Below are 72,089 nucleotides of genomic sequence, written 5' to 3'. Positions count from 1 at the left end.
AAATATGTCAATTGAAAAGAGTTTTTTAATAATGAAAGGATAAAAGAATTGAAGAAAACTGTACACGAATGATAGACTTTATTAAACATTTTTTAAGTAGAAAAGTGTTATGTTCCAATAATAGAAGATAAACTGACACTTTGAAAAGAAAAAAAAAATCTCAAATAAAATCAGAGGCAAACCAAAATCTCTAAATTAAAAATTAATTGATTTCTGTCAGTTATTATCCTTGAAATTTGTAGTTCAATGTACTCTTTAAAGTTTTGTGCAATTTATGGGTAATACTGCGAAACCTCTCTGAGTGGCCACCCTACATTCGTTAAAACTTGGACGCTCAGAAAGGGTGGTTGCTCTTAAGGGTTTTGATCATCGAACTCAAACTGTCATTGATACAATTCATCACTTTAATACTTACATTACTTTAAAATTAAGTTGTGAGAAAATGAAGAAAAGAAAATGCTTTATTTCACGACTTCTACTTTTTCAGAAAAAATGATTCAATTTGTGTGTGCTTACATTTTTCCAGCTTTACAGAACCCATTTTTTTTTCAAGTTTGTTTTGTTATTTGTAAAACAAATCCCAAATTGAGTCGTCAGTCATGGCTTCCGAATTAGCATAGATGTCCCGTCAATTTTCTCCAAAGTTTGCTGAGTTGGAAACATGGCTTAATGTTTATTACAAATAATATCAGGAGCTTCGTCATCTGAATTCGAAAAAGCACATAAAAGGCACAAAAGTGGGGTGATAATCCTCATCCCCCCCCCCCCTCCTATTATAAAAATCTAAACATAGAAATTGCCTGGCCGTTCTCTAAACAAAAAGCTAACAGTAAATAAATTAAAAACAGAAGTGGAAGAGTAGTCGCCAGTCGATTTTGAAGCCTAGACAGGCGACAATCCTGTCGCTCAGAGGAGTTTGAGTGGCCGCTCTTAAAAAATTGAGTTAACATTGTGCGCATAGGCCAAAAATTCGTGCCGTGCAAAGATGGCACACTAACAGGCCAATGGAGACATTTTATGCGATTGGTTCCAGAGCTCTTTCCAGAAGTAAAGGTTTTAAACTCACACAATTCAGAATTCTCTGGAAAAAGAGCTTTTAGGAATGACAAAAGCAACAAGGATACCGACATGGATGACGCAGAACCAATAATGTTAACATTGAAAATTTTGAGCCATTTTTTAAAAATTGAAATGATCTTTCTGATTTGTTAGTGAAGGAATATTCTATCATGGAAGGAATATTCTATCATTGAAGATTCTATCGTAGAAGGGATCATGGATGCTTTAATGCTCTGCAAAGAACTACAGAGAAAATTCTTGACTGTCAAAAGGCTATCATAGCCATCATCTTTTCATAAACACTAAATTAATTTGCGTTTTCTTTATGCATGCTGTGCATAGAAATCAATATGAGTACACATTAAACTTATTATACAATAAGTCATCACTAGAATGAAGTATTTTTTTTATCTACAGAAACTAACCCCTAATTTAAAACTAATATTAAGTCTTAATTTACGTCGTTTCAAATCACGTGGCATTTCCAAGGAACATAACCCCCGCGTAAAACAAGGGTCTACTGTATACACAAAAAAAGCATATCCGGAACACATTTACCAAAGCAGCATTTTCCTGAGCAGTTTCACCAATCAGATGAAAAAATTTGGAAGGAATTCCCTGACATTCCCAGGTTTTCCAGGTGCATTGCAAACCTGACTGTTATATAATGTTCATATGTGACCATAAAAATGAGCAAAACTTAATTTGTTCTTTTATACACCCCTTGAACTGCTTCTTTGCCCCTCTTTGGTGGCACACCCTCCCAGGTAGGGAACCATTGCCATAGCTTAAGGCTGTAGTATTAGAAATAATCAGTTACATATTTTCAACATGAATTTTCCATTTCAAGGACAGATTTCAAATTCTAGGTGCTAAATTCAATGCCTAAAATCCTCTGACTCATTGTTCTGCAACTACAACTTTCATTATTTCTTTATAACGTTTATTCATTGCAGCCTCTCATACAAGCACAATACTGACAAGCCAGTTACGACATCCAGAGCCTGCAGTTTCATCCTTGTTATGAACTCAATGCATCCCTCAACTTCATTGAGATAATATCTGCCTCCAGCTCCGTTATAGACTTATTCTTGACTGATAAGTCCATAACAATGATGAAACTGAAGTCTCTAGATCTTACAACCAGACTGTTCTTATTTTGCATACTGTGTTTCTCCCTTCGCAGTAGGTTTGAAGGCGGTAACTCACTGCTTTTCAACCTCATACCTACATTTTTAATTCATCAAAATTGGTGCCAAGATTTTTTTAAACACCGGAAAAACGTATTTTAATCTTCATCCTGCCACATATATTTAAATTCTTGTTTTTAACACTGGTCTTAAAAGCAAGCTATATTAATTTCATAGTTCAAGAAAACCTAACATCTAATTAAATTAGCAAAAATTGATTCTTCAAAAGCTACAATAGCACTATCAAATAATAAAAGGAACCAGATATGAGTTTGAGGTTGAATTTGCAATAAACATAATGTGTAATAGTGACAAATAAAAATGTTCACAGTATTAAATTTTAATTTGTTATATTTGATGCAAGGGAAAAAGTTACCAAGCAACCAGAAACTATAGAAGCTACGGAATTTCTTTTTTCTCCAAGATCCAACCATTCCGGACGAGTAAAATGTATATTATCTAAACAACCAGACATGATAGTTTGTAAGCAAAATATTTCTTCACTGAAAATTTGCGATTTTAATTTAAAATTTTTATGTAGCTCATCCGTATCCGTCAAAGTAGCAAGCCAATAAGTCTGTTATCCGTAACTTTAACCTACAGATTCACAACAAAGTAGTTCTCTTCTTTAGTTTTAATATTGAAACAAATTTCAATAAATTTCTTTGTAAAACTATTTGTTTTTGAGAAAATTATGAAGATTAATACCGATATTTTTGCATCAAGCACCTCGTTTTCATATTTTTTCATCAATGTCCGTCACAAATTGATGTCCTCTGAGGAAGTGTCTGCTACTCCTCGATTTTTCTAGCAACCTTTGTAGTAACTTGGCGTGGTTTCAGACGTCCTCGATATTTGGCGATCACGTTCGCGTTGTTTTTTCCAGCGAGCAACAACTGTGCCTCGTTTTTGCTCAGCATACTTTCCTATATGGATAGTATTTTAATGATCTAATTATTGTAATTATGGAGGAATGACTTTTGAAGTAGGGGCGAAGTTTTCCTCATTTGAAAGCTTACAAGACAAATTACGGAAGAAGAGAATTTTGTGCATTTTGATGTGCAAGATACTGCTAAATTGACGAGTGATGTTCATATTCGACACGTTAAAAACATGGAACTGTCGAATTGGTGTATTACAAATTAAAATACACCAATGTTTTTGGCGGGCGAGAGTGCCAAAAAAAGGAAAGAAAACAAAAATGAAAGGAAATCTATAAGTGAGTATAAGTTTTGTATGTTGACCAGTACACCGAACTATAAGAAATATAATCTAATTTTCTTACAATTTGCTTCCTCTTTAAAAAATAATACTACCTTGCATGTATTAGCTGTTTTATAAGGTTATAAATAAATACACTGCTCAAAATGTGTCGCAATTCATTAATGACCCTAAGTTTGCTGATGATTGGTTTTATGAACCGTATTTAGTCACCAAACAAGATATCTGGTGTTTTGGGGACCTCGATTTGGTGTATTTTTAATCAACATAAATGCAGCTTTCTGTTTGATAATACATTTATTGCATTACCTGCCATTTTTTATACTAAGAGCTCCTACAGCTCAACAGGCAATTAAAATAGCAATGGGTAATTATTTTATACTTAAAATAATTACCCATTGCCAAATTGCTTCATGTAATATCTTTTCAATAGTGTTTTTATAGCTCTTTTACTGTGTGTTATTCTTGTTGCACTGTAATGTTTGTGTTATATTCCTGGCTTTTTTCTTTTCATGGCAATGCATTACTGGTCCAGTTTTTGTGAGGCTACTTTTATCTAAAGATGGACAGCATCTTGTCGAGTGGATGTAAATAACAGCTAAATCGTTAGTGATTTTGACCTGGAGTTTATGGCAACTATGACGTTAGGCGACTGCAATGGTTTGACGCGCATGAACGAACGAAAAGTACCCAAGGATAATTGGTAAGATCAAATTTTAATAATTAAGTTTGATTTATGTTTCACAAAAGAACTAGATAAGTGCCCAAAAAAACAGTATTGAAAACTTCAATTCTTAAAGAATCAAATATTTATTTAAAAATTGGTGCACCTAGTTAATCTATTACAAAATTGTTTCGCTCGACCTTGCATGTCAATAATATGATTTGATGCAGGTAAAATGTTACAATGTATTTAATATTTCGCTATTGAGGTGTAAATGATGTTTGATGCACTTTTGAATCCATTGGGAGACCTGGAATCCTATTTTCTCAAGTATTAACCTTGAAGTGGCCACTACTGAAGCACTGATCACAAGTGGTGTGTTTATCTTATATGTCTGTGAGCACTCCAGGTTAAAATGCATTGTGTGCAAAGCATTTCCCCGCTTGATATTTGTTATTCTTGATTTTTTTTCTATGCACAGAAGGCAGAAATTCATATTAATTTATTATAATTGTTCTCCTTTTGGATGCTATTCTATATTGTTCATCTGAGTAAGTAGAAACCTGGTGTAATAGACAACAGAAATATAACAATTTATTTATGAAAACAGAGAAAACTCATGAAATTGCTTACTATTCCATTGTGATGCATTGTAATATTGTTGCATTTAAGATTGAAATTACATTGTTTTTTCCCCCCACAGTTAAAGAAGTATTTTGGGCGTGCAGCTTCAGAAACTGAATTCCTTACTGAATGGTACATGGTAGAGAGATTTGGCTTCATTTACTGTCAGTCATTTCCTCTGCTTGTACTTTTCAGTTTAGCCTGAGCCTGAAGAGTAACAACTGAATCAACAGAAGTATGGATCTGTACGATGTTTCAAGGGTTTTCATCTGTAAGAGGTAATCAAGTAGAAAATCATACAACTTTAGTTGTATGTAGTATTTTTAAAGTAGATAAAGTAGTATTTTTACTTATCTTAGTAGTATTTTTAAAAGTTGATAAATGACACAAGTCTACATGAACTTTTTCCCATGTGTTCTAACTTGTGATTGTTTATTGATTTGTGTTCAAAAAAAGTTAAGCAGAGTAAGCTATTAAAAACAGCTTGTTAACCTATTAAAACTATTAAATAAATGATTTAATTAGAAATAGATGAGAAATATAATACAGTTGACTCTATCTAACGACTTTCAGGGGACCGCAAAAAATCGTACTTAAATAGAATACTTCTAAAACTGCAGTGGAGTATCTGGTACTATGAAAAGTCATTCAATAGAATGTCGTTAAACAGAGAACCAACTGCAATTTGATGTCTGAAAAAGGAGAAAAAACAATGCATTGTGTATTATTCCAGTATGATTATGATGCATGGCAATATTTGTGCATTTAAGTTTTAAATTAAGTTGTTTTTTCCCCTTCAGTCCAAGAAGTATGCAGTGCAAAATGTCCGCATGTGCAGATGCAAAAACTGAAAATTCCTGACTAAATGGCACATAGTAGAGAGAATTGGCTTCATTTGCTGTCATTTCCTCTGCTTATGCTTTTCAATTTAGTCTGAGCCTGAAGAGTAATAACTGATTCAACAAAAGTATGAATATGTGATATTTCAGGAGTTTTAATCTGTAATAAGTAATCAAGGAGGAAATTATTCAACTTTAAAATCATCAAGTAACAAGTGTACATGAATTTTTTCTTATGTTCTAACTTTATTATTCATTGATTTGTGTTATGCAGTTGACTCTAATTCTAATATTTTTTTTTATCTCATAGATTTCATTGGGTCCCTAACTCTTGAGAAGGCTGTGGTTGCTTCCCGTAACTCAAAGGTTACAGCCGTTTTTTTTTCAGGACTTTGAGTACAGTGATTGAGAGTTAACTGTACTATATAGTATTTTGTCTACACATCTGAGGAGCAAAAGCTAACTGTGCTGTTAGCAAAAGATAACAGTTCAGGCTCATTGATCTCTCGAATTTAGTGATTGGCATAGCTAACCTAAATAATTTTTTACTGTGTATTTGTTAAATAATTTTTTATACCTTCTGACACCTCTTTACACTCCCCTGATGAAAAAGTGTTACGCAGTTTTACTCCATATAGAGATGTTTGGAGCTTCTTTAGATCACCTGTTTCTTTCATGTCTTGATATCTCTTACCCCATCTTTGTTAATAGCACCCATAATTTTTGTAAAATAGTTCAAATGAAAAGAAAGTAGATTTTTAAGCGCAATGGAAGACTGTAGGAGCATATTCTTGAAGATTTAAAGCTTGGATCCTCCTTTTTCTAGATATTTGCCTAGAAGCTTGTTAAGACATCTTTAAAGGCATCCTACATCGAACATTGAAGGAACAGTGTGAAGCAGGATAATGGTAGAACTAACGAGACATTGGGGCAAAATATTGAAATTATTTTGTGTAATTTGTCTGCTTGTCATCAAAAAAGGGTGGAAGTATCTGAAGACATAACATGCCTCATAACAATTCATTTAAGAGGAATTGGTTAATTTTTAAAAGGTTTTTGCCATATTGTTTGGAGGCTTGCTCCATTTCCCTTGAATTAGGATCTTTTGATCAAATCTAATTTGTTAAACTGATATATTTCTGTTTCATTCATAAAGAAATAAAGATTTGATCATTTGAATTGGTACCTACTATGCATATATTTTTGGAAGCTATAAATAAAGTTCTTGTATCAAATCTATGTGTCTGTATATTTTATGTTTTCTACCAGATTGTTAAAAAAATTTCTGCAACCTCTCAAATTAGCTACTATATTTTTTAACAGCTACATCTAGCCATTTCATATAAATCTTAGAAGTGTGGTGGGAAAAAAAAAAAACATTTTAATCATTTGAAGTTTGGTTGCTCAAAAGTTTGTTTCTTTCCTCTCTTTTTCAAGATTGTCATTTTTTTCAAGCATTTGCAGCATAGCCCATTCTGGTCAAAAGACCCCACAGTAATACAAAGACCACACACAAACTTTAATTTCACAATTTTACTTGAAAACGCATAAATTGTTGTAACTTGAAAAAAAGAAAAAAAAAGGCCCTGGCATTCATTTGAATTTTGACGTCTTGAATTCAAATTATGTTTTTCAAAATCACAAATTGCGATAGGACCCTACTTGTTGAGTTTCTATGTATAGAATGGAAGTAAAGGACAAATTCACACTCATCATATCATGACCAATGATTTTCTAGGTTAGGTAAAAGGAGGCATATTCTTAAAAAAAAAAACTAGTAATTAGGATGAGGTAATAAAGAATGACCAAATTGCACTCGTGCACTTTTCATAAAGATTAAACTTACAACGTATAATGTTATACCTTTATCTTTACCAGAATTAAGTATTTTTAGATGTTTTTCCTGAAAATACTTGATTTTACACACACACAAAAAAAAAAAAAAAAAACCTTTATGCAAAAACTATTTGAGGTAAGCCTTGAATGAAAACGATTTGTAACCATGACGACAAAAATTAGTCTCGCTAAATAAATATTTAAAACAAAATTTTTATTCGTTTATAAATATTTTATTAATTCCCTCATTATTTGGGGTTTGAGTATACATATTTAATATTTGTTTTCTCCTATTATGGGAAGAAAAAAAAAAAATAAATTTTTTGATTAATTTTGTATTTAATGACTCAAGAATCTCAACGGAATATCAATTTTCCTTGATGTGGAGTTGAGATACGTTCATTAATTAGCATATCGATCACTTAAATTTATTTTACCGATCAACCCGTGAAAAGATTATTCTTGGCGCTTTTTTTCCCCCCCTACTCTAACCTAAACTCCAAATTCGATCTACAGAATCTGCTTTTCCCACTTCTGTAATGTTCCTAACTATGACATGAACGGAAAAATCGCACTTTTTTTCCTTTCTAGGAATAAATGGTTTTGAGTTTTTTTTTTTTTTTTGGACCACCGTTTCAGGAGGTGTTTTGTCACCAACCCTAATCTATGCTAGACTGGCTGGAAGTTGCGCCCCCCCCCCTTCCCCAAAGGATAAATTAATTTCACTATTTTAGTTATTACTTGACTTTTCTTTTGCATTTTTTACGTAGTTAATTAAAAAGAACACAAAACACACACAGCATATTTGCTTGCTAAGGAAGTATTACTGGAGTCAGAGGCTCAGAGTTGCAGAATACATTTAACTCACTAGTTTCGAATTCAAGGGACCGTATTATCGCGATTCGTCCACTAATTCTTCTTTGATGGAATCAATAATTATTTTGATATTTTTTTTATTTTAAATTTTTTTTTTTTTTTTTTAATTTGTAGGTGCTCCTAAAAGAGTCATTTTGATCGAAGAACCTATTTGCGATTTTTTTTTCAGCTCATGAAAAATGCAAAATGAAAGAAATCATATGGTAGTTTCTTGGGAAAAACCATGATTTTTAATGGAAACGGCATGTAGTATCAATACGTTATCTCAACTGTATCATGGTTTCAAGAACAAATCAGCAATTGTTTTGAAATTCACACAAATATAGTTTCTGAATTCTTCAGTAAAACTTATATGTTATGATTTTCTTTATAAATTAATTTAAAAAAAACAAGTGAAGTATGGGTTTATTTAATAGCTTTGCTCTTCTGTTATAATCTTAACGGCAATGTTCCTGAGTAAAACTGCTCATTGTCTAGCATCTCGGTGACATTATATTGGGTTTAGTATTTAAATGGCTTGAAACGTTAAAGATGTTTTCGGGCTACATTAAAAGTATTTTAGTGCATAATATTCATGTACTTCGAAGTAAATTCCTCGATCTAAAGGAGAAATAAAAAACATGCACCTTTAAAAATAAAGTCATTAAAACTTTGTTATAAAACATCGAAGGTGACGCGGGGGGGGGGGGGGGCTATTCAATTTTCCGTACCCTCTCCAAATGATTTTTCTGTATCCGCCCCCTGGCTGGCTGGTCGTCGCATTCGTATTAGTTATTAAGCACAAAGTACTTTTTTTTTTATCAGGGACAATTGCCACAATAGACCATATAGTCGTGGGGAGGGGGGGGGGGAGGTCAGGCCCGTTATTTGGACAAAGGAGGGTAGCCTCCGATTGAAAAAACTATAAGATCTTGAAGGAAAACTCAAGCTCTGGCGGCCCTGTATTGGTAGGCCCAATTTTTTTCTTGAAGGGGCTCTGTTTTTTATTTTACTTTAAACTGAGCAGGACCGGATCTATAAATTTTGTGCCCCAAAATCTGTAGGGTCCTTCCCCTAGTAGTATGTTTGTGACGTAAATCCAGCCCTGGAACCGAGGACACTCATGCTCCCCTCTCCCATTGTGCATATATACAGTAGGGAATTCATAACTATATCGTCCAAATAAGCTGTCGTGCTGTCTTTGTGTAGATCAGAAACACGGTTACAAAGCAAGATTCATGCTTAGGAACATATGACGTTAACGTAATGCTGACGCGCGATATTCATACAAAGTCAGAAACCGAAACAGAGGCAGTGTCGGATTAAAAACCTGAAGAAATACTAAAAATGATGCTGAACAAAAAAAATCAACAGTTTCGGAATAGCGTTCGACCTTGCCAATGTTCATTAAGATAAAGTATAGTAGTTGACATTAGTCCAAAAAATTTTTTATGACAGGGGGGGGGGGGGGCAGTTGACACCTCCCGATCCCCAAAAGAGACAAACTTGGAATGAAGAAACAGTTTAATAGTATCAAAAGAGTGCCTAAATCTTTCTCATGAGCGGTGTCCTAACTCCATTTAACCCCTTGATATATCATATTGATCCCGGAAAATGGGCGCCCATATGCAACATTTTGAGAAGAGGGAGACCAGATATTTTCCCCATGGTGTAGCAGGATATATTTTCCCCGTGGAAACCGATTTCTGTACTGATTAGAGTTATTAAAATTTGACATTTTTGATAACTTTTATTCATTAGTAGCTAGAGAAATGTTAATACATTTTTGCAAAGAAAAAGTACTAAAATCAAGAAAGCTCTGATTTCCGAGGGTGCCCACCTGGGATAGGGGGGGGGGGGGTCATGGCGCATACTGCGCCATTAAAATATTTATAGGGAGGGGTATTTTTCTCATTTGGGGGGAGGAGCTCAATATTGAGAGGGGTGCGCCCTTGCCCTTAGGGGGACGCCTCGGTGAGTTCTAAGGGGGGAGAGCTTGAGCCCTCACTTGCCGCCCATATGGGCGGCTATGACCGGAGTACCCCCCCCCCCCCATAAAGAGAGTCCCTCTAAAATGAGGATAAACATATCACTTAAAACTACCCCCTTAAAAACCTAATTAAACCTAAATAACGTCAACGGTCCTGTTCAAGCGACGCATCAAATTAAGGACAGTAGTCCCTGAAAAGCTTCATTTGAATGACAGGGGTGCTCATCCCCGATGGACAAGGGCGCATCTCTTCTCAATGTCGCAAAAAACACCCGAGCAAGAGTCCCTCCCGAATGAAAAAAATACCCCTAAAAGAACCTCCCTAAAAATGCCATGATCCTCCCCCTAGGTGGGTACCCCTGTGAATGAGGACATTTAATACTCAAGAACTCAAGCTATATTATAAAAAGAAAAACATTCCCCAAAAGTCTCCATTAGAGTATTAAGAGATCTCCTTTCCAATACATATTCCTCTTAACCATTTCCAACTGTATAATTCGTCATGTAATTTATTTCCTGTAGAATTAGAAGTTTTTCGCCAAAATGAGCGATTATTTTGCCAATAAGTAGTCTCTACTGGAGTAGACTACGTTAGCCAATCATAGCTGCTTATTTTCGAGGAGTAGTAGCAACGTCCTTTCAAATATTAGTTAGAAGCAGTCAAATGCTTTTAAATAATTAATTTTTCCGGAAAATTTGCGTTCAAATCCAAATTTAAATTGAATAAGTCGCTAATGCAGTTAAAAGTATCAAGTAACTGTAATGCAACTTTCTTTTGGCTCGGTGCCAATGTACGTGTTATTTGTAATGTTTACAAGCAAAAGGCTAAAGCAATGCGTAGTGGTTGAAGCAAATTTAAAAGAACTCCTGATACAAATTACTTCTGAGATATTTTAATGACAAGGTGTTTCTAAGTAATATTAACTGAAACAAAAGAAGGAATTGAGTTTTACTTCGTTTACAATACTTTAATGATTTTTACCAGTAAATACACCGCTTTCAATGCCTGTCCACTGGGTAAATATAACTACGCATACATAAGTATGTATGTATGTATTCTCTTGTGTCATTGTTATTCAATCGAAACTTTTGAATGAATTTGACGCAGTTATGCTGATACATCAAAGTTTACATGTGTTTTTGATTTTGTCATTTTTGAACCAATTGTCAGTGATTTAAATACGCTTTTAATGCAACGGGTACATTAGTCTGATTTTCTGTGGAAATAATTTAATTTTGTTTTTTGATGTCACTTGAACGGTCTTCGGCATTTTTGCTAAAGCTTGTAATCTTCAATTTCCTTCGAAAATTAGTTGAAGTCAAGTTTGTTGTTAGAAAGAATTCAAATCTAAAAAACTGAGTGAGCTGAGTTTGTATTTGATCAAATACTCAAGCTCAGTATCTTTTTAGAGTAACTCAGTTTTGCAGCCAAAATAAAAGTCTGCATGTTTCCAAACGTCACACAGCAATCGAGTAAATTTCTATTCAAATTTAAACTTCATAAAATAACTTTTGAGCATTGTAAAGCAACATTATCTAAGAGACCTATAAACTCACGCTTTTGTTGGTGTAAAACCAACAACAAGCTCATAAGGGAGCATAATCAAACTAACTTTTCCAAACATTCATAGAAAACATTAACAATGTTTTGCATGAATGGGCTTCTTTCATAAGGGTTAAAAATGTTAATTAATCTATTACGGTTGAACTTGTTCAACTCATTTCCTGATGTAATGAAAGATTTCGTACTATAACGAAGCATTTTCCATGCCGATTGCATTTGTGGTCCAGGTATTAGGAAGCATTTTCCATGCCGATTGCATTTGTGGTCCAGGTATTAGTGGCAGCATGTGAGTCATTTAAAAGGAGCACTAAACAAATTTAGAAAATTCAATATGCATACATGACATTACTTACAAGTTGCTTTTAAAAATATGTTTCTATTTTATGAATTTATTTTTGTGGCAAACAAAGCAACAACATTTTCCTTGAATCTATGTGTTACTTATCAAGCTGTTTTCAATTGAAAGTGGTTAAAGCACTTAGTCTGACATTGTCTTGCTCATACTGCTTCTTAAAAAATAGGGATTTAATAGGGAAGTTTTCGATTTTTCAATTTTATTTTTATATGATAGAGTAACATGTATGAACATCATAGGTGAAAAAAATTTTGCGATACGATAAGTATTTTTTTTTAAATTAATTTTTAAACTTCAAACCCTTGTGACGTCAAATGGCATAGGTAGTGACGTCATACGCTCTTCCGGTAGGAGAGAAACGCTAGCGAAACCAGTTCCCATGTCATGGGAGAAACCGAAGAACGTGCATTCGACTCTGAAGACGAAACATAAAAGGCTTATCTCCTCGCATTAAACTCCTCGCGTTTCTGGAACATTAAACCTCTCATTCTCTCGGAAATATTCGAATATCATGTTTGATATTATTTGAGGAAGATTATTTAGATTGTGCTTTAACGAATCCGGCCTCCATAGTGTGTTCAAAAGGATTATTGAATTTCTAAACAATAAAAATATCCGCGCTCAAAATGTTCCTAGCGAAAACAAGGGATCTTCGGGGGAAGGCTGCCCATTCGCGCCCTGTGACGTAGGCTCGTGACGTTTCAGAAGCGCACACTTTTGCGCGTGGATTTTTAAAAATTCATTAAAAATCAACCACGGTGTTTTAAAATTCAGCGATGGTGAATTTTTTAGTTTTGAGGGTCAATTAACAATATACAATAGCCAAAATATGAACATTTAATAGGTTGCAACTTCCCTATTAATGACTTTTATGAAGAAAAATTGAAACAGTAAAAAAGTAGGCGAAATGCCCCTTCTAAAACAAATACAGTGAAATCCCGTTACAACGCATACAAATACAACAAACTTTCTTTTTCAACAAAGTGAATTTTAAGTCCCAATCTAATTGCTGTTGCATTGCTTTCAACGAAATTCCCGTAACAGCGATAAAAATTTGTGGTCCCTTGAAGTTCATTATAACGAACTTCGCTATATGCAGAATTCATCATTTATTCATTAAACCAGGTCTGTTAATGCTCGCTCAAAGTGGCAAAGTTTAGCCAAGAACCAAATGTCAAAAGATTTTAATAAGTAGTAGAATATGCCAACCTTTTGTTCTACGGAGCACTACGAAAATTTAACAGGATATTATACAGTCGGTGTTTTCTCCCCTTTGGCTTCTTATACACTTGCTATCATAAACTGCTTTTAAGCGGAACAAGAGCTTTTAATAACTTACAGTACTTTAGTGTTTAGTGTATTAAAAAACAAGCGGGGGGGGGGGGGATCTTGAAAATTCACCAAAATCTATCTGGTAGTGGGAGGAGTTGGATCACGTTGATCAATTTTCCTTTTTTGTCTCATCAAAAAATAAACAAACAAATTAGTTTTCTACCATCAGTTTCCTTAAATATTTTTCAACATCCCTTTTTTTTTTTTTTGAAAATTTTCAATTTATTAAATTTTTTTATATTGAGAGCAATATAGCAAAATAAAATATTAAATAAACCAACTTCTACTTTGCTGTTTATGCCACAACCATCTACATTTTCTCAAGAATCAATTTAGCTTAGGTTTTCATTGACTTCATTACTTCTAATTACTAAAATTTTGCTTTTCTAATTCATCTGAAAGTTTTCACTTTTTGTGGATTCTCTAAAAGTGGACCAACTTACCCCGGATCATTGGGCGGAAAAGATATTCTTATAATCTTTTTTCTTCACAACAGCAAAACAAAACTAAATAATTAAGTATCAAAGGAATCTACTTTAGAAGAAGAGTTCAATTTATTACTCCACTAGCAATACTGGTACGGCTTTGCATATAGTAGAAAATTAAAAGGTCATTTGGTTCGCCTGTATATTTACAAATAATGGATGGTGAATTTCTTGCCAATTTGCTCGCCTATGTTACAGTTCCATGTTATGATAATTTAGAAATTTAATCATCCAAATTATGATAATCTGCTCAGTAAAATGTTCTTAAAATTGGAATAGAAAAAGAGCAAAATTAAATTTTTGAAAAATCACTTTGAGGTGCATACCCCCATGCTACAAACTAATTTTGTGCCTAATTTCATGAACATTGGCCGAACAGTCTAGGCGCTATGTGAGTCACAGAGATCCAGACAGAGAAACTCTTCAGCTTTATTATTAGTAAAGATTCTTCATGAAAACCATTTAAAAAAGTAAAACTACAGCAATGTTGCTGCAACAAGTTGCTGCAGAAATAGCAATAATATTTGTTTCAACGTAAATTTACCATGTAAATTCCTTATAGGATTTGTAGGACTGTGAGTGCTATTTGTTGTTCATGAATTAAAATAAAAATTATCAATACTTTAAATATTATTTAGACTGGTCCAATGTGTTCCGTAATTGAAGAAGCCCCGACTGCTCCAACATTTAATCAAATTTAATTATGTTTCTTAAATTTACTTCTTCATTTTCATCATGTTTGCATGCAGGGGCATGCTCAGAAATTTTGGGACTTGTCACAAATGACTTTTCCAGGCCCCCTCCATATTGCTTACCCCTATATTTCATCCCTAGTTTTAAAAATATTGGGAGGATCGGGCCAGGCTAACAGGTGTCCCTTCTCCCACTCTGTGCACTCCCTGTTTGCATGTTCATCTGTAGAGGAGCTGCTACCATTGTGTGTGAAAAAATATTTCATTTTAACCACAACCCAGTTAACAGGTGAACTTTTAGAATATGTTAAAAGTTAATGGAATAAAAGCAAGCAATGTTTGAGAATTTAGATAAAGTTGTGAAAAAAACTGAAGGCAACAAAATATAAAATTTTGCAATTTGAGAATACACAACACATTAGATTGGAATAGTCTAATAATTTTGCTATTGTTTCTCTCCTTTCGTACAAAATTGTAATCTCCTTCATATGTACAGCATAGAGGAAATATTTCTTCCACTTCTAAAATTTGAATTTTATCCCCTTTGCAATTATATTTCATGTTATAATTCTGTATTTCTAGTTAAATTTAATAAAAACTTTTAATACTAAAAACAATGAATTTTTATTTTCAGTTTTGGTATGGTTTCCTAAAGGAGCCTGTACAAGCACTCAAGAAATGATTCCTTGAATTACTCAGCTATGACAATCTGCTTTGCCCTAACTCTAGTCTTAGTTTATTCAATTATGTGCCTTTCTGTACAAGGTAAATAATAAATAACATTATTGTAATCAAAGGTACTTTTCCGTTAAAGGTACAACTCATTTGATGCAATTTAATTTTTGGTATTTTTTAGATTTATTTACCTCTATTTCGAAATAAAAATTTCGTAGATGGCTACATTCAACAACACAATTTCTAAATTCTGTGTCTGCCATACCCAGTAACTCTAGTTATATCGCGCTTGTCAAAAGACAACAAAAAGCTCGATATAGCTAAAAATGCGATATAACCGAGGTCATAAAAAGTAAGGATTTAATTAATATAAAATTAACTACATGTGCCTCAACATAAACATTAGTTTTTTTTTCATATTAAGATGCTTTTCTTAATAAAATCAAAAGAAAACTAGTCTTCTAATTTTTCTTTAATATTTTAAATATTTTGTTTTATGGTGGAGTATGAATCGAAGTAGCAGTTTGAGCTATAATGAACTAAGTGTGTGGAAAATATGCCTGTTTTGTTCATTGGTTAAGCAAAGAAGAAGCTGTTGAAAAAAAAAAAAAAAAAAAACTACTGTGGTGTGAAATATAAAGCAACATTTTTGAAATGTATGTATATTTATAATTTTTTAGAGACAAAGGAAAAGTACAATATATCTGAATCAGCGCTATAACAAGGAGCAATGTAACAAGAGGATACTGTACTTGTAGATATTGTCAATCACTGTACACAATTTTTCTATTGTCAAGAAGGTAAAAAGTGAACAAGTCGGCGAACCGAGGCATCTTTAAAGGAAAAATAACTTATTAAAACTAGATTATATGTATGTATGTATTGTATTTTTACACTAATTTAAAAAAAAATGAGAAAGGAAAGTTACTTATTTCCACTTTGCATCATTAAAAAAGAGAGCAGCATTAACTCTTATTATTTGTTCTTTAGTTATCGGACAAATTCTAACTTTTGCCAGGTTTTTTAATTCTACTTTAGTGTGATGTAAAACTTGAGAAAGTTAGATGTTTTTCCTGTTTTTATTTTCAAAAGAATTTTTAGAATCATGATAAATAAAATTTTGAGTAAGACTTATTTCTTTTTCCCTCCCCGCTGATTCCTCCCTTATTTTATTCTCATCTATCAAATTTTGTCACTTTGTATAGTGAACACGTATACACCTTTTTTTTTGTGTGTTTTTGTGCAATAAACTCATTTTGCCATGCATTTAATTTATTTGAACATGGCATGTACTTTATGTATACTAGCTTTTTTCAAACAAAAATGCAGAATTTTTCTTTTAAAACCATAACACATTCATCAAAGCTGATTGTAAACATTCTAGCGACAAACTTTTGTAGCTGTTGCCAATATTTACATAGAAACAATTATTTATTTCTAAAACTGTTAAGCAGGACCCAAGCTAAGCATTGGCCACCATGCCAAATGTGATAAAATCTTAAACTTGTTGAAAGGAACTTTAGTTTAAGCAAAAGTTTAGGCTAGGAGAAAATTTTTTTTCCCAATGCTCGAAAATATTCTAGCGACAAACTTTTGTAACTGTTGCCAATATTTACTTAGAAACAATTATTTATATCTAAAATTGTCAAGCAGGACCCAAGCTAAGAATTAGCCACCTTGCCAAATTGATAAAATCTTAAATTCGTTGAAAGGAACTCTGGTTTAAGCAAAAGTTTACGCAAAGAGAAAATTCTCCAAAATTTCCAGAGAGAGAATTTTTTCCCCAATGCTCGAAATTATGTCAAAAAATTGTTCAAAATTTCCCAAAATACCCCCCCCTCCCCTCCCGTGACAAATTTAGAATTCATTTGGAGTCCCTGCCGCCACAAAAATGCTAAGTTTGTAGTTGTCTCGATTTTCCTGATTAAAAAAAGGGTGAACTGCATTATTTCCTTTTAATTTTATTGTTATAAGTGTCTTATTTTTTACCATCTCTTTTTGATAATTTAGATAATATTGAAAATTTTAATGGATGTAAAGTGGAACAATATTTCCATTCTACCTATGTTATGCCAGTAGTTGAGGAACCAACTGAAGTTGTTGGTTGTCAGTCAAGCGACACTGCATCAGGAACACAGGTATGTTTTCCCGATTACAATTAATTATGATTTAAAAACAGCATGACTAAAATAAATAAATTTTTCCATTTTACTAAAACAAGCTGTGATGTCAAATCAGTCAAACTTTTCTTTTAAGTATGTTTGAAAAATGGCAATGATTAAATAAGCAAATGTATTAAAAAACACTTGAACTTTAGAAATAGTAAATATTTTTCCTTTCCTCAACTGTATACTTGAATGAAACCATCATAAGCAAAGTATAAGTTTTCAAGGAAAATTGTGTACATATGTTTCTGAGTTGTAAGAAATCTCACAGTAGCAAGTGAAAAAAGCTATGTCTAAAAATGACTTGTTAAGTAGCTATACTGCCCTGGGCAGGTGAACCACAGTAAGGTAGGGGTAAAAATATCGAGACCGCCGAGAGCCAAGGTCAAGCCCTTATCAATTTGGTTGCTGCCCCCCCCCCCCCATAAAACCTATACTACTCTGATTCTGAGCCGGGCCCTCAGTTTCCCACTAGGCTGACATGAAGTCTCGTTGGCCCTGCCAAATATCGCCCATTTGCTTTACAAAAGTGCATATATTTCGCAAAAAAAGTATAAAATTGGTCTGAAGTTGATGTGATATTATGTGGCTAAGTATTCACGCAATAAAATTTTGATTTCATCAGTATGTTTGTCATGTGTTAGTAAAAAATAGCTGTTCAATAACTTTTTTTCAGTTCCCAAAAAGATGCTCCATGCTTCTAATACCATCCACCAGTTGTTCCTAATATCTCCTATGTAAGAAGTGTTGGAAAAACAAAGAAATAATTTAAGAAACTGTTCTAACATCTTAACCAAGTTTCACTATGTCACATGAATAGAATCCTTCACAAATGTCATATTGTGCGTCATCATTGTCATTTCTACTGGCGCTCTCATCCGTTCATGCGTTGGGTGGATCATCACCATCAGTTAAACGACATGAATTAAATTCCGTTTCTTTTTAGTTGGATTGCTTTGAGGTTTGTCCAAAAGAAGCTGTCTTTTACTTTTATTTTTTCTCTTTTTTTTTCTTCCTTGGAGGCTATTTTCATTGAATCGGGGGCAACAGCCTGTTCCAGCCCTGCAGTTTGATGTAGAGGGTAGTTAAAGGGTTAATACTGCTATGTGTGTTACTATGATCTGACCTGAGGGGATGTTACTGAGGTGTTTGCAATGGATGTTCTTCCTTTTTATCCTTTGTTCTGTGTACTACTGGGCGATAACTGAACACTTCGGTGGGAAATATAAGGCACAACCCAACAATCAAACATTTGAGCCTTTACTGCCAGATTCGCAATGTTAAAACAAGTAATTTAAGCAAGTAATGCTGTTGAATTTTAATTACTTTCCATGCTATGCAGAATATATCTATCCCCCTCCCCCCGAATTCCCTTCTACTTGCATGTTCATCAGTCTTTCTAATCTCATCCAACTAAAATAAAGTAATGCTAAGTTAGGTTTTAGATCAGGCCTGGATCTAGAAATTTTGGGCCTCCCTGCAACAAAATCTGTACGGCTCCCCAGAGGCCAGCAGTGTATATTTGCAATGTTAATAAATCTTGTGCTATTTTTTTTTTTCAATTTCTATAATATAGTTAGTGTTTTCTTTTGTAGGAAGTGTATGTTTTGAGTCTCGGCAGCCCTTTGTCTGGAGATAGTCCTACTGAATTCAGGAAAGGGTACTTTCCAAGTGTAACTTTGGATGTACGACCACGCTGGAAACAAAAAGCTTATTCTCCCACAACTGTTGTTATTTTGTATTCAGAAAAGCCAGTGATATGGCAAATGAATCTGAACCACATTGGAAATAGTACAAATTTTCATATTATTGTAAGTTAATATTTTGGTTTTGTTTATTTGGTTATAGTTTTGTTCAAAATGTCACATATTCAAATTTACTATGTTAGTAAAAATGGATTAATTAGCAATAGTCATACATAAATTTTACTAAGCACTTTCATTAAACTTTATAATTGTTTACTTCTAAAAAATTCTGAAAATGGTGTGATGCTGAAGAATTACATGATATGGTATCATGTATTGTTGACCCCTACGTCCCTATGCATATTTCATTCCTCATTTTAAAAATCTCCGGCCCGGACTGACAGGTGTCCCTTTTGCCCCCTCCCCCTCTGTGCATGCCGCTGGTGGTGCCCAACCTAGGGCGCACAAAGCTGCTCCATGTGGGCCAGTTGTTTTGTTCAATATTGTTATATTGAAAAGCACCAATAGTGACGATCGCACAAACTTGGAAACAAATGTTCCAAAATTTGTTTCGTAAGAAATTTGTATCGTGATGTATTCCTATTAAAACTCTGGATATGCAATCTTCATCTAGAAAATGTAAGTTTAAAGATCCGTCGAACTTAACAGGAAAAAAGAAATCTCATATAGTTATCCTCTGCAATAGCGTACATAGACTTTGGCACTCCCTCCGTCCCTTCCCTATAAGATTAAATAAAAAGTTTAACTTATTTTTTCAGAGTGTGCACCCTCATACCTCTTGCACCCCCCCCCCTGGTGCCGCAGGGAGGGGGAGGGGTTGCTGTGTATGCCACTGATCCCGTGGCAGTTTTTTGAAATATTTATTTTTAAAGATGATTCACTGATTCCTTTTTTTAATATTTTTCGCATGTCTCAGAAAAAGACTAAATTTTTTTATCCTCTTCCCCTTTTTATACTTTGAAAAAGCCCTTTTCTTTCCTGAAACAGAAACATAGTGGCAACTTAAATGTAGAACCTAATGTAAAACTTAAACTACCACACATTGACTGGACTAAGAAAGTATTTATTCCATAACTGCTCCATTAAGAGTTTTTTCCAAGCTAACATAATACTTATAAGAAATCAGTCAATTTGTTGGAATAATTTTGTTTACTTTCTTTTATGATTATCATTTTAGTGTGTATCAGTGTTTGTACTTTGATGTTTTGCAATAATTTATTTAGCTTCTTTTTAAGAACTATAGTGCAACATAGAAAAAATAGTTTTATAGTTTTCTTAGTGAAACTAACCTACTACAGCACAAGGAGTTGTTTTCGGATTTTGGCCAGGATTTGAAAAAAAAGGGGGGGGGGAACCACGGATTAAGAATAAAGAAATATTTTGCGCATGTAATAAACTTTCCATATATTATGCTAAAACTTTACGTTTGAAAATAAAAGAAGTGTGTTTTATTTTGTCGTATCTGGGTACCAAATATCACAAAAATTCTTGCAATGATGAATATATTGAAGTGATTAAAAGCATTTGCATGCATTACCATTATTTATTTATCTGTGCAGGTTGTTATTTTGCACTTTTAAGTGTGTATTTGATGTGGACATTTAAAAAGTAATGATCCCTGAAAGTAAAAGAGCAAATACAGTGAAACACCTTTTATAAATATTTAAAAAGGACTGCATGAAAAAAGCATATAAATGAAAAAAAACGTATATTAGATGCATGTTAATATGTATTGGACCCTACAGTGACGTATTAAAAAAGAGCATAAGTGATTAAAATTTATAAAGGAGAAATCTTCAAATGGTGCTTCACTGTATTAATATTTATTGAACAGTTTCTAAAGAGTAGCTTCATTTAATTTTAGGTCAATAAGCCATCCCAAGTAGTTCCTAGCATGAAAGCATCTGTTTCTCGGCAAAAGTTTCCCTCCATTGAAAGATTGCCAATGTGGATTAAAAGTCGTTATGGAATCATCACTTCCTTTTCTTTTATGCCTCGTGCAAATGAAATTACACTGTTCATGGGCACTGGTAAGAGAATTTACAAATTTTTTACGTGTATTGTTATTTAGAAATATATAGTAGAGTTTCAAAAGTTTGATGGTCTGTTTAATTTAAGGTGATTAATTTGTATTTTAAGTTACATTTCTAGTAGCTAAAAAGGATTATGATTAAAATTATGAAATAGAAATCTTTTGCTTCTGTAAAACTTATTTAACAACATACAATGAGTAATTAAAAGTTAATGAGGGGTTGGTGTTAACCAGGGCTGTGGAGTCGGAGTCTAAATCGGACTGATTTTGGGGTAAAGGAGTAGGAGTCATTCGAAAACATGCTGACTCCGGGTTTCTTTTGTTTTCTTTAATTTTCACTGATTCTCCTTGCATTTTTTAAAAAACTGACTACCAGTTAATTTGATTACATGTATAAAGGCCTACTAATAAGCAAATAACTCATTGGTGCAACGAGCTGGCTTGATTGTTTGTCGACCTTTCTGTAACAGCTACCTACTCCATATCATAGTTTGCATTTTTTTGAAACTTTATTTAACTGATAGCAACTGTCAGCAAACAGTTTTGTTGCCTTACTTTAGAATGTAATGATTTGCCTTTGTTGAATCTTACTTTAGAAATCGCTACTATTGGATAGTTTGATTTTCAAATTGAACTTTTAACATGGTATGCATCTTAGGTTTCAATAAAATACAACGCGAAAATTTCATAAAAAGGAATTCATATTTCAATCTCTGTTTTATGTTTCTCTCCCCCCCCCTTCCCATGAGGAGAGGGAGGTTTAAAAAATAAATAAATAAAAATGCCGGAGTCAGAGTTGGCCGTTTTAAAATCCAGGAGTCGGAGTTGGCCATTTTTCCAACGACTCCGTAGCCCTGGTGTTAACAACACTTTGAATGGTACAAACTACTCATCAGTACCCCCCCCCCCCTTCCCCATGGGTTGCCTTGGAGATAATAACTGCACTCGTAAAATAATTGGAAATCAACTTTGATTTACTCCAAAGAATGTAAAAATTCCCTTTGTAATATTTTATTGCAGTCAAAAAAGGAGATGTAAAACTTTGGCTCTGCTTGAATAGTATATACAAAATTTAAACCTTCTACAACTAACTGTTTTTGTGTGATGCCAGATGTGCATGCATGCATAGAGATACAGATGGTGTGACAAAACTCGTCAAAATGGATTCAACCACAGTCAAAATTCACTTTTTGATAACCTACAAATTTACATGTAAATATTTACAGACATTATGGAAATAAAAAGTCATAACTTGTTTAGAATTAATTGAAGGGAAGATTTGTTAAAATTTGAGAGAAGTTTTTTGTGAAGAAGACAATAGACCCTTTTCTTTGCACAAGAAAGTAAAGTAGTTCAGTGAAACTGTGCATAAAAAAGGCTAAAATCCCAAGGTGCGATACAGTTTTGATTTTTCAATATGGTGTTTGGATCATATAGGGTAGTGTGAATCCAAGTTTGCAATTTTGAATAATCTGTGCTTGTTGTGTAACTCATGAGAAACTAAGAAAATTTTCAGATTATTTTTCAGTTCCCTCCTTATAACCCCTAAATGTATTTTTTGATATTAACTGTCATTTACGATTTTAAAAAACATTAAATTTGCAACAATTTAAGTTCAACCCGCATGCAGTACAATTAAGAGTTTTGAGACATTGCTCTTCAAAGATGGATCGTTTTTTCAAAAAAATGAAAATTTTTTGCTTTAATCTTCTTTTTTTTTTGGCCAAATGTTGACCCAAACTCCTATTTTACAAGAAAATTGCTCATAATGTTGATGGAGTAAATTTAATTGGCTGTCATTTTTGCCCAAAACCAAGTCTGGGCTTGGCTGTACTTTAATAAATGTTAAAAAACAAGGTATTGAAAATTTTGATCCTATGACAATGTGAGAGCCCTACACAAAAGAAAAGGATAAAGCACGATATAAAAGACTTAAATATGTCTATATAAGTTATCTGTGGTAGGAAAACCTTCTGGTTACGTGAAAAAGAAAAAAAAAAAAGCCAATTGTTGACAGCGTAATGTCAAATCCTTCTTTCCATACAGGACCTATGGTAAAAAATGGCATGCACAAAAAAGGCAACTATTTTCATGAAAAAAGTACTAAAATAGTTTTAAAAATTCCTGTTTTTTTTCTTTGGATGAACTAATTGCAAAAAAAAAAAAGAAATTCGCTTCTAATTTTACCATCTACTTTCCAAAAAATAATAAAAGGGAATGCTTTACCACCTTTATTGTTTTTGAAAATAAGAGTTTTACAAAGTAGAAAAATGAGATGTAAGAAAGATATTCACAATCATAAATGAGTTATGTTCATTTTTTGCATGATAAGTTTCATTTGCATAATCACTATTTTTACAAAGGGTTCATTTTTTGCAATGGCTGTTTTTGTGAACTGTTCGTTTCCACTGCTGTTATTTTTGTGAGCTTTTTGTGTTCAGTCAATAAAAGTTTAATTTCTTGTAGCCTTACTGCTGTTATTTTTTGAAAACAAGCACTAATTTCCATGCAATCCAAAATGTCATGAATGCAGTGTTCCTTAGCGTTTTTTACCCCATCAGTCTTTCAGGACTGATGAGAAGCTATCTCAGCCTCGTCTGAAACTGACCTTGAAGGGGCCCAGCTCAGAGTTGGAGTAATATAATTAAGTCTCATGAAGGGAGGGGAACCTACCAACCAAACTGACAAGGGCTTTGACTCTCGGCAGTTCTGTAGTCTTTTACTGTTGTCTTTAACAGTCAGACACTGAAATTATACCAGAATACATCAGTTGGTTCTTCAATGTTCATTTAAAACTGCAGGACTACAATCTTGAGCATTTTTGAGTTTTTTTTTTTTTTTTTTTCATGGGTTATTTAAGGGAACATTCTTCAAAAGTTTGCCCTGGGTGTAGATCTAACCCTCTGCTTTGAATGATCCCACTTACACACCACACAGCCGGGAAATATCAATTTGTCAAAGTGTTATTACATTATTATGACATTAATGCTTTTATTTTAATGGGAGACTAATATAGAAACTATTTTCTACATGTGACAACTATTTTGGAGACTTTTTCATGTTACAGCTACTGAAGCAACTATTATTTGTAGCAGACATGTTAGACCTTCTAGAAGAATTAACTACTTTTTTACTATTAGTAACCTACAGAAAACCATGAAGAAACAAAATTTACTGTAAAAAAAGATCAGCGAATTTTTGCAATCCTACGTAAAAAAATGCCTTATTGTGACTTTATTAGGCACACGCATCTTACATATAAAAACAGAAAAGTTAAGTTTGTGATTTCTACACCAATATAGCAATTGTAATATTAAGAAATGTTCTTTATAAGGAAATAAACAGCAGCTAATTTCACCCTTCGTCATTGCAAGGAAAGGGAACCTACATTTTTTCATATGCTTGAAACTTTTTTTTAACGCCACTGCATTAATCCATTACCAGCATTATTATTTTCCCTTGCCAGCATTATTTAATTTTATTTTATTGCAAATTTTGTGCTTTTTTAATGTGGTTTATAATTTTTGTATTTGATTCAGATATCCATGCTGCTCCAGGCTGTAATTTCAGCAGTCAGGCAAAATCAGTTAATGTAAAAGCTAATTTTGTTCAGCCACTTCTTGCTTCAGGCTGTTCTGTGAATAATAGTCACCATCAGGAAAAGAAGTAAGTTATTTTACTAATATTTTATTTGTTACTAGTGGTACAGGGTTCGTACGGATCATGGAAATCCTGGAAAGTCATGGAAAAAAATTTAGCGTATTTCAGACCTGGAAAAGTCATGGAAAATTGAAATTTTCGTTCAAAGTCATAGAAAATTATTTAAAGTCATGAAAAAAAAGTCCTGGGGAAAGAGTAACATTTGCTAAAAGAGCATCCGAAATATTGAGTGATTTAACAGTCTTACATATTAAAACTGGAAAATTTAATGATCGCAAAAACAATTCTGAATTTTGAAATCTCATTACATCCCATTTCTGTAGCAGCCGCTCGTCTTCTTTTGCAATGTGATTTTACTGCTTGAACATCACTCGTTTTGCGTTTACCATTATTTTCAAGACTTTTTATATTCTGTAGTAGCGAACTTGCACATTCTTGATTTTGCCACGCCCACTTAAAAAATGCAATTCAGTTGCATCTGAGTTTGTTTCCATTATACGTAAAAACTAAATTTATCAGAGTTTATCTCAATTTGTTGAAAGTTTTAGAAAATGTAGATCTTTAGTCAGGTGATAAAACAAAGAAATAGGGGAATTCTAATACTCTAAAACAATACTGCCCAACATACAGCCCGCAAAACTAATCCATGCGACCCACTGCTACGTTCAATGTCAGGAATCAAAACCTATGTTCAGGAATTTCTGAACCTATTAATTTATATACATTTGAAAATGTGCAAATAAGTAAACAAGTACATTTGAATCAGAAGATTTATTCGCTACTGAATGTTTTTCTTTCTTTTTTTTAAATATAAATATTTGGTTTAGAAACATGAATTTACTGAAGAATCGCTTTTCTTTAATGAACCAAAGTACTGTCAAGCTATGTATATGCTTAAATGCACTGCTGATGCTAAAAGGCAACCTTTGAAGCAAATTTATTGAAACTTAGCTTTAATGACTCATTCAACCTTTAACCATTCATTATCATTTTACCTGTTTATAAAGATTATTAGACGTTTAAGCACCGTTATATTTCATTCACTGTAGTTTTACTAACTTTACTAAAAGTTATATGATGAAGACAAATAAGAATAGAGTTTAGTTTTTAGGTGTACACTGATATTTTTTCAATCTCAAGTAAGTGTTTCGATGAGGTAGAAGCATTCACGTAGAAGTTTCGCTAATGCTCATTTCCAAAAAATTTCCAGTTTGAAATTAAATAGTACTATTCTCATCATGTAACAAGGTCATGAAATTTTTTTATGAAGTCATGAAAAAAAGTCTTGGAAAAGTCATGGAATTTTTTTCATCCAAATAGGTTATGAACCCTGGTGGTACCCACACGGCTTTGCCCGTAGTAGATAAATTAAAAGATCTTTTGGTTTGTCTGTATATTTACAAATAATGTATGGGGAATTTCTCGCCAATTGGCTTACACCATGTTATGGTTCCACGTTATGATAACTTGGCAATTTACTCGTCCATCTTATGATAATTTCTTTCAAGAAAATGTTCTTAAAATTGGAATAGAAAAAGAACAAAATCGAATTTTCGAAAAATCGCTTCGAGGTGCGCACCCCCACGCTACAAACTAACTTTGAGCCAAATTTCATGAAAATTGGCCCAACAGTCTAGGCGTTATGAGCGTCACAGAGATTCAGACATCCAGATATAGAGACTTTCAGCTTTATTATTAGTAAAGCAAAAAATCGCTGCGAAGTGTACACCCCCACGCTACAAACTATCTTTGTGCCAAATTTCATAAAAATCAGCCCAACGGTCTAGGCGCTATGCGCGTCACAGAGATTCAGACATCGAGAGAAAGTGACTTTCACCTTTATATTTACTAATAATAAAGCTGAAAGTCTCTCTGTCTGTCAAGATCTCTGTGACGCGCATAGCGCCTAGACCGTTCGGCCGATTTTCATGAAATTTGGCGCAGAATTAGTTTGTAGCATGGGGGTGTGCACCTCAAAGCGATTTTTCGAAAATTCGATGTGGTTCTTTTTCTACTCCAATTTTAAGAACAAAATTATCATAAGATGGACGAGTAAATTATGAAATTATCATAACATGGAACCGTAACATGGGCACAAGCCAATTGGCGAGATATGAAAATATCATAACGTGGAACCGTAATATTGGTACAAGCCAATTGGCGAGAAAATTCACCATACATTATTTGTAAATATACAGGCGAACCAAAAGACCTTTTAATTTTTCTATTACGGGCAAAGCCGTACGGGTACCACTAGTTATTAGTAAAGATGATTCTATGCCTCTTGCAGTTTTGAGTACTTTTTGCCCCATAGAACCTGAACTAATAATGAGTGTAGAAGTGTAATTTTTGTTAGTATTACATTGTGTGGTAAATTGTTTAATTTAATTTATCTCTTTATTCCTTTAACTACACATTTCTCATTTTTTTTACTTGTAACAATTTTTATCTCTTTTTTAAATATCGATAAAAGTATCAATTAACTTAGTGATATACATATTTGTTTGTAATGTATGATTATTTTATGCTTTTCCCCCCTAAATCTTTTTTCTTAGCTTGCAGTTTTTTTTTCTGAAAATCCTCCTTCCATCTTCCTTACGATTGTGCATTTAATACAAAGCTAATGGTGAGGCATTAGTTTTGAGCTAAGGCTGTTAATAATTACATGTACAATGTTATGGTTTCTGTATTTGAAATAATAAGGTTATTTGTATTTGTCATAAATTTCATTGTACTCCAATGGCTAAATGATATTGTTTTTTACAGATTTAACAGCATATACGTAATTGAACTGAACTCCAGTATTTTGAGTAGTGATGTGTTGGTTAACATACAGCAGCACAGAGATGTTGAATCATCGCAAAATATTGAGCAAAATTTAATTTTGATTTTGAAGTGCCATACACCTACTGAGTGGGTAATACAGTCTTCTGGTATTGAAGGATCAATTACCATAATAGTAAGTTATAATTTTTTCCAAAGTCTAAATTAAATGTTTTTTTTAAATTTCTTATTTATATGACATTTATATTAAAATTATAAACATGATCTCATTGGCATGTATAATTTCAATATGAAAACTAATGCAGGGTTCGCAGACCTCCTATTTTTTCTTAGTTTCCTATTTTTTTCAAAATTTTGAAAATTTTCCTGGTTTTTCCTATTTATTCCTATTTTTTTTTAATGCATAATCATGCTTCCGCTCAGTGTTTGAAATAAAGGGTGAGATTGAGCAAAACACGCACAAAATCAGTAAATCCTGCGCAATCCAGAGGTCCGTGCGGGATCCTGTTGACCTAACAAATTTTGTCTAACTCCCGCAAGGAAGGTAAACACCAAGTTTAGCAGATGCCTTTCTGTTTCACATTTCTGTAGCTATCAAGTGAATGAAATGTCAGAATTCAAGTTGTATGGCTAAATCATTTTATTTATAATAATCCAATAATTAACAACTGTAAAACAAACTTTAACATGAGTAAATGGTATAAACAAGTATGAGGAATTTCAACACTCAAAAACATCCTTCATGTTCCAAAAGAACTTCTTCCAAAAAAAAAAAACATTTGACACCCTAACATGGATTATCCTAAAAATGTTTCAAAAATTTTAAGTCCCTAACTCTCATGGCGAAATTCTAAAAGCCATCCCCTAAGTGCAGGACGTCGCCCCAACAGCGAACGATCCCAGGGGTCTGGCCAGGGGAAAATTGGGTCCGTTAATGGACCCTTCACAAAAATACGATTACTCAGAACGGACCCTTCACAAAAATACAATTACTCAAAACGGACCCTTCACAAAATTCTAATCAACAAAAAAGGATCTTTCACAAATCATTTACTGTAAAAGCAAATTTAAAATCAAAATAACGGCTAATTTTTCAAAAGAAATGTCTGCATATTTCTGTGATGCTTACTGTTTCTTTTATCACAGCAGAATAAAAATTGCCTGCAACGATGTTGTTGTTATAGATTTTTCTGAAAATGTTATGGCCTCTGCATATTGATATTGCTGCCTCAGCACCTTTCTCCCTCTGCTCTCAATCTAAACAATAATAACACATATCAGCGAATTGAACTTGGTACTGCTAGCAAATAGAATAGCTATAGGTTGGGGAAGAAATGAGATCGCTTCAGATATGGTTACCAACTATAAAATTAACATTAACGCTAAATAAATAAGCGTCTAGTAAACCTTTCACAGGGACTTGGAAAATATTCCTAACATTTTCCAGCTTGGCAATTTTTGTGCCTTTATGGTGTGATGTTTTAACGTTATCTTAAGAAGAAATTATATTAGTTTTGAATTTTTTATGCTAACAGGGGTGCTCGTGTATCGGTTATAAACCGGAATTCCTGTATTTTTTTCCTATGTCCATATCGGGAATCTGGTATTGTCCATTGTTTTACATTACCCCCCACCTCCTTTTTTTTTTTTCTTTTCTAACTACGAATTTTCGGCGAAAATGTCGGTGGTTATCAATAATATTCATCATGTAAACCTTTTAAAATGCAATTCTAAAATTGTTTTATTTAAATAAACTCTTTTATTTGCTGTTTTTCACTCTTGATGCCTTCATTTTGAAAAACGCGATCTCTTTGCATCCGGTATGACAATCAAATCTCACTCATTTTTCATGCTAACTAAGCTTTGTTACGAGGCAAATAAATAAAAATTCTCATTATTTTTAGCGAAATCATTAGTTTAAGCAGAATTTCGTGTTCTTTTAAGAGTGTCAAGACGGTTCGATGGTTTAATTTTATTTTTGCTTCAACTATGTCGATAGACATTATCAATATGTTTATCATTAACCTTTAATATGCAATTTGAAAAGATTTTACTAATATAAATTCTTTTATATTCCGTTCTTATACTTTTGATGCCTTCACTTCAAAAATTTCAATCTTTTTGCATCCGCTATAGGAATGGAATTTTTTGCATTTTTTTAAATGCTTACTACGCTTTATTCAGAGGTAAACAAATAAAATTTATACTTATTTTTGTTAAAATTACAAATTTAAAACGAAATTTCGTGCTCTGTAAAAATTTCATGCGCCAAAAAGCTAAATACTGAACAACTGCCTGATTTTTTTTTTTTCAATTATTTTATGATTTTACTCTTTATACAAAATCTTCAGAAAAAATTTCTAGTACAATTTAACAAGATGTGGAACGGTATATAGATACTGATACATCTAGGTTGACCATCCGCTGGAAAATGATACCTCCCTATTGCTATGATAACCTTCGAAAATGCCCTAGAAAAGACAAAAAATACTGTAAAACTTCCAACAAATTATTTCAATGCCGTAGTTTGCTCCATGAGCCTCCCCCTCCCCCAAACGCATTTATTAATGTTTATAAACTTAACTTTTTCGTTTTTACAAAATAATTTTATTTTACAAAAAAAAAGAAAAAAAAACCCGATCTTTTATAAATTTTTTTTTGATTTTTCACAATAAAATTTCGTTTTTCACAAAAATATTTGATTTTTCACAAAAAACGGACCCTGTGAAAAACCCTGGACAGACCCCTGGATCCTCTCAAAAATACGACTATCGTCAGTCGAAAATGAGAAACGCAACCAGAAGAAGTGATTTCCTTCTCATTTCCCCCTGCTTATATAATACAGCGCACTCAATGCATGTCACGCCGGATATGCCTATGTAAGAGCTCAATCTGGATGCTTCCAGAACATTCGATTTGCCGCGGAGCTATCGGGAGATTACATCATCTCCACTCATGTTCTGACGTCACATCCTTCTTCCTGACCAAACACGTCGTTCGAAGTCGTTCTGATGTTTACAGGTTGATTCTCCCGTACGCGAATTGAAACAAGCGTCCTTTAAGGGACAAGATTAACTGCCTTTTCATTATTAAAGAAATACAAGTGAGTAAAAACGTTTACACTTAGTTTTCACTTAGCTTTCAAAATGAATTGCTGAGAATATTTCTCAAATAGACATTTTTGGCTATCAATGCCCTCCCTTTTCGACAATTCATTTGATCTCACATATTCATTTAATTTCAAGCATTATCTGATTTAAATTTCCAAAAAAAATTCTCACTCTTCAAAATTTCTTTAAAGACAATTTATCACTCAAAAAAATTAGTAAATTTTTAAATCTAAATCTCACGTTAGTTAATTTTTATCGTCTCAAAAATTTGTAAGTTTCAACATTTTGTAAAACAAACACTTAATATTCTTCTTGAATTTAAGTAAAACAACATTTGCACTTTACAACAATATCACAAAACATAATTGTTAAAGTCCTATAGAAGTCCTAGAGGAAAAAAGTTCAACTATATTCAGTTCAAAAATTCTCAGTCACAATCGTATCTTCACAAAATGTCACTGATCTAAAAAAAAAAAAAATCCCGTAGTTGACAAAAGCTCATGTGGGTGGACAGACATCAGATTTAATCTGAAAAATAACGATAAAAACCACAAGTAACTGTTCTAATATCAGCAATTTAACAACAATTGTATAATATGTATAATCATAATAAACAGTTTTAAATATAAGCTCAAGCTTCATTTTTGATCAAACAAAATAAAAAACAGAAGTATATAAGCTCATTTTTACATTAATTTAAGTTGACAATCCATATGAAAAAAATTTAACAAAAACATAAAAAATGACTTTCTGCACGCGTTTTTCACAAATGACTGCTCATCATCGAAAAATGATTATCAAAAAATTACAAACACTTTCTACAATAGATTAATCACTTGAATTGAAAAAAATTTCTTGAAAAAATTTTAAATCGTTTTGGGTTAGTGGCTTCGTGAAAATATCTGACAAGTTAGATTTACTTTTTACATATGAAACAGTAAAAATATCTTTAACAATCAAGTCACGAATAAAAAATAATTTCACATCAATATGTTTACTCCTGTGATTCTCAATTGGTGATTTTACAAAATCCAAAGAAGCTTGATTGTCTACATAAATAATTGCTTTTATTTTTATGAACTTTAAAAGTTTATTTTTCAAACATTCTTCCAGAATTCTGTCAAACCACAATGTTTCTTTTGCACCTTCTGTCAATGCTATGAACTCCGATTCCATAGTTGATAAACTAACACTCCGTTCTTTAAAAGTTCTCTATTCAATAGGAGCTTTGTCTAACATAATCATTTGACCCCCCAAAGAAGTTCTGTCATCTTTATTTGATGCGAAGTCTGCATCTGAAAAAGCTACTATTTGAATTTTACTGCATTTTAATTTTAATTTTAAATTTCGGGATTGATAAACATATCCAAACAATTTTAAAAGGCCATCCCAATGACGTTTCTCTGGGTTATTCTGAAATTGACTAAATAAATTTACAGTGTATGCAATGTCTGGTCGTGTTCTATTGGCTATAAATGCTAAACATCCTAACAAATTACGAAAAGGAAACTTAGTCATTTCAAACTTTTCATTTTCTGTCTTAGGACAGTCAGAATTAGAGTAAACAATGCCTTTACTAATTGGAAAAGAGGTAGATGGGAATTTAAATTTCTTAAAACGATCATACACTTCTTCTATATAGGAAGTTTGATGTAGATACAATTCCTTTCCCGTTAATTCAAATTCTACCCCTAACAATTTCTTTGTACTTCCTAATACCTTCAAATCAAAATGTTTACTTAAAGAATTAATTGCACTGTTTATATGACTTTCCTTTTTACCAAAAGTCACAATATCATCAACATATACAAGCAATAGAACATTAGGATTAAAATATACACAGTTACATGATTCAAATTTCTTAAAACCAATTTGTGATAAAACTTGATCTAATTCATAAAATCACAAGCGTCCACTCTGGTGTAACCCGTAAATAGCCTTATTTAATTTACAAAAATAATCTTCCTTTCCTTTTGTTACAAAACCGGGAGGCTGGCTCATATATATCAAGTCATCAATTGGAGCGTATAAGTAAGCGCTCTTTACATCGCACTGTATATTTAACCAATTTGCACATGTAATTAACAGAGAAAAGAAAAATCTAATTATTCCAAAATTACATACTGGGCTGTATGTCTCATCAAAATTTTGGTTTTTGATCTGATGCATGCCGTTTGCTACCAATCTGGCCTTATAAGATTTAACTACCCCTTTCTCATCTTTCTTTAAAGTGTAAACCCAGCGAGACCCTACTGGAACAACATTTTCCGGCAATTTTGCCAAATTCCAGACTTTTCGGCTATGCATAATTTCTAGCTCAGTCTCCATTGCCTTTTGCCATTCAGCACTTTCTTTTACCTTTAAAGATTGTTTGTAAGTCCTAGGGATTTGAATTTAATTTTCTAGTCATAAATTCTTATTGTTTTTCTTTGAGCTTACAGACACATTATTTACTTGCCCCTCTGTTAGATCTTTCCCTTTAAAACTAAACTTATCTGGATTGTATTTTATATCTTTTAATTTACAATACTTTTCAATGTCACGTTTAGATCCGTTAGCAATTGAGCTTTCAGAATCGGTCGAATCTGAACTCTGCTGTTCATTTGCCGTTTCATTCTCGCTCAAGGTTGCAGGCGGAAGTGCCATGGGCCATGATAGAACTCGATTCTCCTCCTCTTTTGACTCATTTCGAAAGTCAGTTTGGAAAAAATAGTTTTTTGAATGATACATTTATTGATTCTATAATTTTGTTGCTGTCGGGCAGATAAATTCTATACCCTTTTCTATTAAACGCGTAACCTATGAGAACACCCTTTTGTGCTTTTAAATCCAATTTCTTTCTTAATTGTTTGGGCACACCAACAAACAATATTGTTCCGAAAGCGCGGAGATGCCTTATAGAGGGTTTTCTCCCCCCATAAAGTTCAAATGGGGTTTTAGTCTGATTGGCATGGCAAACCCTATTCCAGGTGTACGTAAAATATTTCATTGCCTCTGGCCAAAAATTCTGAGGTAAACCGCTCTCCTTTAAAATCACCCGCGTACTATCTGCAATTGTTCTGTTAAAGTTTTCTGCCGTCCCATTCTGTTCAGGAGAATAGAAATTGGTTAATTCATGATGTATACCTTTCTCCCTAAAAAACTCATCTAACTCATGGTTTACGAACTCGGTTCCGTTGTCTGTCCTTACAGCCTTGACTTTCTTTCCCAAAAAATTTTCCGCTTTTATGATATGATTCATCAAAATTTCGGGGTACTTGGCTTTTAAACTTTATAGGGTATAGAGAACTTCTTTTTGAAAAATCATCTATAACAGATAAATAATAACGTTCTCCATTTCTACCCTCAACATTGCAAGGCCCCCAGACATCACAAAAAAGCAAGTTCAACGGACTGTCTGACTTTGTATCCCCAATAGGTTTAAAACTCACTCTTCTGAATTTTCCTAATTTACAAGTGTCACAATTAATTTTAACATTTTTAAATTCTGGTAAACCATTAACAGCTTGTGAACTCCCTGTCTTTTGGATACATTCTGTATTTATATGTCCAAAACGTTTATGCCAGGTTTCAATATTTATATGATTGGACTCTAAAAAAGTATTTTCATTATCAGTATTACAAACAGGCAATTGGTTTGATTTTACAGAATCAACCACATATACACCATTTTCTAAATTTGCTTTAAAAATCAATTTACAAGTTTTATCTAGTACTTTCACGGAGCCACCACCCCCTTCAAATTTAGCACCTCCCAAATCAAATTTGGGTCCGGACAATATATTTCTCCTTAACCTCGGTGAATACATGACATTTTCTAAAACAACAGATCTACTTCCGAAACGAACTTTAATTTCCCCGCTGCCTTCAATGGGAAAAGTCTGTTTCTTGACTGCTACTGCCATTTGAACATCCGTTAAGGGAGAAAATGTCCTAAACCAGTTCCGGTTATGTGTATAATGATGACTGGCCGCCGTGTCAAAAATCCATGTCGATTCCTTTACCCCTACTTCATTTAAATTTGCCTCTGATAAGAAAAAGGATCTATACTCACATCTGTCAGTTGATGGAGATCTCCGCCGGTCCGTTGTATTTCTATATCTGACTCCTCTCCGTCGACGATTCCTTCCTCGTTGGTTCGATCTTCCCCTAAAATTTCCATGTCCTGTGGTGCTTCCTCTCTCAGTGACTGGACTTGGGGACTGGTTCGTCGTGGGATTTTGTTGTCTCAGCTCTGGGCAATCCTTCCTGAGATGTCCAATGCGGACACATCTGTAACATCGCTGCCGATTTTGAACTGTCATCACCTCAAGCCGCTCCTTAGTTTTCGTCTTCAAAACCATGCGGTTCTCTTCAATCACAAGATCCACCACCAGTTTTTCGAACTTGAAATCCTGGTCACTCCTTGTAAGCATTGCTTGGACTAGATGATCATATTCTTTAGGCAAGTTCTGTAAAAGCTGGAAGCAGATACAGTCCTCAGGATATTCGGGATATGTAACCTTAATTCGATCAAACAATCGTTGTAAACGGGCCGCAAAAAGGGAAATATTTTCATTTCTTTCAGGTTTTGAATTTTGCAGTTCCATGAACAGCTGCATCCGGGCGCATTTGTTATCCGGGTAGAAGAACAATTTCAACTTTTTCCATGATTCTTGGGGATCTTCGCAATTTTCGATAATTTTCCTAAGTCGTTGCTCAATATTTAAGAAAACCATAGAAACTGCTGCTCTCCTCCGAACATGGTAATCATATTTTCATTTCTTTCAGGTTTTGAATTTTGCATTTCCATGAACAGCTGCATCCGGGCGCATTTGTTATCCGGGTAGAAGAACAATTTCAACTTTTTACCTGATTCTCGGGGATCTTCGCAATTTTCGATAATTTTCCTAAGTCGTTGCTCAATATTTAAGAAAACCATAGAAACTGCTGCTCTCCTCCGAACATGGTAATCTTTAATATCCGCTTTTGTGATTCCTTCCTCTTTGTTCTCGATCGGTTCTTCTTCCTCTCCATTAACAATTTTCCAGCAGTTCCTGTCCATTAGCAGGAACTTCAGGTTTGTCGCCCATTCAACATAATTCGAATCATTCAATTCTTCAATTTTAACGGTTTGGGTGGACATAGTTCTTTACTGGACAAAAATTTCGTATCTTCTTCAATTCATAAATTCTTTCATCTCATTGCTTCGATGAGATCGCTCTAAAAAATTAACTTCCAAATTTCTATTCGATATTTCATACAACAACATTTCTTCTTCAAATTCACTTTACTCAAGCTGACGGAATGTGAATAGGGAAGGGCAGTCTGGGCCCATAACCCTCTTGTTGACCTAACAAATTTTGTCTAACTCCCGCAAGGAAGGTAAACACCAAGTTTAGCAGATGCCTTTCTGTTTCACATTTCTGTAGCTATCAAGTGAATGAAATGTCAGAATTCAAGTTGTATGGCTAAATCATTTTATTTATAATAATCCAATAATTAACAACTGTAAAACAAACTTTAACATGAGTAAATGGTATAAACAAGTATGAGGAATTTCAACACTCAAAAACATCCTTCATGTTCCAAAAGAACATCTTCCAAAATAAACATTTGACACCCTAACATGGATTACCCTAAAAATGTTTCAAAAATTTTAAGTCCCTAACTCTCATGGCGAAATTCTAAAAGCCATCCCCTAAGTGCAGGACGTCGCCCCAACAGCGAACGATCCTCTCAAAAATACGACTATCGTCAGTCGAAAATGAGAAACGCGAGCAGAAGAAATGATTTCCTTCTCATTTCTCCCTGCTTATATAATACAGCGCACTCAATGCACGTCACGCCGGATATGCCTACGTAAGAGCTCAGTCTGGATGCTTCCAGAACATTCGATTTGCCGCGGAGCTATCGGGAGATTACATCATCTCCACTCATGTTCTGACGTCACATCCTTCTTCCTGACGAAACACGTCGTTCGAAGTCGTTCTGATGTTTACAGGTTGATTCTCCCGTACGCGAATTGAAACAAGCGTCTTTTAAGGGACAAGATTAACTGCCTTTTCATTATTAAAGAAATACAAGTGAGTAAAAACATTTACACTTAGTTTTCACTTAGCTTTCAAAATGAATTGTTGAGAATATTTCTCAAATAGACATTTTTGGCTATCAGATCCCCCCCTCCCCCCCAATTCTTCAACTCGATAACGAACATCGGGGAAAGCAGAGAAGAGAAAAAAAATTTTCCTCCGTGCAGTAGTATTGGCGAAGAGCCTCCCGCCTCCACCAGCACAATCGGCGCAATCCGGATTTCCCCATCTCATCAAACTTTTAGAGAGCAACCCTACTGGAAATGCCACGTCACTCATTTTTTCATACAGATAAATAAGAGAGGTCATAGGTTACAACGTGTTTCTTTAAGCGCTCGGCTCATTTTGAAATGCAACAAATCCTTTTCTACATTTTGTCTTTGCGAGTTTAAACGTTGTATTTTTAAAATTTCAAACTCCATAGCTCCTTTTTCATTTTGGAAAGATGGATGAATTTTTAATAAAGCGTCCGTCAATTCAAAGCAATTCAAGTTACATCGATGAATTCCGATTCGCCGGCATCAATTAATTCCGATACACCGACATCAACTGATTCCGATCCGCCGACCGCCGTTCGAAATGCAATCCAAAAGCTGCTTGAAACGCCAGTCCATTTTCAATTGATGTAGGCAATTTTTTACTTTTTGATCGTCAGAAAAAGTCTTTGTGCAGTAGAAATATTTATTCTAATCAATGGGGACCAAACCCCATTCGGATAATTAGATCCAGAAAATGGTCTATTTAGAAAAATTGAGTGTATGTGTATGTGTGTTACTTAATTGTGAAATATTTTATTAAAAATTAAATACTAAAATAAAATTGCAAAATTACTGAATAATTATTTGAAAATGGGATTGATATTACTCTAAAAAAAAATATAATTTAAAAATTGAATAAACAGAAAAAATAAAAAATAAATGAATTATTAAAAAATTCTAAACAAATTTTCAGTATTTATAAAAAAAAATTTCCCAAAGAAATCCCCCCTGGAACATGAAGTAAAAGGGAAGATTCCCCCCTAGAAATTGAACCCTATTTCAAACCCTGCCCGCCTTTTTACCGAGACTGTAATTTCCTGCACCTTATCAGGAGATGATGTTACGAAAGTGGCAAAATTATTGATGCAACAATTACCTATGCTTTCCTTATCTTCAAAGTTAAAACTATTCAACATCAATTTACAGTAAAAAAAACTGCTCTTGTGCCTGTAAGGTTAACATAAAAAAAAGTTTGAATCTCTTGCTAATTATTTCTTACCCTTCCAACAAGAAGGGGTAAAAAGTTCCTGCATTTTGCGCCTCGGGTTTGGGGAAAAAAGAGCGGGACGAAAAAAATCTCTATTTTTTTTTAATAAAGATTTCTATTACTTAAAAAAATTACTAAAAAATTGTAGAAACCACTCTATACTAGTAAAATATTAAACTCTTAAAAACAAAAATGCTAATAAACCAAGAGCCCAGGCAAGGGGGGGAGGGGGGCATGATGCAGATTGGGCCATTGGAATTTTTAAGAAAGTTTTTTGAAGGGGTATTTCTTTCTTTAAAATTTAACTTCTTAATTAATTTACTTTGGCTTTTATTCTTGAAGGATACTTCGTAATGCTTGAGTGATGGGCCATTGCTTTGGGGGGGGGGGGGGGGACCTATAGTTTGCATTCTAAAAAAATTAACAATTTCAGTGAAGTTCACGGACAAATTTCACTTATTTTTAACTTTTTGAAAAAAATAAAAATGCCCCACAAGCACAATGATAAGATATAGAAATGTCAGAAGGCTCATCCAAAAATGATCTAAGTGAACTCAGAAAACAATTTAGTTGTAACTGGAGTTATTTAACTGTTTAGAGTGCTGGAATGATATCAAAAATTAAATCCCTGTGAAGCCCCCAAAAAAGTCCTAATTCACTGAAATTTCCTTTGTCCTTCTTAATTAATTTACTCCCATTTTTTCACAATCTTTTGCCATCACCTTAAGGGGGGATCAACCGAAATTGCTGCTAGTGAGACAAGAAATGCTGCAATTGCTGCATTCTCGTTCGCAAACACCAAGCTGCCTCTCTTTTACGCAGATGGTTATGTGAATTATGCGAAATATGCGCACATATACTTGCAAAAATTTTGAGTACATTATGCAATAAAAAAATTTGATAAATGTTCATCAAATTTTTTTATTGCATCAAGCTACCCAACAATCCAACGCAGTGACAAATTTTGGTGGTCTAGAACCTGAAGTGACCCAACAATAGAACAAGTTTTGATGAGAGCAATGAGCAAAAAAACAGCATTTAACTTATGAGATTGGATTTCATATGGTAATTAATAATCTGTCAGATCTGTTTAACATTCGTTTTATTGTCCCAAAATCCTGGTCCCAAAGAAAAAACAAATGGAAAGAGAAATCCCAAAGGAAAGTCATCAGCAATCCTGTTAAATTTTTTCAGTGTGTTATTTCTAGAAAAAGTCTCCTGCAGTCTTATTTTGACCAGCGTATATCTCAATGAAAGCGTACAATTTGTTTCACAATTCCTAGAGTGATGTTAATAAAATCCCTGAGAAATTAGCGAATTTCATTCCGATACTTTTCTGCCTTGTCTCTACCCAGGTCGTGATTTTGAACCCCCCCCCCCCCCATAAACCCTCCTAACTGACGAACCTACCATTACTGTAATAATGCTAGATCAAAGGAGTTATTTGTTTTTATTTCATTACGCTAAAAAATCTTAATTCTCCTATGATCTTGCCATATATTCACATTAATTGTTATTATTCCTTCATTAGCATTTAGTGCAAAGTCTGGAGTTGTGCCCTTTCTGAACTAAACAAAGAAGGTGACCCCTAAGTAGATTACTTTTTTGTACAAGGATTGACTTCCCTGCTACACAAATTGATTTCTCTAGATACAAATATCGTAAAACTACAGCTAACAATTTTGAAAAAAATGTGACTTATGCCCTTTCTGAAAAATTTTATTCAACTATGGGTAAGCTATTGTCATTTTTTAATGGTATGAGAAGGAGGTTGGGAGAAAGCATCAAAGAAATATCATTTGCTTCCTATTCCAACTGCCAAGCTTTCTGCTAATAGCTAGTTGAAATATATAAGTAAAGCATTTTCTTAAGCAAAGCAATTTCCCGTTATTTTTATCTTGAATAAAATTTCTAATTCTTAACATTAATTGAAAAAAATGTTTCATAAACATGGAACAGCTTGTAGCTCTTTTCTCATATAGTTACATTTGTAAACAGGATATTTTAGTTGCATTTTTCTTCCTTTTTTAGAACATTATTTTCCTTTTTTTTCCTATTTTTTAACGCATAATTTTCCTATTTTTGAAATTTTTGCTCCTATTTTTTCTACTATTTTTTTTCAAAAACTGTCTATGGAGCCTGCTAATGCAAAATGATTGTTTCTTGGCCTTCAAGATAAGCCAGAACTATGTAAAGTTTTATGGATATTTGTTTGCCCAGAAAGGGATTCCATATGCTCTGTAAAATGATCCACTGTCAACTAGCAGAATTTTAATGTTCAAATCAACTCTTTTGTTCTTTTTTAAAGTTTTGTGTCACGAACATGCATTTGTATTCCAAATCAACTCGATTAATCAAAAAAAAAAAAAAAAATTCAAAGTTAAATCCTTAAATTGTGTTAAATTTTTCAAAAATAATCTGAAATAATTACAACTATAACAGTTCAGAATATGTTACTAAAAGATGCCTACAGCCTCTCTTTAAATAAATGCAATGATCTTTTCAATGAAATCTAATGCTACTGTTCTTATTTGAAATTATATACATTTTGTCAACATTTGAATGGATTTTAAAAGATATATTTTTTAACATTGATGCAAATTTATTTTCATGTTAATGATCTGTTCTTAAATAGGTAGTACTTTTTAAGGTATGAGTTAACTTCAGTGATGTCTAATTGTCAAACATCAATTTCATATTAAATAAATCAAATATCCAATTAGAATGCTTCAATGCAATTATGTTAGATGAAAATTTTTAAGATATGGTTAGTAGGATGTTAAGTGACAATTGTTTTAATTTCATTCTAGGCTGAATATCCAGTTCATGTTCAAACAAATCCTCTGTACATAACAGCTATAGTCCAAGAAAAGGTTCTTCCAGCTGATACTTCAGCTCTCTTAAAAATGGTGCAAAACAGTTTTGGTTTTATTGACAATTTCATGAAAACATCTAAAGCAAATAAAGTAAATGTTGCAGTGAAAGGCAAAACAAGTAAGGACGTTAAGTACTATTTTTTAAAACTTTTATGCTGGCTAATATATTCATTACTATATAAAAAGCAAGTTAAAACAATTGTTTTCTAGTAAGAAGTTTTGTTTTTTATCTCTCTCTCCCCCCCCCCCCCCTTTTTTCTTCTCTTCCTGATTTTCTTTTCTTTTTTTCGTTGTTTTTTCTTTTTTTTCGGGAGGCGAGATGAGCTCGGTGACATAATTGACAATTGACTCGCCTTGGCTCTCTGCAGCCGTGTGTGCTACACAAAACTTAATGAACTCAAATTCAAAAATATACTGGAACGTATTGACAACCAAAAGTATTTTAAGCTCCTAAAATTTCAGGCTTCCAGTGTGATAAAATTTCCTGTAATCTGAGCTTAAATATGGCAATTCATTACGACAGACAGAATTTCAAACTCATTTTTCTATCCTTATTTGAAAGAACATCATCGAAGAAAAAAAGTTAATAATCTGTTAGAAAATAGAATTAGAAAGAAAATAATCTGTTCTTTCTAATGGTACTAACAAAAAGAAGGTGCAAGGTGACAAACTTGAGCTACAGCACTTTGAAAATAAGCTATTTTTCACTTGAACGATTTTGATAGACTTTGAAAGGATTTGGATGACTATCTTTTAGAAAATAGATATTTAAGCTCTGAAACTGTAATCCATTAAAAACAAGTATTTTTACAATGTAATCACGAAGTACAAGCTTTTGAATTACTTTTGTTCAGATTTTATGACAACCTAAAATCCAGGGAAAAATTTCCCTACCGCGCTTTTTCACGAGTTTACACGCGTGTTATGAAAAATCTAATGAGCTCAAGTTTAAAAAAATACAACCAATTGTACTTTAAGTGCCCGAAATTTCAGGCTTCCAGTGTGATAAAATTTTTCTGTAAACTTAGTATAAACTTGGTAACTTGGCACAAAAAGCTGATCCGCCGTTTTGGATCACATTTTTCGGAGATCCTAGATCCTCAGGATTTGGATCTAGGAAGCTGAAAATTTGCACAGGTTAGTTTCAAAGGCATCTCTACGCCTCTAAAAAATTCCATCCAAATCGGAGAAGGTCGAGTGGGAACCCCTTATATCACTTGACATGGAATCCCTCTTCTATATTTGCTGGTAGTGCAAGTAAGTGAAAAGGCAGAAAAAGGTCAAAATTTTTTATTATTTTTCCAAATGTTATTCTGAAGTTAAATTTCAATTTTGTATTTCATACCCCCCCCCTCCCCGCTGAAAACAACTCAATATGGATACCAGTCTTTATTTCATCAATTACATTTTTTTCGGATTCCAAAAATTTTCTTTGCAACCATATTTTGTGTCACATTTTTTCACATTAATTTTGTAATTACTTGTAAAAATCTCGAACTAACATTATATTGCTAGGTGACACACTACAGTAGGTTATGTTTTAAGAGAGAATAAATAACAAAAATGATTATTTATTGACTATTAAAATTAATTTCGCACAGGGCTGCTAAAACTCTAAGCATGACCTGGCAATAGTGGCTGTAAAAAAAGCCTGACTTTTCTGTTCACAAATATGCAGTAATTGCCTAGGCCGGTTTTGCTCCAATATTGAATTAAATACAACAGATGAAGATGATATTGTTGAAGATATTTATCCATCTTTTTAATTCAAGCAATCTATGGAAATTCGAGACCAAGGAAAAGAAGAAGAGAAGCGAAGAAGAACATATTACTGTTCAAAAGTTTGAAGAATAATTAAAGCATGATTCTTAAGAACTAAATAGTGCACTTATGAGTGAGAGAGTGTATCATTAACTCTGTCGTCATTCTACACTGCATATGATAGCCATATTTTGGCTTCAAAATACCTGCAAAACTAGTTTTTTTTTTTTTTGTTCGATGACACCATTTGATCATGTGAAGCATACATGAGACCTTTAAATGTGTAATTTTTATAATCAAATCATTTCTCTTTGTTTTTCATCAAATAAATTTTTAACTTTAGCTTCTTTCTTTTTCTAGAATCCAAAGATAATAATGTACAAACTAATGAATCCTCTTCCAATGGTCATCTGCCTCTGAGCACTGAAAACTTGGCAACTGGTGCTAGTAGCTTAAAATCAACTGTAGAATATCCAGAAGCTAAAAGTAAGTGGTAAATGTAGATTCCGGTTGTCTGACCTTTGTTCATACAGCTTTTGCAGTGGCACACTTCAGGGAAGGGTCCAGGCCCAAACCCCTGCCATGGCTTTTGGATTTGTTTAATTGACTATAATCTTATGTATGTAGCACGTAAAATAATTCCAATCAAAGGTTACAATATCTTCAGATTTAATAAATGCAAAAAATGAAATTTATTTTCTCTCTTTCTTCCCCTACAAAATCTAACTGTATGTGAACATAAGTTGTTCTAGAATGATAATTTTGCTTCGCTGTTTTTATTTTAACTATGAGAAAAGTAAATACTTTCATTCTCTTGTGCTTTCTGGTATTTTAATTAAGTATTTGTTATCCATCAATTTATTTTATTAAATAATGCTAAGTAATTATTCCATAAATTTTTTTTAATGTCTTTTGTTCCCAACAATCAATAAAATCAAAAAAGAATGTTCGGATACGCATTGGAGTTTAATATGAGAATGATGGACCTTTGATCCTGGGCCCCTCCTTTGAGAAATTCCTGTGTGCGCCACTGAGCTCCCTGAGTAATCTTGAGAAAATTTGTTGACATTAAAAAGAAATGAAGAAAATTATATTCATGTATAGAATACTTTCAAATAACAATAGCAAGAATGCAACCATCAGTAAGCCAAACATTCTCTTTTAGTGTGATCAAAAAGTGATAAAACATTTGTGTGACTGTGCTTCATGCAAACGCTACATATCATCGCCTCAGAGCAACGGAAGGATATCTCAGTGTTATTTCTGGGATTAGATGTCTTAGTGTTGCTCTAAAGCCACGACATGTTTGAAATGAAAGTCAGTAGACTAATGCTGTATTAAGAAATGCTGTGGAAAATTATTTTAATACCAGAAAGTAGCTGGTCTAGGTATGTCGTGTGAAAATGCTTCTACATTTGAACGAAGCATTTGCCTGTTTGGTGATAGTTTGAGAGTTTAAATTGTAACCCTAAATCCAGTGGATTAACCTTAAACTCCAGTAGGTAGCGTTCATTGTTGACCGCTTTTTCGTTTCTTCATTCCCCTGAAATGAGTCTTACCAGTAAAACAATTAAGTTACCAAATCGAGTTAAGCTTTGTCGCAATAAAGCCTTTCCCTGCATGTTAAACATTACCAAAACATTTTATCAAATTATCATGCTGTGGTGCGAGTTTCATCTTGTTGAAACACGCGGGTTACTCAATAATCTGCTATTATTTATATGAGGATTTTTTAATGTGTTGTCAACAGTTCTATGTAATCTTGTTGCAAGAGGGGTTTTTTTTGTTTTGGATGGAAAGTTTTTTTTTGTTTCCAATGGGGCTGTATAAGAGACACCCTCGAGGCATCTGGACCATAATCAGATCTAGTGCACTCCCCAACAATGCATCAGTCTTTCATGTGTTACCATTAAGACGCTGATGCATGACACAGTAGTTTTTTGATGCCCAGTTTCCACCAGATAGAGGTACCTGGGCTCTCTTTTGATGCAAAATGAAATTATGAGGTTGTACTGCACTTTTAAATTTAATGCAGAGTTGATATGGCGTGAGGAAGGTTATCAACAATATTTATCAGTAGAATAATTTCAACAACATCTTAATTTAAAAGTTCAAGGCACAAAGTAAAAGTAATTGTTGCATAACTGCCAGCTTGTACTTTTTGACTGCACTATGTGTGGCAGTTCACCTTTTTTATTTATGGCTGTACAGTAAAGGTGTAAAGTTTTTTTTTTTTTGTATAGTTTTTCACCAAATATAATGTTCCTTTGGAACTAAAATTAAATTTCTATTTACTAGTTCATCAAAAATGCATTGTTGTTTTAAAATTGACTTTTAATTTTATTTATTACCTGACAATTTAAAAATGTGAATGCATTTCAAAAATGTTTTAATTGCTTGCTTTAAAAAAATTTTTTTAAAAAACATTTTATTTTCCTCTCTCTCTCCCTCTTTTATTTAAGTTTGGAAGTTTGAACCATTTTTTAAAGCATGAGTTAAAGTAACAATTTTGGATTTTAGATTCAAAGAAGTCAATAAGTTCTTCACTGGCTAAACAGATGACAGTTAATTGTTTTGCTGGGAAAATGAGTGTTGCTTTTGCTTTTGATGAAACTATGAGTGTGCTAACTCCTGTGATGGGCCCACATCATAAACTTCCTTCTGTAACTTTAATGGATGGGAGCTGTAAAGCAGATATGAATGAAACTCACATTGTATTGAAAACTTCTTGGAATGAATGTGGAACAAAGAGTGTTTCTAATAGAGATGGACTTGCTTATTATAATCAAGTAAATACATCTTCCTGTATTATATATCGTTTTAGTATTTTTTTTAAATGCTTAAGATATTCTTTGCTGCATTAAACTTGCAGCATATTGATGCTAAATTATTATTGTTTTCAATTCCTAATGAGTAAAAATTGTAACTGGTAATCCTTCTTATGTGTTGATTTTGCTTTTTTTTAGTGCTTAAATTCCTCCCTAAGTGCTCAGATTTATCTGATGATTTAAAACTGATAAATCAAGCAATTGGGTGGTATGGGGGGGGGGCCTCTGAGTGTGTCGAATATAGTATGTTTTTGTTAACTTGTTATACTAACTCCAAAGAGTTGCCAACAGTCATACATTTTGTAGAGTTTCTCTGTGAAAGCCACTGAAACTCAATAAAGAAGTTCAAGGCCACAAAAATTCAAAGCTGGTCATTTGTCAGTTTCGTCACCAGGCTCTCCTCCCCCTTTAAAGCTTATAAAATTTTCTCAACCATTCCTCCCAATGGACCCAATCCTTAGTTTCAGACAGATTTCGTCGATATATATCAGTTGATATATATAACAATATATATCCAATTTTTGTTTTGAAGACAATGATATTTTGATATTTTCGATATTTATTCGTGTTTTGAAAGCTTGAAGTGTTTAATTAAGTAAAAAATATTGTTTATTAATCAGGTGCAATTTATTACTGCAAAATACTCATCTGGAAAGACATCAAGCGATGGGAAACCTTTTCCTGCTGATGATGATGACTACATTTCTGAAGATGGATCTGGATCTGATGATGTATCTTCTATGCGTCAAAAGCATCATCACGAAGAGCGCATTATTTATCCATTACCATTCTTTTGTTCTCATTTAGTTGATTTCAACAAAGATGTTAATGTAAGTTTTTTTACTGTAGAAATAAAAATTCATTTTTTAATAAGTTTATATTTGCTGCTTTTGTATATTTTTAAAAAGTTCTTACTTTATATGTACAAAATTACTAATTGCCTATTTATTTTCAAACTTTTACATGGAGAGATTTTGCTTATCCAATGTCTGCAGGCTTGTATTTAAAAAAAAAAAAATAAATAAATAAAAATAAAAACTGCTTGACTTGAAAAACTTTTATTACAGCTATTAATACTTAAAAAATTATTTAAAAATAACATCTAACTGTTTGAAAAAAATAGATTTAATATTGTTATTAATTGGCTTATTTTTAGCCATAAAATATATTTAATTTGCTGGGTTGTTTGCATAGTTTTTAGTCATTTAAAAGGTACATAAGATTTATATCAAACAATTTAGAAAGTAAACCAAATGAACGTGACATAATTTAACAAAATTGGAGTTGATATATGGAAAAGTAGGCTCTTTTTGTTTCTTGCGAACTTGTTTAAATCTGAAGTAAGCTTATGAATACAAAGTATAAAAAATCATGAATTCATTTGGTTCAGGCAGTTTAATTTTAATATCTTAAATCACCTTATTTTCCTTATATGTATTCATCATATTAATATTAATTCTTTATTACATAATATTTTGTATTGAGTTCCCATTATGTTTTTAAATATTTGTTTTGGCATCTAGAATTAGAGAAAATGCATGCACTTTATTGTAATATCTTTTTATAATAATAGAAAAATTTAAACTGACTGATATCATTTTTCTGTCACTTTGTAGAAAAAATCTACCAGTATTGATATATTTCTCAAAGCCCTGTTCTTTTTGTTGTAGTTTTCTACTGAAAAATTCGAGCTAAATGTCTTCACAAAAAAGGATTTTCAAAATCGCATCCGTCGAAACTCATTTCCATTTGATGTAGTTGTCCATGATCATTTATTCGCTGAAGCAGAAATTAAAGCTGGTATGTGTTTTCCTTTTTGTGAAATACTTTTTCAATGATCAGTGTTTTGAATTACTTTTGAATTTGATCAGTGTTTTGAAGATATTTTAATTGATGACCGGGACAAGGTGGGTAAGCTAAAGATATTAGCTACCAGTTTGTTTGGCACTCTTGGCTTCCTTAAGAGGTTTTCCACTTCCAGCTCAGTCACTTCCTATGCCAGGCTGATGAGCGCTAATAAGCACGAAACTGCAGTCCTCGCTTGGAATGACTGAACTGGCTATGTATTTCATGTAACTTTAAGTCTTTACAAAATAACTGAAAACAAACAAAGCAAAACCTTTTAGATGGTATTTTATTTATTCAATGATTAAACCACAATAATGAACTAAGAAACTAGAATATTGGATACAATAAACCATTTTTATCAGTAAGTTAACATTCCTCCAAGCTTGTTTTCTGGTTGTTTTAGACCTAGATAAAAAAATTTCTGTGAAAATATCAAAACAATATACACCCTTTTGTTGCTAGTAAGACAAGTTATTCAGTGGTGTACATACACCATTTGAGTTGCCAATACACATCATGTATTTTAGCCTTCAAAGTTAGCAAAAAATTTCAAATCAGTACAAAAATTATACATATTTTGCAAATCTAAGATTCCAGTGTTGGAATGAAGTATTGTACTGGCTGTACTGGGTCAGTACTGTGGCTGCTACATGCTTATAAAATTGTCATAGTTTCTTCCAGTTAGCAGCGTTTCCCTACTTAACCTGCCTCCCCTTCTTTCTCATGTGTAAAAACATAAAATGAAAGAAAAGAAACTTACAAGCAATACAAGATATTGGTGCATATCTTCTTCATGCTGTTTCATTTTTCCTTTCTATGTTTTCCTTTCCTGTTATCTTCTTTGTTATTTTTGACTGCTGAATACTAAAAACACTTTTTTAATTGAAAATCTCATCATTATCAAAGTGAAAAAATTGCAAAATTGGTATTTACTGGTATTATGAAGTTACAAGGAATCTTTTTTTCAGAGTCCCCCCCCCCCCCAAAAAAAAAGTCCTGCACTTCTGATGCTATACTGCAGCCATCAAAGAAGTTTCATTACATTTATGAAATTTATTTTATTACATTAAAAGAACTGATTTTGTTACGTTTGTAATGCATAATAAAAAATACAACAAAAGTATCTAAACAAACTCGTTTAATGCATTTAGTATGTAATGGGTAAACTTTTGTTCTTCTGGAACTCAGTAGCATTCACTTTATTGCATTAGGAGGGCATTTCTCAAAGCATTGTGTGACTCTAAAACTTCCTAGTGCCCTTTATAGCTTTTACAAGTTAGTAGCACAGGTAGTGATCTGCATTGTATATTGTATTGGTATTGATTAAAATTTCCAAAAAGCAACTGAAGTGAACTGAAATTATTGAAGTGTGCTCTATTAGGTTTTTTTTTTTTTTTTTGTCATTGTTTATTGATGCTATTTACTTCATTCCGCTTTAATTCCGAAGTAGAATATGAATTAAACTGAATATCATAAACAATTTATTTTCTTTATATACTGCAGCATATTTTATTAGTTTAGTTTTATGTCTTGTTCATTACTTAAAGAAACACATTTCACTTTTTTTTCTATGATGCATTTTATTTATTCAATGAATGAATTCAATTCAATTATGCACCATGGGGAAACAAAACACCAATTCTGAAAGGATTTTTTTTTTCTGTCTCATAGTGTCAGTAATGCTATTGTTTTATGATGATCATTTTCAATCTTAATATGTATTGCACAAAATGTCAAAAATAAATCAAAATTTTTAAGGTATTGAAAAGCTGGCTATTTATTCATATTTTTATATTTCAGGAAAATATTTTATCATATGTATTTATTTCTTCACTTGTACAGTTCATTTTATTTCCATACAGATCCACGTTTGTGCATCATTGTAGATGAATGTTGGCTTTCTGAAAATGATGGCTTTAGTCGTGAGATTGGAAAGAAAAATACTTTAATTAAACAAGGGTAATTGTGTAACACTTTTCAGCTTTAAATTAGTAATATTATTATTTTATTACATAGGTGGATCAAAATGTTATTGGATTTATCATAGAAAATTAAAAATTCCATAGCTTTTTTTATGTCTGTTTAAAATGCAAAAAAAAAAAAAAAACATATCAAGATCATGTGTGACAAAACTGTATGAAATATTCTGAGCTCTTTAATGCTGTTTGTGTTGTATTAAATATTTTTATTAAATCATCTCTATTTTCAGGTGTGCAACAGACTTAAGCGCAGAGATTATGTCCAACAGTCATTGTGACAGTCGCTCTTCCACTGGCGAGCATTATAAGTTGAGGTTTTCTTTTCAACTCAGTGAAGATTTTATTAGTCAGCATCTGTTCCTGCATTGTCGTTTCACTTCATGTGCCATGCGTGATAGTCAGTATTTGAAGGTGAAAGAGGTGAGAGTTATTGAAATCGAGTTCATAACATCATTGTTGCGTCAAAATGTCAGATGTTACAGTTGCTGAAAAATTCTACACTTGCTTAGTGCTTTAAAACATAAGCTTCATCTACTCTTTACATATTGCATTGATGGTTTGGTGAAAGAAATTTCCATGAGTTGCTGAATACAAATAGAAATCATTTCTTAGTTATGGAGAAGTATTTTTGTATTTTATTTTGCATTTGACATTTTTTTGGTATAACTGATAAATGTAGTCTTAAACATTAAAAATTTGTCTGTAAATTAATTGAAAGCTCAACTTCCATTTCACCTTTACACACGTTTAACTCAACCTTACTTTAGCCCTTACTCTATATGGATGTCAATACTTAAAACTTAGATCCCTATTCTTCTCACTGCTTCAAATGTAAAAAATATGATTAATTTACTCATATAATATATAGAACGGGTTTTTCAATGTTGGTAATTTATTATTATTGTCATGCATAATGATTATTGCATCACTACAAATTTTTATAATTTTCAACCTGGGGGTGGGGGGAGAAAATATGAGACGAAATATGGAGGTACAAAGAAAAAACATTTTCCTGCTTCCAGTCTCGGAGAGCTTCCCAGTAAAAGTAACAAATTAGTAGCAAAAAGATTTTGAAAAAACTCATTTCCACTGAAGCAAAATATTTCAATAGGCCTTAACCCCCCCCCCCCCCCCCCCCATGAGCTGTTGCTACACCGAATTTAGTTTTAGTTGCCGTTCTCAAACACATTATTACCAAATCATGAGCTATGATAGTAGAGAATTTTTTCCTCACAGTTAATCCTTTAAAATTCTTGATTAATGATTTATTTCCAGGTTTCCTATTGTCTTTTTATGCAATTAACAAGTAAAGCCTGCTTTCAGTGCAAGCTGAATTATTAACAAAGGTTATTGTTATACCTTTGTTCATGCAACGTAAATTTATTTTTTTAATTTATCATTTAAGAAGAGAATATAGTTGCTGAAATTATTTCTAAAAGTAAGAAAGAGTTTTCAGTTTAGAAGTTTTTTTTAACATTGAAAGAAATTTATTTTTATTATTGTTTTTAAGCATTACTCAAATCTGATTTAAATCAAACAACTTTTATTTTCAAATTAATGGCTATCCTCACTATGATCGTACTTATATTGAATTTATCAGAACAATTTAGGCTTAAAGATTGCCTATAAATTAAAAACTAACAGTCAGCCATTGAAATACATAATTCTTTATAAGTTTAGTCAGGTGTATTTGAATATTATATATTTTATTAATATTTCTCATAATGTAGTTTATGTAATTGTGGCAAATATAACAATTACATTAGAAGGTATATTTATGTTTTTATACAACACAATACTGTATGTTGTTCAGTGTTATGCTGTAATTTTCTTTATAAGTAAACACCAAATTATATTTGCAGTGCATCCATACAGAGAACTTCTGTCTGAAGCAAAGCCTTCGTCCGTTTCTGGATACTTTGCGTGGAAATAAATTCACCATCTTAAGTCAGGGGCCCTTCCATATTGTATCAAAATTAAGAGTAGAAAAAGGAAAAGGTGAGAACAAATGTATGTATGCTTCTGTATTGTTTCTTAATATTATATATAGATTTTCTTAACATATCTAAAGTTTTTACATTTTCTGTGTGCTTGTCTTTTAATTTCACTGTGCCACAGTGAATTGCCCTTCTATTTGCTTAAATGTACTTGCATGTTTTCTTAAACATTTATTTTAGGTTAGACCTCCCGTCTTTGGAAAATTTTGAAAGACAATAAGTCTTATGAGGGTCGGAACTTTAATCACTTAATGCATTTGACAGTGTCGGACATGGGCGCTCTTAGATCTTGCGTTATTTTATTTCTAATGCAGTCTGATATCCGTTCTAGTCAAACAAGTTAGGCTAATAATAATTAAATTTATAGAAGATAGATGGCATCAGAATGCAGCATTTGCCTTTTGTAACTCTGGTGGTGCGTTTTGATGATGAGATATAAGTTTGTTAAGAATTATTTGTTATAAAGCAGTTCTGTGGTGTCAAAAAGGTAATATATCCATTTTCATTAATTAAGTATAATAAAAGTAAGCAGTTGACCATAAGTTAACTTTTACTAAATGTTTTTGTAATTTTTTTAAAAAAGTTATCTGATAATGAATGACTCTGACGATGACGATTTTGAAAATGCCAATTTATGTCAGGTGTATATCATATCAAAATGACATTTTAGTAATTCTTATACCAGCAAGTATGACAATTTAAATACAATTTGAATTGCGGAAATTCAAAGAAATGACTTATACCAATGGCGCACTCAAGGGAGGGGTCCAGGGGGCCAAACCCCTCCCATAGGTCTTTTTTTGGATTAATTATGGTTCTATGTATTTTGTACTTAAATAATTTCAAACAATGGCAACAATAATTTACGTTTTAGTGAGTGAAAAAGTAAAATTCTTTTGTTAAAATATTTTTAAAAATATTGTATACTTTTCCTATTACGAATTGCCTTTAAGAAACTGTCATGGTGCGTTGCGCTAATTTTAAAAGATTTATATAGAATTCATCAAAAAATAAAGAATTTACTCTCTAGGCCATTTAAGTGGAAGCATCGCTGCCGCAATAAATTGAGGGCAACAACTGCCTTGAATGCCCAATGATAATAAAAAATCATATGACTTACCCCATGTTGAGTGTCATGCTAGACACAGAAAAGAAACACTATTGTTATTCAAACTTTTATTGTAGAATGTCGTTATGTTTCACCTGACAGACGACATCGCTTTGCAAACTGGGTGATCACCTCAGGAACGAAAAAAAATTAACATCAAGATACGATATTACAAAAGTTGAAAAACTCTTGAACCTATTAAAATTGGAGCTGGAACTCAAAATTAATTCAGAATCTATCTTGGAGACAAATACGCGATGGACTGTTCGGAAGCGTGAAAATAAAAAGAGGAATTCTGGCAGGAGACATCGGAATGTACTAGCGTGGGTGACGATTTTTGGAAAATGGTTCTCCATGGTTGGGGCGTTGCTTCGCTACGAGTATTCAGGTAGCTTTGCTTTAGAAAGCTGGCAGTTATCAGACATCACAGAAACTCGCCGCCGCATGACGAGCTCTATTGGTTTGGCATTTTGTTGGATGAATATTGGATCAAACTATCGAGCGGTGCATGTTGAAGATGGACGAAATTAAGGTCGTCATCATCGGACAAGCGGCATGGGTTTGCCTCAACTTGGAAACAAAATATTACATCTGTTTCTGGCTTATATATATCGAAAAAAGGCTTTAAGAGAAATTCACATCATGGTATGAATTAAGTTGGATCGGGCGCGAAACCATCAGCTTCGCTGACCTCCATTTTGAATTGCGGAGATTTTCCTCCATCCCGTTAAACTTTGCATGCCACCAATGTGCATCCTTTCCTTCGGAGATCAACAGGCATAGTGTCCTGGAGTGGAAAAGTGAATCAGCGAATAAGCTATCGGATCGGGGACGCCACAATGCGCGGGAACCAATCAGTATGTTTGGTGCCTAACAACGAAAGAAGGATGCTATGGAAAAGACAGTAACGAAATTTAATGGCGATACAAGAACATGAAAATGCAACGGATTTTTGACTATAATTGAAAAACATGGATGCAACTCTAGAACGGAGGAAAAATGCTGAAAACTCTAACTGATGTCTCAAAATGCGCGGAATTTAAAGGGAAACCTGGAGGAAAAGGGGAATGCACCTGAAAACAAAACAAAATGGGGGAAAACAATTAAATTGACAGTAAAAAGGGAAAAAAGATTATTAGCCAGAAAAAATGTGATATGCATTATCACAGAAGCAGAATTGTGATTATAAACTTAATAACCATGCTTTTAGTTTTGTAATTACAGATTAAAAGAAGATTCTGTGAACTTCTATAACCATGTAGTGCTTCTACAATGATGAATTTGCTTTGCTAAATCCATTTTTCAATTATGAGAAAAGTAAATAAGTAATTTAATAGTTTAATTTTTACCGTTTTTCGTTCTCGAGAATCAATAAAATTAGTCAATATGTTTGACGGTGCATTGAGATGTGATATGAGAATGAGGCTTTCGACCTTGGACCCTCTCCTTACAAAATTACTGTGTGTGCTACTGACTTCTACTATACATATGTATTCATTTTCTGTCAAAAAAAAAAAGAAAATTTTTTCCGAAACAAACTTGTGATTTAAGGGATTAATAATTGCATCTATTTATTTACGTCTAATTACAAAAGTGGTACATGCCACCAAGATTTAGTTCTTTAACAGTTAGTTTTTTAAGTCTCTTAGTTAGTTTCTTAAGTCTCCAGCATGGTGTATAACAGCTGACATGCAATATTTGTTTTGGATCTGTAAAACTTATTTTAGCTTTGTTGTAGTTAACACTTACTTTAAACTTTGCTTAAATAATGTAAATAATTCATTAATACAATGAAACTTATGTATGTTGACTAACTGTAGGACAGCAGTTCATTAATTAACTAAAGCACTTATATAAATTTGTATTAAATATTTTTATCATTTCCTGCACTGTATATTCATTTTTATAACTAAATAAAATGCTTATAAACCTGTTTGCAAAAGCAGCGCGATGCTTCAAAATTCTTAAGAAACTCTGCTAACTATTTCTTAGTAGAGGGCAAAAAAAAACTTTAATTTTTAATGGACAAAAAATCTTAAATTTTAGGGAGTGATGATTTGCTCTGTATTTTCTGGGCTATAATCCACAAGTAGCATATACTTGTATTTTTTAAAATTAGCATCTTATTTTAAAGCATTTCTCAGTGCTCATTTAGATTTTACAATTAATGCTGGTTTATCTTGCAGACTTTTTTGGGAATTTTCTCACAAAGAAGTTTTGCTGCCAGGCATATAAATTTAGTTGAATTATAAATATTCTTTTAAAGTATTAATCAATTTATTTAAAGACATAAAATATCTTTAGAGTAATTTTCTAGATGTAATTATAATTTAAAATATGATTAAGAAATAAGATTTAAGATATGAAATTCTAAGGGTTTTACTCTTATCATATGCGATTAAAAAGTTTAAAATGATAGTTCCTTACAAAACCTATTAGTCAAGAGAATAAGAAGCTTAGATGAGCTTTCTATAGCCATTGCATCTATTCAGTTATGGTGGAAAAGCACTTTAAAATTGTGGGGGGAAAGAGAAACCACCAACTTTACAAATGGACACAATCAAAACATGAAGAAAATTAATTTTTTTCCTATCGCATTTAAGTGTTACCGCAACAACTCTAGGACGTCAAATGCTTTATATGGTGCCTGCAAGGAAAGAAAAGACTTACCACAATGTTGTCAACGCAAAAAATTTACACATCATGCTAATTGGCAGGGTCACATGATGATCTTTATTCACGACCATTTACACACATGGGTCGGGGGAGCCCCCGCGAAAGGTATTGGCACTCACATGAAAAATTTGCAAAATAGTTTGTAATAAATTCAAATAATAAAGGGAAAAATATAGTTAAAAAAAGTCCAGTCTATTGAAGATGATCACTTAACCTAACACAGCAGAATGGAAAACATTAAAGGACATGACGAAAGTTCGTTTTTGCATTGCAAGATCGATAAAAAAGGGAGGCAAAACGAATTTTTGCAGCAGCAATAGCAAGGAGGCAGGCATTGACACCCATTGAACTGGTGACAAGATAAAATGGCGATAGATGTGGTTAAAGCCTCTCTTTGATGTGGCTATCATTCGGTCATCAAAAATGGCGAAGATGGTGCAGGAACGGAATGCCACTCACACATCCCCAAATTGGAATTGCTGGTCAGATGGTGATGTTCCAATAAAAAAAACAATCTCAAGGAGCGGGGACTATGCCGAGTGGAAAATGAAAAACGATGACATCCTGCATTTTTTTTTTGTGGATGTGCCAGGGTAGTCTGACTAAAGAAAATCAGGCGGACTCTGCCATTTTTTTTTGTACTGTCCAGATTAAATAAAACAACAGTGTGAACTAATTTTGCGTCATTTGAGCCTGACTTCACCTCACGGGAATAATTACATTGCGGAATTAAGATTGCTAAAGGCAGATGGAAAGGAATTGATTATCCCCTCCATATTTTCGTCGCCGCTACTCGCAAGTATGAGCATCGCGGCTCCGCAGAAACACCTCTACCTCCTTTCAAGACTAGCAACCGACTACCCTCAAAATCCCTAACAAGCCCAAAGCAAAACCCCCACGCGGTCGTGTGAAAACACAGTATTCAACACAGTATTCATGCACGGCCTCGTTAGCTCAGCCAATGGGAAAGCAGGAAAACGACATCCTGCTCACGGCACCATTACCAATACATTTCGCGGGAGCTCCCCCGACTCATGTGTGTAAATGATCGTGAATAAAGATCATCATGTGACCCTGCCAATTAGCGTGATGTGTAAATTTTTTGCGTTGACAACATTGTGGTGACATTAACTTTTCTTTCCTTGCAGGCACCATATAAAACATTGTGACGTCCTGAAGTTGTTGCAGTAACACTTAAATGGGCGATCGGCCAAAAATTATTTTTCTTCATCTTTTGATTGTATCCATTTGTGAAGTTGGTGGTTTCTCTTTCCCCCAACAATTTTAAAGTGCTTTTCCACCACAGCAATGAAATATTCTGACTTGACATTGTTACATCAAAAAACTCTCAGAAAAAGCTTTTATTTTAATATATTTTTCCAAAATAAAATTATTGTTAAAAATTTAATCAGGAGGTTGTGTTACAAAGTTTTCCCTCCTTATGAAACAGGAGTAACCCCATTCCAGATAAAAAGAGATTAATTTACAAAAGCAGTCAGCCTTACAGGTTTCACTGTAGTATATGCTTCTTTTTCCATATTGATTGATATATATATATATATATATTTTTGGAAATATTTTATTTCAGATCCTTTATCATTTGCCATCCCAGAGTCGTCATCCTCGCCTGAAAATTTTGTAGTAGATTATTCTTTTGATAAGCTCACTGGTAATAACAAGAAGAATCCTGTTTCTCAGCAACTTGTTTTCATTGGCCTTTCTACAGAAGCAGTTGTTGGCATAGCATTTGCTTCTTTTATAATTGGTGCTGGACTTATGGCTACATTGTGGCTCATTCATATGCATACAGGTACCTTTTCTCTTGTTTTATTTTGTCTCTAGTTCTGATAGTTCATTGCAAAATCTGACATGCAAAGATTTAAAGATTTGTAGTGGAGTAAAATGATGAATTATGTGCTTTTAAATTCATTGAATCTCTTAGGCGTGGTTTACACATGTATATGTATTTGTCTGCTTAATTACTAAATTCCAATTTGCACTGAACTGTATATATAGCTACATTAATATACACCTGGTAATAATTAGAAATTTTGTATCAAATCATTAAAATAGACATATGAATTTCATATTAGCATAGCTTTGTGGCATACGTTTCTGTAGTATCAGTAGCTATTTATCTAAGTTTTACAGCCTTTTTAAGCACTTTTATTGTACTTTGCCTGATTGTCACGGAGAAATCTGAGGCCTGATTTGCTTATATCTCAGCAAGTAGACCACTTAGAGACTTCGGGATTTCACTAAATGATTTGCTTTATCTAAAGGTACAACTTAGCAGTGAAAAATTAAAGTTCTAAAATAAAATTATTATTTCGATTAGGATGGAAAAGAGCAAATTTCACGTAATTTCCCCATTAAATATTTAAACATAAAACCCATTGTTACAAATTTTGTCCTTGTAAGGGTAATGTTAATAGTAATCATAATGAAAAGTTTGAATCAAGTCTTCTCTGAAGCAAGCATGAAATGTATTCAATGAAATTGCTCGCATAGGATTTGTATCCTCACCTACGCTAATGATCGATAACACAGATAAGTAAAGAGACATATTAGGATCTTTATCTCAAGTAACTTGTATGTAGTAAAATATGAATTAGTTTTGCAAACCTTTAAATTAGCACACAAACAAATCCTAGAGAGGGTTAGTTTTTAGTGCCAAATGCTTAACGTTTTAGACGTATATAGCTTTTTTTTTCCCTTTTAGTATGAAGCATTTATATAAAAAAAGAGGTGAAATTTCGTGATGGTAAAATTATTCTATTTTTTAAATACATTTACACTAAAAAGAATAAAATACCAGAATTATTTTAAAAATACCAAGCACTTTTCGTAATGCACTAAAAAGGACAAAATAACTTTTCTGGGTCAGAAAGGACAATATTTAAGTATTCCTGTAGTTCTCAATCATTCCAAGAAAATGACTCCACAAACCAGGAAAAGTGTTGCTCAAGTCATTTCAAACTAAACTTTCCCAGAAAAATATGCATGTTCGAACACTCAAACTTATGACAGAAAGTTAGATAATCATTAGAAATTCTGTTCCTGACTTGAGCCACACTTTTCCTCGTTTGTGGAGTCATTTTCTTGGAATAATTGAGAAAGACGGGAATACTTAAATATTGTCCTTTGTGACCCAGAAAAGTTATTTTGTCCTTTTTAGTGCATTATGAAAAGTGTTCAGTATTTAAAAAAAATTTTTGTATTTACTGTTTAAATTAATTTTGTCAAACCTTTAGAGAAGAAGAAAATGCTAGGTTTTTAAAAATGTTTAGTAAAAATAGGAAACTGTAGCAGTAATTGTGCACATTGTGATAAGAAAGAATCTACTGTCTAAATATTCTAAAGCATAGTTAACGTATACTAGCGAAGTGTCCAGGAAATTGTTTTCATGGGGGATATGGTTTATTTTTAATGTTACCATGTTTTTATTAATTTGGTTTGGTGTATGTCTGTTCGAGTGGAATATTGCAATTTTAATTTTCACCCACTTCCTCTTGTCAGATTCTTTTGAAATTTGATATACGACCTCAGACTTGATGACAATGCAATATTCTATGATCAAATCAATTAACTATTAATTATTAGTTTATTCTAATTTTATTAACTTAATTTGGTGTTTGTTCATTTGAAATCTTGCAATTTAATGTTTTGTAATACATTGCGTAGCAAGCTGTTGATACTAAGTCTTAAAAAATATTTATAGAAGACCTGAATCAAGAAAGAATGAATGCAGGCTTAGTGCTCTCTCTCTCTTGTTGTAACGTGTTTAATTGAATAAATTGACAGAATTGCACAAAGATAAGATACAATCTGTTAACCGGAGAAGACCCAGTTTAGTAGATCTATATGCGTCATACTTTGTTCCTATTGTGGGGTTGCCCACAAATGCTGTCATGCTTTGAGGGAGAAAAAGGGCTTGTGAAATTATGAGTTTGTGGCAGGTGCAAGGCAGGGGTTAGCAAGTGTACCAGTACACATTTTTACCTCAATATGTATAGTTTTTTTGACAGGAGGTGAGTAGGGGGTAAGGGGAAGATGACATTGTGACAAAGGGGGAAGTTGACCTAAATATGATGAAAAAAAAGTGACATCATTTATGGACAGCCCCTGTGCATTTTACATGATTTTTTTTTAATTTGATGAATGTGTAAGTGCTGCTCCTCCCTCCCCTTCTTTTTAAGTTGTTTTTGTAACTTTGCCTAATAGTTACATTTCCATGCTTTGAAGAAAGGGTTGTTGCTCTTGTAGCCCCAAGCCACCTATTTGAATTCTTTAATGCATATTTGTCTTTTTATTGCGTTGCATACTTTTGATACTCGATCTCATTTCTTTTAAGAACCTTCAAGACGTTCTAAACAGAGCAGAAAGCAATCATCCAAACCTTATCCAAATGATAGTCACATGAATTTCGAGCCTACCGATTGTGCTGATAGTTCTGCTCCATGCTCCATGAAGCCAATGTCTGTGCACATTTGCTCTTGAAGCTTATCATGGAAAGTTTTATTGCTCATGATATTTCATGTCTAAAGAAACTGATACACATTTAACTGAGCTGAAAAGAGTAGCTCAGGCTATTCAATCACCTTAAGTACAAGAATTCTCATTGTTGTGCATATCATCTTTTGTTTTGTAATTTATGTAAAATATTGTCATGTTAATATTCCTATTACATACCTCATAAGTTGCAAACTATATTTGTTTCTCCATGATTCATCCTGTAAGCCCATTTGCCAATAAGTACAATTTTTATGGATTTTAAAACCATTGTTATTTTTTAATCATGTGTATGATAGAGGTGTGTATCTACAGCTTATTTAGATGTTTAATTTCTTGTTGTTGTTGTTGTGGAATTTAAATGTTTTTGTGTTATGTAAAAGTCTAGTAGGCTTTGTATTTTTGTAGTAGTTTTACATTGACTTCTGTTGATGCTTTTAACTGTAGTCATGTGTATATGTTGAGTGATGTATTTTTGTTTAATAAGTGTTTGACTATCTGTCTTGGCTTAATACTTTATTTATGAAGCATTCTGAATTAAATTAACAGCAATAAGACCAGTTATGACTTTGTAGCATGGATGTAAAAAATAGAATTACAAGTGATGTTCGTTTTAATTTTTTAAATTGTACAGAGTACCATAATATTACATGGTTCCCATGGCCTTTGAAGTAAAAATATTTTTAATTTGAGTTTTCTGAAGAATTTTTTACTGGGTGAAAATATTTCAAAAAGTGTCTATGTACAGCTCTTGCCTTTTATTACCAAGTAGTTAAAATTCATGTTTCAGAACTGATATTAAAGCTTTTCTTTTCTGTCTGGTTGTGATTTTTTAAAAATTAATTTTAATGTTTGCATAGATAATGAATTTAAGTAATTTTATAATTCTGGGACTTGGTGAAAAAATTAGTAATCATTCTGAATTGCAAGAAAAAGAGCTGGGTTTGAATTTATTTTTTAAGAAAAGAAAATGGGAACCATAGATTTTCTTAATGAATGCAAAATATTATATGAACTTGGTCAGCAACGCCTTATTCTTGAAGATATTTTAAAGATAGTGGCAATTTTCAATCAACAATTAGAGGAGATTTCTGTGATGCAAGTACAAAGTTGAGTACAATGAAAGTGTGCTAAAAGGTACAAATACTCCATATTTGCACAAATGACACGCATAGTTTTTCATGAGTCATTTTTACTATATCATTATTTTCTCATATACTTATCAGTGTAAATAATAATCATATTTATGGCAGAGAAAATTTTTTATACTTACCTAGTGCTTTATTTTTATTTGCTCAATGTTTTATTGATCTGAATTTCATATTGAGTTGAATATTAAATAAATTTGTTGCAGAAGGTGTTAACTTATATTTCTGCAATATTACTAGCTTAGAAATTAGCACTCTATAAATTTATTTGAAGCAGGGCTCGAAATTAAGATATGAAAGTTAAGCGTCATGTGCACAGCTTTTTTGCTCTAGTTGCCGATAAATTCTGCATATGAATAATTTAAATAATATTTCAAAATTACTTTAACAGAACTACTGGCTTCTACATGTTGCCATAGTTATGTATTTGTTAAAAAGTATCTCAAAAGATCACAGCTTAACTGGCAATATTATTGAATAAGTAAACAACTAATTACTGAAAATCAAGTTATTTGAAAGTCTTATAAGACATTGGCGATTGTATTTAAATGTATATATGTGTGCAGATGCTTAGTTTCACTAGAGCTCAGCAAGATTAAATACATTATAATTGGCTTAACCATTAAAATTATGGCCTTAAGGTATTATTTTTATCAAAAGTTAGGTGTCAAAAATGATGGCTGGATGCTAAATGAAATATTCAGGTGCCAAATACAAAGTGACCCCTAGTTTCGAACCCTGATTTGAAGTGTAATTAATTACATTTACTAAATGTAAATAACAAGGCTAATAATTTTTTTAACCTTATAGGAAAAATCAAAATGTTTGTTATCTGTTTCCTAGATATAATATTGCATCCTGCATACGTTCTAAATCTACTTTTCTCATTTTCTAATACTTCATTAGTTGATTTTTGCAACCAAAAATTACGTTTGTAGCAAATTTTTGCATTTAGTAGTAAGAAAACTAATAGTTAAATGTTCTGCCAAAATTTTAGCAATCTCATTTTTCATATTTTATGAGTTATGCACAGTACACATACATAATTACCATGGTTGCTATGGTAACTAGTTAAATTCAAATCCAAAATAAATAAATGTTTTAAATTGTTTGGAAATATTATCTCTATATTGATTTACATCGATTTGAAATTTCATGCCATCCATATTATTTGTAAAAGGATTTTTTAAAGATTTCAGTTGTGTTTATCTTATGTTGGTGAAAGTGCTGTAAGAGAATTTGTATGATTGAGAGGCCAATGTTGAAGGGCATGATTGTACGTTTTATGTTGACAAAATAGAATTCAGAGAGTCAACTGGATCAGTGAAATTTATTTGCTTCTTCCCAGCAAATAAGCTGTCTAAATTCAACTTCTCTCTGGAAAAAGCTACATGAGTTATAAATTTAATCACTGTGTTGTCTTCAGTATGTTTCAATTTAGTATATTAATGATATTTGCAGGCTTCAAATTCATTAGTTATGAAACAAAGCAATCTGTAAGTCAAAATTAAAGAGGAAATTAAATGATGTAGTTTCGGAAAATGAGGCTAAAAATTTCTATTTTAATCAAAGCGTTCATTATGAAATAAACTTTAATCTAATAATAAATTATGTGTGTCAAAACACTATAAAAAATTTTTAAAAAAAGTATTGAATTGGAGTTTGTATCTGTTGCAATTATTTGGGCATTCTATATTTAAAAGAGCATATATTTATAAGAAAATGTTTGCTTTTTAATTGAACTTCTTTTTATACATATGCCTTCTTTATTTTTTTTTTCCAAATCCAAATTAGCAATTATCTGGAAATAATAGGAAGTATTTTAAGTCAAGTTACTTGTTTTATTTTGGCAGAAGATTTATTTTCTTTTATAAGTTTCCACTGTTTTTTTTTTTTTTTTTTCTGTCTTCCTTTTTGTTCTAAATTATGGAATATTGAAGATGAACCACTTTTATTTTCATAGAAAATAGTGATATTAGATGTTATTGAATGAAAGGATTTCTTTGCATTTTTATTGTAAATAGTAACTTATTTTGCAGTGAGGTTGTGATCTAAAAATTAATTTCAAAATAACATAAACTTTCTGATGTAATACATTTCATAATTCTGTGTACAAATTTTGTTCCATGAAGAACTTCAATAAGGTAGTTTTGATACTTAAGAACTAATTTTCTAGTCAGAAATATTTAATTAGAAAGCTAGATGCTTTATCTACTAATAAGTAATTCCAGTTATTTTGCTTAGTCCAATTTTTATACTGTCTATAATTTGGGACCATCGAAATGTCAGTTGTATGTTCCATGGAAAGTTTTTGATTTTTGTCCCCTGTCTTTGACCCATAAAGTGGCATCTATTGAAGCAGTTATTTTATTCATATTTATTTTTATTCAATAATTGTACTCTTGCTGTGCTGCAGTGCAGTTGCTCGCAAACTGTGGTAATCTATAGTGAAGAAGAGTATAGTAGTTAACTGCAAGTGTACAGTATTTGCTGTTGAATTATGTTTGTTGAAATATAGAATCTGGTTCTTGTTTAAAATTTAATTCTTTATATATTACTGCTGATTGTTAAGTTAACTTCATATTTTCAATGCTACTCATGGTATTAATTTTTCTAAACTCTTACAATTTATTTAGTTCTTAAACCACTTTTTTAATCATTTATATTATCTTCTTATGTCACTCAAACTTCCTATTTAATAAAAATGTTTATTTAAGTATTGTTTTTTTGTAGTTCATATGATAACGGGTATTAAGCTAATGTGTATATGTGAGTTACAAGTTTGTTCTTTTCATTTATCTCTAATGGAGAGTATGTGTTCTTTATATAATCATTGGATATTATGTTTATTGTCTTTAAATAAACCATTAATGCAATTTTGTACTTTTAAATGAAGAATAATAGACAGTAATTTTATTTTGCATAATTGTAGGGTTGAAATTTTACTAATGTTTAAAATATGAGCTTTTATTAATTATCAGTGTGAATTGTTCGTGATTCCTTATTCTAATTTGTCTTTTTTCAGTTGATTGAAAAAAAGAAAAATTCTTGTGTTTTTCACAAGTTAATTTAGATATTCTATTGATGATGATGATAACAATAGGATTAAGTAAATTATAACAATTTTGTGTTCCTATCTAAAGAAATCAATGTGTTTAAAAAAATTTCTTTCTGTAGAATTTTAATAATATAAATTCATGAAATGACAACCATATTACTTATTACTTTTTTTTTTTCCTTTTTTATATTAGGATTTTTTTTTTTTTTTTTGATGAATCAAGGGTTTGTTTTTTTCCAAAACTCTAAACTGTGTCAAATCTCTCTTTTGAGAAATTTCTTTAAAATTATTAAATTTTTTTGAGCATTAATATCTGTTAATGTATATGAACTTCACTTAAAATACAAAATTCAGATTCTTTAAAAGTGCATGTTCCTATAATGTTGTCCTATATTAGTTTTATGTATAATTCAAAGAAAATGAAAAGAAGTTTATGTACCATCGAAAACAAATGGTTAAGATTTTACGTGTTTTGTGTAAGAAAATAAATTATTACTTTCCTGCTTTTATATGTGGATATTATGATTTCGGACATAAAGTTTCTGGATATTGCTTTTTTCTCCTGCTTTTACAAAATTTAAATTTTACATTTCTGCTGTATGGGTTTGGTTTCAGTGCGAAAATTCTTGTAAAATAATAATAAGAGTATTTTTTTAGTTGGGGAGTTATATTTAAAGTAAGTACTGTACCATTTTCTTTGTACACAAATGGTAAATTTTTTCTAAATCTGAATCATATACTTTTGTTGTAAACACAATTTCACAGTTTGCATTTAATAAATTTAAAAAAAATGTGCAAATTGAAACTATTATGCAGTTAAAAGGAGCTGGATTTATTCTATGTCAAAGATGCATGTAGAAAACTGCTGAAAATAATGTCTAAAAGTTTAATTGAAGGCATTCTTTTAATGTTTTTAAGTAAGTGTTTAGACGTTGAAACATACAGGGTAATTCCAAGGAAAGGTATCAAGTAAAATGTACCTTTAAATTAAATAAATATTCACAAGTTTTTGTGCTTCGTAAAAGTTTAACCCTCCAAATATTTATGGATATTTTTGAATGTGTAACATGGTCTTCCTTTATCAGGTATGGCATTTTGTATTTAGTACTGTATCCATAGTTCATCGAGTTCAGTACAAATTTATAGCTTAAAATGTTGTATATATACTGTTGGAAACTTTGAGTTACAGGCCGAAACCTATGTATTAACCCAGTTAAAGGAAGTTCGAAAGTGAAATTGTAGTTTTTTCAGTTAAAATTTGGTGTTTTCAACCAATGATCTGGGCAAAAGTTACTTAGCAGGACATTGGTTAATTTGAAATTTTATGAATTGACTTACATGGCTGCCGCTGCACACATATTTTTAAAGCATTTAATTTAGTAAATGTTTAAAAAACTGATTTGCAAAAGAAATGCTAGAAAAGTAAGAAGTTCATTAAGAAACAAAAAAATTGTGTTTAAAAATTTTTTTTCAAAACTATAAAGGCAAATATTTCTCCTTCTATAAGTGTATTCTATCTCTACATCTACTCTCATGAATTGTTTTTAAGCAAGTTAATCAAATATGAAATTATGATTGCGGTCTTTTGCAGACATAATTTAAAATCATGCATCAATTTGAAAAATATGGTTGCTTATTAATTGAATGAATTATCCCAGAAGTTTGACCCATCCATACTGTTGTTAATACCTGGGCTGCAGAGTCGGAGGAAAATAACCGACTCCAGGAATTTTAGAGCCTTTGACTCCTTTACCCCAAAATCTGTCTGACTCTGACCCACTCCGAAAGCACTGGCAGAGTTGCAGACTTGGATAGAAAATGGCCAATTTTAAACCTTTGACTCCTGACGCATTTACCCCAAAATCAGTCTGACTACAACTATGCCACTACGACTCCACAGGCCTGGTGTAATGCACTTAGGCATGAAACCTGCCAGTATTTAAATTCATTTACAGTGCCCTCAAGAATTATAGTTGAAGATTTCAGTTTAATTTATAGTTATTTGTGGTCCATAATCTGTCATATCATTTGATCTTGAGGGGTTTCTAGTATATTACAGTATTAGTTCATTAATGCTTTTTAGTGAATGGTGAACTTACGGATGGGTTTTTTTACAGCTGTTTTGACAAACTTTTGTAATAGTATTTTTCTATTTAAACTTTTAAATTAATAATAAAAGTTCATAAAATTCAAAGCTAATTTTGTTTTGCATGAAAATATTTTGAACTTGTTCTTAAATATTATGTATAAGAAGTTCCTGTGAGTTTTGAGTCCTATTTTGTGTTCAAATAATTTAATACATTAAACAGTGCCAAAAAATATATCCTGCTAGTTTACCACATGTAGTCAGTGAATATTGTTTCTATCACCATGTTGTAGAGCAAAAAAGAATTTATAACTTGTTACAAAATCTGTACTTCTGCTACCTTTTTTTCCTAAAACCTTACAATTATTATCAGTTACTGTTTACTGAATATTTAGACTTTGATTTTCTTAGCTGTAATTACTGCATTTACATGCATATAAACACACTTTATTTAAACACTATAAAATCAAATACTGATTTGACAAAATTAATTTTATCGAAAATATCATAGGTTTTACTTTTCTTCCTTTTTCAAATTGTATTTAATAACCTCAGTTATAGATTTCTGTATTTGATAAATTGTAGTGCAAGTTTTGCATACAATATTAGTGTGAAAGTATATCCTTCCTTTGGAAAGAACAAAATATTATTCTATTTATTGTCTACTGAATGGTTTACACATTATTGTAAAAGAGGCTTTTCTGTAAAATTTTATTACATTTTTTCAAAATGTGCTTTGTAATTTTAAAACAAAATACATTTTATGAACGAGGTATACATATATAAAGAGTGAATAATATAATACAGCTGTAAGTTTTTCATTAACTATATTTTTTTTCCACATTTAATAAGAAATCAGTTACTTTGTTTGTCTTGATGTATTTAGTCATTTATGTGTTAACTTTCCATGGTTTGCGAGCAAAAGTATTTTAAAGTAATTTATCTTGTCAGTTAAATGTGTGCACAGTATTTTCTTCTTCTTGAAAGGCCTTTTATATAATATATCTATACATATTTGTTCCTTGTGAAAGTTTTGTTTTAAGATTGCAGAACTGTTATGTCGTATGTACTTAGTGTTAGCGGGTGAGAAGTTTGATTTTGATTCTACCTCAATTCATTTTGGATTTTGTTATCTTCATTTGTGCAAGACTGGATTAAATCATAGTCTAATTTTAAAATACAATAACAATTAAAATGCTGTTTAGTTGAATTTTTCCCAGTATAACCCTTAACAATTTAAATCAAGTCTTCTTTATTTTTAAAGTAGATCCTTGAACACGCACACTCACATGTACACACACACATATGTATGTAGGGTGTCCCCCCCCCCCAAAAAAAAAAAACGAAAATTGATTTTTCAAGTTCTCTTATATTTTTCCTTTTAGATCAATTGTAAAATATACAATCAGGTTAAAATCTCCTGCCCAGTCTAAGGCATATGCGCAAACTAAAGATCTTATGTAAAAGCTATAAAATATTTTTTAGGTTCAAACTACACTACATACTGACAATTTATGGCTGTGGCAGTAAGGAAAATTACAAAAAAAAAAAAAAAAAATTATTATTTTTTGAAAAAATCAATTTGTAGCATATATTTTAAACTTTCAGCCTCATGCGTGAACTGAAGATGTCAACTTAGAATTGTTAATTATTTTTCCCCATTTGAGGATACTAAATTACAACTTTTGAGAGGTAATTCAATTCTGAAATAAAGAAATAGATTTTTCCGAACCAGCGAAATTTATAGTTTCAACCTTTTTGTCAATAATTCTCCATCATATTTAGAATATTGTTAATTGATGTTCTTGGAATTGATTAACCTGTGAGTTCCATAAAGTATTTTTTAAAAAAATCAATTATAGCAATATTTTCTTTATTTTTTAGACATGAATATGAAAATTTTAAAATTGGTTTTGAGAGGAAAATATCTAATCTAGAATTGTTATTATTATTATTTAATCCAGTCTTGCTTCATGTTAATGCCATTTTTTATTAGATGAAAAATTTTATCTAAGTTATTTATTTTTTTTCAAATTATTTAGTAATGTTAGTTTTTAGTATTTTTGTATCTTGTTTTTATTGTAAGTGAATAAAAAAGTATTAAAACTTTTCATATTTATCATGATTAAGACAATGTTGTTAATTCTTTTTGTTACATAAAAAACGTAATAGTAACAATTTGTTACATTGTTCATAGATGTGTATTACAATCCTAAAACATTCTGAATTATTTAATTTTGTGTTATACAAGGTTTGTACTACTCCTTAATGTTGTCATTTATTATTGACAATAAATATCCCCCCCCCCCAAAAAAAAAAGAGTTACATGCAAAAAAACAATTTACTTTTTTTCTGGAAGACTTGTGCAGTTTTGTATTCTTAAAATAAATGATATTGGTGCATTTAGGAAGATTTATTTACTATGCAAACTGATTTTTTTTTAAAGATAACTGATGCTCAATAAAAATAAATAAATAGATGGTGGGATTATGTAAGTTGAATGATGTTCATATTTTATTATAAAATGTTTAACTAAGCAAATATGGAATCAAACATACTGAAGCTTCTGTTGGCATGTTTTTTTGCCAGTTAGTGAGTAATAACTTTAAGTTTTTTCTTTGGTTTTTTTTCTTAACTGTCACATGGTAATAATTTTTTAAAAAATTATTATTGTTTCTTCTTCTTTTTCGGCACTACAACCTAGGGCAGGCCAAGACCGTCTCAATCAGTTTCCTCCATCCCACCCTGTCAGAAACAAATTTCCTCCATCCGCTGAGGCCAACAGTTTTTAAGTCTTTCTCCGCACAGTCAAGCCATTTGGTCGGTGGGCCCTCTTGCACACACCATCTGGAATCTGGAGACCATCTGAAATTATTATTGTTTCCCTTTGTTAATTTTTTAAAAATCCAATAGTGATATTTTTGCAGAAAAATAAACTTGGTTGCACATTCTTCCTTCCTAATTTATGGAATATTTACATTTAGAAGTCTTTTTATGAGTGAAAATCCAAGTTTTTTGTATCAAGAAATGAGTACGAGCCTTGTTATACTGAGAAGTATTAATAGCCCAGTAAATTTGGGCCAAAAACAGGGTCAATGCACCATAAATTTATAATTAGCTGAATTTTTCAGGATTAGATCCTGAACATGTGTAGAACAAATCCTGAAAAGTACCCTAAGTTTCCATGTGAGCTTCTATCCAAAATGGAAGATCAAAGATGGCCGCCTAATACTTTTTGTTTTCCTCATAACTCTGACAAAAATGAAAATTTTTCAGTTCTGAAAAACACTGTAGGCTCTAGAAGTACTTTTTCGATCTTTTAACGCGAAACCCTACTTGAATTTGCGCAGGCGTCAGGTCGCTTCTGATTTTATCAAAACAGGGGAAAAGAGGCAAGAAGGAAGTAACCAGCAAGCAAAAACTGAATTCATCGGGAAGTGCGCTTCCTCAAACCATCACCCCTTTTTCAATTGGAGTCGTTCGCAGCTGCTAGTCACAGAGTTCAAGAACAGACAATAATATTGTTTCGATACATAACTTAAAATAACCAGTACAAAATTTCTAACATTTGTTTTGACACCAAAAACTGAAATTTCTGTGTTCTATGTAACCTGCAGCAGAACACATAAGCTACTAAAATAAATAATTTTTTACATTTTGTTGGGTATTTTTTGAAAAATGTATTCTTTCTTATATAAATTAATAGTTATTTTTCAGTTTTAAAAAATGCTATGTGTGTTTGAATTGGTGCTTGTTTTACTGACATTTCCCCTTAAAAAGCTATAAACATATATGATCTGCACACTGTTTTCTGTCTGAAATGCAAAATTTTCGGTGTGAGAATTCAATGTTTATCTTTTAAGCTCATTGAAACTACCATAAATCTTAAAGTGACTCCAAATTCCTTTTGTAGTATTAAGTGAATTTAAAAAAAAAAAAAAAAAACACTCATAGTAACAATAGAAATTCCTCAAAATTCATTCAAAACTTTTTTTTTTAATAAAAAGATCATTGTTATCTCAAAATGGTATTTTTTGTGCATTTAAGGTGGCAAATATTTACTCAAGAATGTTTTTTTTTCCTAAGACAATGGAAAAAATGTCGGTGAAAGATCACTCACTGCCTTCAACTTTAGAAAGTTCTTTTGGGGAAGTTAAACTTCAGAAGAGAGAAAAGGGGTTATTATTAAGAAATGAGCGTTCTGTTCAATCTGTTAGTTTTTGATCAGGATGCTGCTGTTTTCAAATCAAAAGATAATTTACGCGACATTTCAAATATGAATTCTCGAAAAAATGAAAATCTGAAATATTAATCCCTCAACTATGCTCGCTTTTTTGGTTGAGTTTTTCTGAGAAAGGATAAAAACACAAGCATCGCAGCTATCATTAAATCAGTAGAGCCTTTTTTTAAGCCACCCACCACCAATTGTTTTGTCCATTAAAGATGAAGGATTTCTTATGTACGCTTTGGCAAGGGAAGAGTCAGACATATAATAAAAAGACAAATGCCTCAAATACTTCAGGTGTCTTCGGAAAAAACTTCTTTTTGTGTGAAGCAGTGGTTTTTAATGGATACGCTGATGCATTACCAACTAACATTGAAAAGAAACAAAGAAGGGTGATGTCAAAAATGTCTGAAGCTCAGGCCCGGCTCCAGGTGTAGGCGACCTAGGCGGCCGCCTAGGGGGGCAGATTTTATGGGCGGAAAATTTTGAAATTGAATCACTTTTTTTTAAAAAGTTTGAATTCATGTTTCGCACAATAAGATTCGCTGTATTAGAGTGTGTACCAGTGCTCGGATATGAAAAGGGAAGTTCGGAATTTTACTAGAAATTCAATTTAATTTTGGAGGCGGCGAATTGCGTGACTTAATATGCATTCTAAAATATTAATATCTGTTTCAGTGCCATAAGATGCACTACTTTAACTTAAAGCGTGTGTTTTGGAATTTAACTGAAAAGTCACTTTAATTTTTCGCACTTTACTATTTTTATTTTATTGATATGTTATTTTATATAATTTTTATTATTATTCAATGGGGGGGAGGGTGGCACTTGTCAATATCGCCAAGGGCGGCAGAAGTACTAGAGCCGGCCCTATTGAAGCTACTGCTTTTTGAAAAAAATGTAGTGGGAACGACTATAGATACTTACTGTTTGTGGAATTCTGAGAACAAATCAAGATTAATTCAAATTATGATGGAATACTTTCAATAAGCAGGAATGACTGTTGTACAAGTGGATGGAGAAACCAATGTATTTGCTGAATTGTGGTAAAAACATGCCATAACAGCTCCAGACCAGTCGTAGTAATAGGTACTGATACAAATCTGCTCTCTTTTCTAAGTGAAAGAGGTATGTCTAGAATATCACTGTTTTTATTACACCCTAACCAATTAAATACAAAGAAAAATGTTACAATATATTGAAACTACAAGAAGCCTTAGCTCCCTTGAAGGATCCTCTTCTTTTGCTCCGCGCAGCCACAGGATGTGACTCCGACTCCAAGTCAGCTATATTCAGAAAGGGTAAATATTAAGCTTTCAAGTTGCTAAAGAAAATCTCAAACTGCTTTTCCTGATCTCACAGCTAATTAATTTTCAGCTTGATCCATCCAGAAAAGGTCACCCAGATTGTAGAATTGTTGCTGAAACATCTTTTTGGTGGGAGTAACACTTAATTCTCTAGACATCTTATGATGCAACCGCTGTAATAATTAAGTAACCAAAACTCCTTCTTCAAAACTTAAAGCTTGGCAACTCTTCCACCCACAAATGCAGTTGCTTCACAGCATCCATTTTGTGTTTATTCAAAAGTACAAGAGTGGATTAAGAAAAACAGGAATCCAATTAAATGGGGATATGTTATGAAAGAAGGTGGACTGGTTCACAACGCTTTTGTCACTTCCAGAATCTTCCGAAGGAATTCCGCATTTAATGTTTTGTGTCGATAAATTAAGAGTAATTATGTGAGACTGTGATTTAGACGCCAATGAAAACGCAGACTTTTAATGTTTCAAGTTTTGCACGCATTGTTTAGGTGAAACATGTAAAAATTCAA

At 32.3% G+C, this 72,089-nt stretch overlaps 1 protein-coding gene across 1 annotated transcript; it reads left to right on the top strand.

Annotated features, from left to right (window-relative positions):
- Positions 1 to 15,407: 15,407 nt before the first annotated feature.
- On the top strand, positions 15,408 to 59,727 carry LOC129222956 (transforming growth factor beta receptor type 3-like). The gene is made up of 16 exons (XM_054857518.1): positions 15,408 to 15,471; positions 17,392 to 17,519; positions 19,142 to 19,357; positions 21,117 to 21,282; positions 24,824 to 24,950; positions 27,720 to 27,903; positions 40,965 to 41,148; positions 43,152 to 43,277; positions 45,312 to 45,580; positions 46,240 to 46,443; positions 47,290 to 47,419; positions 49,330 to 49,426; positions 49,677 to 49,866; positions 51,309 to 51,444; positions 56,816 to 57,037; positions 59,582 to 59,727. Exons 1-16 carry the CDS (start codon positions 15,408 to 15,410, stop codon positions 59,725 to 59,727), a joined length of 2,589 nt encoding a protein of 862 aa, XP_054713493.1.
- The last annotated feature ends 12,362 nt before the right edge of the window (positions 59,728 to 72,089 follow it).

This window comes from Uloborus diversus, chromosome 5 (assembly GCF_026930045.1).
Source record: "Uloborus diversus isolate 005 chromosome 5, Udiv.v.3.1, whole genome shotgun sequence".
Classification (NCBI taxonomy): Eukaryota; Metazoa; Arthropoda; class Arachnida; order Araneae; family Uloboridae; genus Uloborus; species Uloborus diversus.
The sequence above is the reverse complement of the archived record's forward strand: the minus strand, read 5'-3'. Positions and strand labels throughout refer to the sequence as shown.

Excerpts from the sequence above, each read along its gene's own strand:
- LOC129222956 (XM_054857518.1), top strand. The coding sequence starts at position 15,408 with ATGACAATCTGCTTTGCCCTAACTCTAGTCTTAGTTTATTCAATTATG. Across the intron at positions 21,283-24,823 it reads TACACTGTTCATGGGCACTG|ATATCCATGCTGCTCCAGGC; the intron begins GTAAGAGAATTT and ends TATTTGATTCAG. Across the intron at positions 51,445-56,815 it reads AAGAGTAGAAAAAGGAAAAG|ATCCTTTATCATTTGCCATC; the intron begins GTGAGAACAAAT and ends ATTTTATTTCAG.